Source organism: Pelophylax lessonae, assembly GCF_965119305.1.
Source record: "Pelophylax lessonae genome assembly, chromosome: 1".
Taxonomy (NCBI): Eukaryota; Metazoa; Chordata; class Amphibia; order Anura; family Ranidae; genus Pelophylax; species Pelophylax lessonae.
Window position 1 is genome coordinate 301,680,690 of NC_138768.1, and position 72,089 is coordinate 301,752,778.

Genomic DNA, 72,089 nt, shown 5'->3' on the forward strand with positions numbered 1-72,089 from the left:
ATACTTCATTTTTAGTATATTAGTTGAAGCAGAAAACAAGAAATAAATATTTATATTTTTAACACAGGCTTTTTCTAAAGCAGTGTGTTTATTTAGAGACAATAATTCAAATTTTACCCCAAAATGTGGGTACTTTCACTATATAAACATATATGCTGGGCCAGTGTTGGGGTCACGCAGTTAAGTGTACTTACTGTATGCAAGGTTTCAAACATACCTCTTTGGATACTCTTAAAATTGAATGATTACATGTTTTGTCTGTGATTCTAAGTGCTATATCCTGCTCAGGACCAACTGTAACTTTTCACATTGTGAATATTATTCCAAGGTTTTGGGCCAACTATGTAAAAAATAAAACATTTTAAACATAAAACATAAAAATTATTCTACCTTTAATAAAGCCATCATTTTTGGTGAACACTCAGTCACCGTTTTATTTAGGAATGTCCTTGATTGCTCAGCATTTCTGCTTGGTGTGTATGAGTGTGAGGTGGAATTATGAGTGGATTGGGATGACCAGATGTCCTATGAATACTTTAAACACCAAACCTTTAGATTTCAGGGCAATTTAAATAGTGATAAATATTGCACTTGCAGTTTTCCAATTCCTTAACTGGCTAAAGCAGATTGGAATCACTATCATGTGGCTTTAACCCTCAGTTCAATTCCTAAGCACTTTGGGCAACTAATTTATTAATTTACTGTATATGCAGCTTTTTATCTTTTAATCCTTGACTATGTTACAGTTTAAGCTGGTGCCAAGACTGCTGCCCTGTGTTTTCTGTTTTAGGGTGGCTCCTTTCTCTTGTAGCAAATTATTGAGCCACCCTTGCATGCAAGGGTTGTGTCTCCCTCCCTACACAGTGTGCATCAATAGAAACCAATAGCCTAGGATGGCAAGGCAATCCCCCTGCTCCTCATTGTCTACAGTTAACTCTTACCTGTGATGACCGAATGTTCAGGGAAGTAGCACTAAGACAGCGGAAGCTATCTCAGCAGCATTGGAAGTTGTAAACCTCAAGTGCTGGGGTAAGATTTTTAAGGTATAGTTTACTTTGGAATATTATTTTATTGTGCACAATGTGTTAAACTAAAAAACACTGAGGGTTTAATACTACTTTATGTAGAGTTTGACAATATGTCAGCAATTTAGAGTTTTTAGCATGGCTTCCAAAACTTGGTAAGTAACAATGTTATGCCATGGATGCACCAAAGTTATCTTTGAAGAGCTGTGTGCTAAGGCACCAGAAGACTTTGCAAACACAGAAGATGTTTGTACGTGGCAATTTACCTAATAAGCTGGACAAAACATATCGGCCTCAGGATCATACTGATGTTAGCACATGGCTCATCAAAGATAGCGTGTATTATCATGGTGCTGCCACATCATATATTTCCAAGGCCTTGTAGGCATAATACCATAAACATGTGTATACCATGATGGAATCTTTCCGTAGATATCTGAAATTTGTTATAATAACCAGTGTAAGCTGCACAACTGCCATATCCATATTGGACTAAATCCTGCCATGTTGTAATGGACTTTTATTAGCCAGGCTTGGCAATGGTTTCAGATGCTTAGCCTAAGACATTTGCTCTTTTCAAATTATTTTGCTTTAAAAGGAACCAGGCTTGTTTTTATAGGGGAATGCTCTGGGGCATGTCCTGACTGTACTTCTTGAATCATTGATTTGACATAATAATCACATGAGGATATACCTAGTATCAAGGATTATTATAGTTCCAAAGCTTGCACCTTCAAAGACAAGTTAGATATGGCAGCTTCCATGTTTGTGTTCTAATCATTCTCTTTAGGGTACCATGTTAGCAAATACCACTTAAAGGTTTTTTGGAGGGTGTGTGTGGCTCATAAAATAAATAATTTACAGATTTCAGTTATATAGGTGCTCAGTGATCACTGACTGTAGCATTGTATGAGCTGGGGATATATCTCTTGGCTGGACTCAAGGTTTTAAAGCACAAGATGATCAGTGGGCATTTGCAATCATGCAGTGATAAAAAAAAACAAAAAAATATTAGGAGTTTGTACATTGTGTATGCGTAGTGTACCACTATGTTCATTCCCCATAGAAAATAGGATATTACGTTGTAGATATACCCCGAGAGTCTATGTGTCCAGCAAAAGTAAAGGACGCTGCAGGATTGCAGCAATCATAAATACTTAATTTGGAATACAAAGATCACTATGTGTACTGTGTTTCTTCTGCTATTATGTTTTGAATAATTTTATACCATTTATTTCTAAAGAAATTGAACACATGAATGGAAACAAAGTAATTTTCTTTTTCTTTATCATTCATTGAGGGACACCGGAAATTTAACATATCTAATGCAGTCAGCTGCCTACAGGAGATTGGGACACTTGCAAACAAAGAAAAATGTAATTAAATTTGGGCCAGCCCCATAAAACTTCCAACTACTGTTGAGCCACCCAGTATAACTTCTCCTCTATGAGTGATGTTTGCGTTTTTTGTTAGTGTCCTGGGCGGGGGGGGGGGGGGGGGTTCCTTAGCTCAATTGACAGTCTAACTATATATATTATAGTTCTAACTATATAAATAAATATATATATATATATATATATATATATATATATATATATATATATATCATGCTAGCCCCTTTATTTTCAGGATTTTTATTTCTTTGATGACTTAACTTGAAGGCTGTACTCAGACGACGCTGGACTGGAGGATTGCTGAGTTAGAATGGAATGCAACCTTCAGGCTCTTGGCTCTGCTCTGCATTGGGGCTCTTTCCAGACCTTTTTCTATTGTGTTAGCCGCAAAAGGCTTTCTGCATGCAAAATCATGGCACAGCCTCTGGTTTGACCATGTGTCTGAAGATTCATGCAGACAGTAAGGCCTGTTGGGCTAAAGCGCTGGGGGCTACCTCGCAGTTGGTACTGTTTTCAATTCCCTGCAACTGCGGCCTCACATTAGTGAGAGACATAGTTCTTTTAGGCCAAGCTGGCCCAAACTATGTACAGTGTATCCAAAGATGGAGTTCAATGTTAAAGGGTAAATCTACTTTTGTGGGGGGGGGGAAAAAAAACGGTATTTTCGACTTACCGTAAAATCCTTTTCTCTGAAGTTCATTGACAGACGCAGCTCCATATTCTTCTTAACCATTGGGTTATGCTGCCTCCTACAGGAGTAGGACACTAGGCAGGAAAAAACGTAACCACGCCTATGGGGCAGTCCCTGCAGGCATACACCCACTCACTCTGCTATAGGATTCAGTTTTTTTGCAAGCAGTGTTAAAGGAAAAAACCCCAATCCACTCAGAAAAAGAGGGGCGGGTGCTGCGTCTGTCAATGAACTTCAGAGAAAAGGATTTTACGGTAAGTCAAAACTCCAGTTTTCTCTATCATTCATTGACAGACGCAGCTCCTTATTCTTGTTAACCATTGGGACGTCCAAAAGCAGTATTTGCATGAGGGGTGGGAAAACAAAGCAGAAAATAACGTAATTCCCAAAGGCTAAACTTAGCCAATCAGGTAACATGGAGCTCAACCAGGAACAACTGGAGCTCACCTAGAAACACATACACTCACAAAGAGAATATTTTCTCTTTTAAACAGCAGCCTGCAAAACCTTGCGGCCAAAAGAAGCATCCGAGGATGCCAACACATCTACTTTGTAGAATTTTGTGAACTTGTGCACAGATGACCAAGTTGCCGCCTTGCAAACTTGCATTACTGACGCCTGATGGCAAAAAGCCCAAGAAACACTCAGCGCCCTAGTAGAATGAGCCTTCACAGGGAAAGGTGGAACCTGACCCTTCATTGAATAAGCCTGTACCACTGTCTTCCTGATCCATCTGGATCTGGTCGCACCAGACGCAGCCAATCCCTTTCGAGGTCCTTCCGTGAGGACAAAAAAAGAGAGTCTGATTTCCTGAAAGATTCAGTAGCCTCCAGGTAAACCCTAATTGCCCAAACCACATCCAAAGAATGCAAGGCAAATTTCCTTGAGATGCCTGGGCTTAGGACAGAGTGAAGGCAGCACAATGTCTTCATTCAAATGGAAATCAGAAACCACCTTAGGAAGAAACGACTGATAAGGACAAAGTACTACTTTATCTCTGTGGACCACCAGATAAGTGCCGGCAATTCAGATACTCTGCAAGCAGAGGCAATAGCCACCAAAAAGGTTACCTTCTGTGACAGTGTAAGCAGAGGAATCTCCCTAATGTTCTCAAAGGGAGGTTTTTGAAGAACAGACAGTACCAGGTTAAGATCACACGGAGGTAACAGGGACCGCATCAGAGGAGCCATATGGCGAACCCCTTGAATAAAAGTGCAAATCAAAGCACGCATAGCTAAAGGGCATTGGAAAAACACAGCCAAAGCCGACACTTGGCCGTTCATGGTACACTAAGCCAACCACTGCTCAACCCCTCTTTTTGGAGAAAAGCCAAAATCCTAGCCACTAAAAAGGAGTGTGGATGCACCTTCAGCGATTCACACCATGAGATTTACGATTTCCACGTACAATGATAGATCTTCCTGGAGGTAGATTTTCTAGCCTTCAACAGTGTAGGAATCACCGAGTCAGAAAGACCCCTATCCTTCAATACCTGGCTTTCAACAGCCACGCTGTTAAAGCCAGCGACTGTAAAGCAGGATGAAAGATCTGCCCTTGAGACAGCAGATCTTCTGTGAGAGGAAGTCTCCAAGGAGCATCAGCGACCAACCTTACCAGATCTGCATACCAAGACTGGCGAGGCCAGTCTGAGGCCACCAGAATGACCAGAATCCCTTCCACCTCTATGCTTTGCAAAAGCCTCGGCAGGAGTTTCAGCGGAAGGAACGCATAGATCAGTCGATACTGACCTCAAGGAGCCACCAGTGTGTCTGTGGCTTCGGCCAGAGGGTCCCGAGACCTGGCTACAAACCTCTGTACCTTATTGTTGAGTCAAGAGGCTAACAGTTCGACGTCAGGTGTCCCCCACCGGACACACAGCAGGTGAAACACCTCCAGGTGTAGGGACCAGTCCCCATTATCCAACACCTGAGGACTCAGGTATTCCACCTTCTAGTTCTCCACTGCTGGGAAATGCAGGGCGGAGAGGGGTGGAACAAAATTTACTGCCCATTTCAGGATCTCCGCTACCTCCCGGGCCATAAAGACACTCTTGGTGCCCCCTTGATGATTGACGTAAGCCACAGCCGTGGCATTGTCCGATTGAATCCGAACTGGACAACCCTGCAGACGGTTTGTCCAGTGACTCAGGCAAAGCTTTATCGCTCTGAGTTCCAGAATATTGATCGGTAGTCTGGACTCTTCCAAAGTCCAGGTCCCCTGGACACACAGCTTCCCAAGCACTCCTCCGCAGCCGGACAGGCTGGCATCCGTGGTTACCAGGGTCCAATACAATGGAAAGAAGGACTTGCCCTGTGAAGCCACCACAGAAGAGCACTCCTTGTGCTGTGACTCAACCAAATGATATTGTCCAAGGATTTTGGATCTTTGTTCCACTTGACAAGAATTTCCCTTTGCAGAGGTCTCGTGTGGAACTGAGCAAACGGAACCACCTTGAAAATAGACACCATCAGACCTAGGGCTCGCATGCAAGTCCACAGAGAGGACAGGTTGCTGGATAACAGTAAACAAATCAGTCTCTGCAACTTTTGCAGCTTTTCCAGGGGAAGAAACTAGTGATAGACCGATATCGGTTTTTCGTTGCTGATACCGATACTTTGCTGATCGCATATCGGTATCAGACGATATTGGCCGATGTTTTCACACATGTAAAATTTTGCGAAAAATACTAAAATTTCGACACAAATCTCTTACTGAACATGTAAATCTTTTTTAATATTTTTAACATTAAGGGCTCGTTCTTCACACCTTAACTGCATAAAAACTGATAGGAAAACTTCAATTGCAGGGACATTTGCATTTCACATCATCTGATTGCGCATTAAGGCATAATAAAGTGCTGTAATAGTGGACTCACTCACTGCAATAATTTTAATTCACTACTGCAGTGCAAAACTGCTAGAAAAAAAGCTAGGGAACAGCTACACAGTGGATTGGATTGGAGTCGGTGGACTACCTCTGCAGTATGGCACTCACTGCAACTACAGCAGTCAGTGCAAAACTGCTAGAAAAAAAGCTAGGCAACACAACAGCTACACAGTGGATTGGCCTGGAGTCAGTGGACTACCTCTGCAGTCTGCAGTATGGCACTCACTGAAACTACAGCAGTCAGTGCAAAACTGCTAGAAAAAAAGCTAGGCAACACAACAGCTACACAGTGGATTAAACTGGTGCCAGTGGACTACCTCTGCAGTATGGCACTCACTGCAACTACTGCAGTCAGTGCAAAACTGCTAGAAAAAAAGCTAGGCAACAACAGCTATACATACACAGTGGATTGGACTGGAGTCAGTGGAGGACTACCTCTGCAGTATGGCACTCACTGCAACTACTGCAGTCAGTGCAAAACTACTAGAAAAAAGCAAGGTAACAGCTACACATGTGACAGTGGATTGAACTGGAGTCAGTGGAGGATTACCTTGGCAGTATGGCACTCACTGCAACTACTGCAGTCGGTGCAAAACTGCTAAAAAAAAAAAGCAAGGCAACAGCTACACATGTCACAGTGGATTGGACTGGAGTCAGTGGAGGACTACCTCTGCACAGTATGGCACTCACTGCAACTACTGCAGTCAGTGCAAAACTGCTAGAAACAAAGCAATGCAACAGCTACACAGTGGATTGGACTGTAGTCAGTGGACTACTGCAGTAGTGATTTAAATTTATTGCAGCAGTGAGTGGTGCTCTACTGCAGCAGTAGACCACTGGCACTGACTCCAATCCACTGTCTATTTTTTTTTCTAGCAGTTTTGCACTGACTGCAGCGCAGTACAGTCAGTACAAAACTGATAGAAAAAATAGATAGACACAAGCTAGACAGTGGATTGGACAGACTCGGTGGACTGGTGGACACACACTGCTACTACACTTTCAAATAAATACTCCCAGTTAAGTAGAACAATATTATAGTGCAGAAAGCATAACATTTCAGCATGTTCACCAGTTAAATGGCTTCTTTTCTTTTCATAAATTGCTGCCACTTCACTAAAACACGCTCACTTAGTACTGAGGAAGGAGGAACAGAAAGGTATCTTCTAGCATAAGAAGCAAGTCTTTTGTAGTACAAAACTGATAGAAAAAATAGATAGACACAAGCTAGACAGTGGATTGGACAGACTCGGTGGACTGGTGGACAGACACTACTACTACACTTTCAAATAAATACTCCCAGTTAAGTAGAACAATATTATAGTGCAGAAAGCATAACATTTCAGCATGTTCACCAGTTAAATGGCTTCTTTTCTTTTCATAAATTGCTGCCACTTCACTAAAAACATGCTCACTTAGTACTGAGGAAGGAGGAACAGAAAGGTATCTTCTAGCATAAGAAGCAAGTCTTTTGTAGCGTGCCTCATTTTCTTTCCACCACTGAAGAGGATCACTTCTTCTGTCAATTACTGGTTCCTTCAAATAGAGATGAAGTTCCTCATCCAGGCTCATTATTGCTGATTCTGATGAATCCTCCGCATGAAGCCCCAATAAAACGCTGAACATTGCATCTATTTGACCACGATTAATTTTGTCTTCTGTCCGTTGTCTTTTGGGACATTTTTCTCCTGCATCCTGCTCTTCCACATCAGAAACCTTCTCTTCTTAACTTTTCTTTTCATCAGGAACCTCCTGCACCTTCTGTTGAATATCTTCTGTCAGCCATTGTTTTGCCTTGGCCAATACATCATCAGAAGAGCAAGGATGGTTCTTGTATCAAAGGATCCAAAAGACATGCAAGCACAACAGTTTTATTCTCCTCATGCTTCTCAAACCTTTTGGTGAGGCTGTCCCTCATGGCCTGCCTACATGCTTTAATGCCACGTGTGTTGGGTCTTTCATTTTGTTGAAGAAGCATCTTCAGGACTCTCACACATGGGATCACAGAGGAAACAGATGAGTCGTAATTACTCACCTCCAGTGTCACTTCCTCAATGGGTACGAGCATTTCAATAATGTTGGCTACTATGTCCCACTGATCTGCAGTAGGAAAAGAATGTCCTCCAAGTCCATATTCACCAGACTATATAGTGAGAGCTCGCTTCTGCTCCAGCATCCTTTGTAACATGTGTAGCTTTGAGTTCCATCGTGTTGAAACAGCCTGTATCATGTTGTTTTTGGGTAGGCCAAGGTCTTACTGAATGCACCTCAGTCGCTGCTTGGCAAGAACAGAATGGTGGAAATGGCCTGCGCACTTCTTTAGCATGCTAATAATGTCCAACAAAGCTTTCTGGTTTGACAGGCCATCATTTACCACCAGTTGGAGGGTGTGTGCCATGCAACTGAGGTCTGACACTTCAGCAAGTCTCATACCTTTAACCATGTTCACTCCACTGTCTCGCAGCACAAGCATCACTTGGTCTTTGGTGATTCTCCATTCTTTTAGCATGCCTAGAAACATTTCTCTAATGTACTCCCCAGTGTGGGATCCTTGCATCACTTTTGTATTCAACACCAAATGCTTTCCTGTCCATCCACTGTCAATGAAGTGGCATGTAAGACTCATTAGTGATTCTGTTTGTCTGAACAGATGACTGTTTCAGTCGTGAATGAGAGTGAGTTGCCAGCATTCTCTGGTTGCAGCATAATTTTTACTTTGTCAACGACCTTTTGGTGAATCTTTTGCAGCATTTCAGTTTGATAAAATTTGTCACTCTTCAGTGTGTACCTTGGCTCAACTATGGACATCAACAGCTTAAATCCAGTGTCAGACACTATTGTAAATGGCTGGTTATCAGTGACCATCATCTCTGTGATTACTCTGTCCAGCAGTTGGGATCTTCAATCCAATTTTAGCCACCTGATTTTTTCTGAAACATATCTGTGATTGTTGCCTGGGAAAGTGATGTTTCACCTTGTGATTCATTTTGTTTTTTCTGTCCTGCATTATACAATTCAACATGATGAACTCTTAGATAGGCCCAAAGATGAGACATATTTTTGGTTTTTGTAGTTATTGATCCCATGCTTACATTGTTTTTGCAAGTGTTGCACAGTACTGCTCATTTTCCTGGAGATGGAGAAGAGAAATAGTCCCAGACCACACTTTTAATTTTTCTATCTCCATCCATCTCCATTGAAACAAGAAAGACACTAATATAGGCTTAAACAAAATGGCTGACTGGCACCCTGTAGTGGGTGGCTGTCTGGCTGGCTGGTACCCTGTGGTGGGCACTGGGTGGCTGGCTGGCACCCTGTGTTGGGTGGGTGGCTTGCTGGCTCCCTGTGGTGAGTGGCTGGCTGGCTGGCACCCTGGGGTGGGTGGCTGGCTGGCTGGCACCCTGTGGTGGGTGGGTGGCTGGCTGGCACCCTGTGGTGGGTGGGATGCTGGCTGGCACCCTGTAGTGAGTGGCTGGCTGGCACCCTGTGGTGGGTGGCAGGCTGGCACCCTGTGGTGGGTGACTGGCTGGCACCCTGTGGCGGCTGGCTGGCTTGCACCCTGTGGTGGGTTTCTGGCTGGCTGGCACCCTGTGGTCTGTAGCGTGGCTGGCACCCTGTGGTGGGTGTCTGGCTGGCATGCACCCTTCGAGGGCTATAGGCAAAAAGAAACAAAAAAAGGGCGCACCGACCTAGCGCATTATCCTCAATAAGGCTTTATTTGTACAACATATAAAAAATGGCTACTCACAAACAAAGGTAGAAAATAGTCATATCAAGCTCAGTCGCTCCAGTGTCAGGAGTAGTTCATGTGTTAGTCCATATTCCTGTTAAGATGACGGCTGACGCGTTTCGAGGCTCAGCCTCTTCCTCAAAACCACTGAGGTAAGAATCTGCAACAAAGTTTGTTAAAGTCCTTGAAATGTACATAGATCACAAAGGGTTTTTTCTCAACAAAAGTGGAGTTTCTCTTCAACAAATCATATATTCTGGGTATATATGTCATAGCCGTAGTTGTTTCAATACAAAATGTGTTGTCTGGCCTTTTAACTCCTTTAATTTTCATGGTTCCTCCTTTACATGAAGCTAAGGTTTCGGAATGCTGCAGTGACCGTCTGGACACTATTTTTGGATGCAATTGTCTTCCTAGTAACATTTTTTATGGCCGACATTTGTTGTTGGTTTATTTTATTTTTGAGCAGTGTGTTTTTTGCACCTGTTTTTTTATGTGGATATTCTGGATATTCCTCCAATCTTACTTGACGGGACCCATGGTTTCTTCAGGCACTAAATTTTCCCTTAATGGGGATTCTCTGGCCTAGTCCATATCAGGATGAGCATCAGTGCTCCCCCTTTGGTTGTGGCAGTTTCACCATTTTTACATGGCACTTTCTACACTATGCCTTGAATTGAACGTCGATTCCTTCAGTTATTCTATTGTGGATTCTGTCTATATCTATGAGACTCTCAGTGGCTTTTATCTACCCCTCAATTAGACTGCTTTTGGACATCCCAGCGATTTTATAAATACTAAATTCCGCATTCCCTTAGTGGACTATAAAGAAAATAATATTTTTGTACCTAATGTAAAATCTTTTTCCTTTGGTTTAAGAGACCCTGACCACCCAATAATATGAGCTCCATGTACTGCTTGTTCACAAATCAGAAGCATCATTGATAGAGGAGGAGTTATACAGGACTGGCTCAACTGTTATTTGCCATTTGCCCTAATTACAAAAACCTTATTTTAGTTTCTTTTAATATCATAGCCCCTTGGTTGCCTTCATACCAGCAGCAAAAGACAAATGATTTTTAAATGGATCTATCAGTGACAACTTGATCACCAGGATAAAACTGATAAAAAGAGTACAGCAGGGATCAGTTTACAGTATTTTTGTAGGACGTGAAAGGCTTAACCAATTCAGCCCGGGAAGAATATACTCCCTTAATGACCAGGGCATTTTTTGCCAAACGGCACTGTGGCGCTTTAACTGACAATTGCGCAGTCGTACGACGCTGTACCCAAAAAAAATTTACGTCCTTTTTTCCCCACAAATGGAGCTTTCTTTTGGTGGTATTTGATCACCTCTGCAGTTTTTAGTTTTTGCGCTTTAAACAAAAAAAGAGCGGCAATTTTGAAAAAAAAATATATATATTTTTTACTTTTTGCTATAAAACATTCCCAATAAAAAAAATTTAAAAATTCAATTTTTTTTATCAGTTGTGAGGGATTAGCTCGGTGGCGGGTGTGGATGACCCCTTGGGGGGTGTTTTTTCCCAGAGAGGTAGCCGACAAGTGCTTGCAAACAAACAGTGTGGTTTATTAAATGGTGTTTTCTTCACCAGGCTGTATGCAGCAAAACATCCAAAATAAAATAAAACAGAAAATAAATCCTTGCCTCTGTGGGCGGCTACCTTCTCACAACTGGAACCTGCCTAAGTGTCTGTCTCCAACCTACCGTCGGGCAGACTTCCTTGTCCTACAGTGGACACTCAATAGTCCTTTTATAATAGTTTCACAGGGCAACACAGTCCTTTTGTTTCTTTCACACAGAAACACTTCGTCTTCTCACCTTTGAGACGTTTTCACCCTTGGTTACCGTCCCGGGCACACATCACTCCGGGGGGTCTTCTCCCAGGCCCACACATCCTGTCGGGAGGCACACGCTGACTGTCCTCCTGCTCCCAGCCCACATGGCTTCAGGACACAGCTTCTGGAGGCAGCAAACAACAGGAATTTCTCTGAACAAATTATAGAGCCTTAACTCCCTCATTCTGAACAGGTGAAGGCCTTTCAACTTCCTGCTGGCTAGCTCTGTAGCCAACACCCTAAATTAATTAATGGACTTTCTAAATCAGGTAGAAATGTATCTCCTTCCTGTGACTACATTCCCAGATTTAGCTGACTTCCTGTTACATACCCCCCCCTCTTGTTTCAACCCTAGGGTTGGGACACAGATTTCCAGGCACGCATGTGTCAAGCACTGCTGACTCACTGATAAGCCTCCTATTATCCTCAAGCTTCCGGATGAAACTGTTTTGTCATCTTCATTGACGGATTTCTCATAAATGCCACACAGTTTGTCTCTCATCTCATATACACATTCTTCAACTGCATTTTTGGCATCATTTCGCTCCTTCTCGTTTCTGTCATCTTCATTGACAGCTTTCTCATAAATGTCAGACAGCTTGTCCCTCATAACCGTCTGTCCAATCCACCATGGAGGACCGTGATCCATAGGCAACTCAATTGGGCTAGTCTTAATGTCTTCAACATTCTTAAGACGCCTCTCTCTGCAATCCATAAATGTTTTCCACAAAACTTTGAGAACCTTTGCTTCACTAAGCTTTGTTCCAAGTAGGGACTCTTGACATCCCTCTGTGACTTGAGTTGCCTCTCCATACAGCTGTACACAATCATTGACTTTTTGTTGTAAAAGGGAATGATCTTCCTTCTTGAGCTTTGCTTGCTCTAAGATGCTGTGCAGAGGATTTTCCAATTGAGACAACAGGCTGTCACACATTTCTTCAAAGTGACCCCTGTTCCTTTTCCCAGAGATATCAATATCATTCAAACATTTCATATTCATAGGCAGATCTGAAGCATTTGCACTCATCAACTTCTTAAACTTTTCGCCCTCCTGAGCGAGTCGCAGTAAAGGCCTACTACTTAATTTGATATTCAGTTTATATTTCTTGCCAAACTCTTCACAGAAGTAGCCAACCAGAACATCATCAACTTTCCTTCCACCAACATAGGGGTCAAAGGCAACAACACAGTTGAACCCAGCGATCTGGGTGGTATCCATTATAGACCTCCTCTCTGCATCAGTGAAGAAGCATGGAACTGCAACACATTCTTTTACAGGTTTCTTCAATGCACTTTCTGCTGAACTATTTGACCGCTCAAGGTCACCTAGTTCTTTTTCTCTATCTGAATTCCACATGGAATGCATCTCAAGATCACGATCAAACTTCTGCCACCCGTCTTTCACCAGTTCCATTTTCGAAACACTCCCTGAAAGGCACTTATTCATTTGCTTCATGTTTTCACCAACAGCCTTAGTTTTCTCCACTAGGTGGCGTTTGCTTTTTTCTCCCAGATTTATATCACTTGCTTTAGTTTTCTCCGCTTTAGTTTTCTCCACTAGGTTTTCAGCCTGAACTGAGAAATCATCACATTTCTTACACAACTCTTTTGTTTGCTGAAGCTCTAATGATACATTTTCCAATGCTTGAAGTTTTTGAAGGAACGGTTTATTCCAAAGGGGTGATTCAAGCCACATGTCGTCACATTTCTGAGGCTCACTCAGGACAGACCCCAAAACACTGATCCTTTTAAAAACTGCATCAGGCACACTATCCCCTCTTTGGGACAGATCCTCTGTTGCCTGGAATTCCTCTTCCAGTTCCTGCAACGGAATCTTCATCTCTTCTACTTGCTGTTCTAAGGCTCGCTTAGACTTTTCTAGCTCCTGAACGCTTTTCACAACATCATCCTTGGAGCTGACCAATTCTTCCATTTCTGTACGCAGCTGTTTAACACTTTCTAGTTCAGCCTTACACTCTAGAGCTTCCTCCAAAGAGCGAGCCAAGAACAGGGCTTTGCTCTCGTTATCACGCACCTCCGTTTCTGCACGTGCGCGTTCTTCTGCATATTTTGCAGACACAGTCTTCTCTTCACCAAGCATCTGATCAAACTTCTTTTTCACATCTTCAACACACTGTAATGAACCAACGCTTTCTTCCATGCGTTTTTTCATATCCGCTATCTGAGCTTGCAATGTTGCGACTTGCTCTGATAGGTTTTTCTTTGCTTCCGCCTCCTCTTTTAATTGTTCCAGGAAGCCATTTTTCTCATCTTCCATTTGTTTGAGCTTTGTGCTAAAACTCAGCCTTTGACACCTCTCTTCCTGTAAGAGTTCCTGCGTGTCTTGCAGCTGCGATTCCAAGATAGAAAAATCTTCCGCAATTTCTCTAGATTTGCTGTCTGCTTGAGAAAGCTGATTTGTAACATTGTCCAACTCAACCTGCAGTCGGTTTGCCTTCTCTGACAGCTTAGCACACAATCGGTCACCTTCTGACACCTTGACTTGCGATTCCAGAAGCTGTGCCTCTACTTTTTCCCTCTTATGTTCACAATCTCCTTTTCCCTGCATAAGAGCCTTCACCTCATTGGCTAGTTTCTGGGAATGAGATTGTAATTCTGCCACACAGGCTTCTTTCTCCTTTAACTGCTGCTGGAAACGTTGGGCTTCACCTTTCCAACTTTCACAGTCTGCACGTAATTCATCTACCACATTGCTCAAAGTGGTGAGCTCATACACAGTACTCAGTAATTTAGCCTCTCTTTCACTTTTCTCGTTGTCGCTGAGAGACAATGTCGTTTTCAGAGCGACATTCTGTTCCTGCGACTCCTGCAGGTCTATTTTTGTAACTTCCAAACACTGAAGACTTTTTTCCAGCTGATTACGCAACTCCAACATATCAACCATACTTTGCTTCTGCAAAGTCTGAATTTCACTTTCCTTTTCCATGAGGATGGTATCTTTCTCCATTATAGTCTCTCTGCGTTTTTGCAACTCGACCAAAAGAAGAGCAGTGGATTCTTCCCACTGTGACACATGAGACTTGAGTAGTTCATTCGTTTCCTGCAAGTTTCTATGCTCCATTTTAAGCAATTCCAAGGCTTGTTCCTTTTCTTCCATTTTCCGTTGCAAGGCATCCAACTCAGCCCTGCACACATACTCGGTTTCCTCCAAACCGATGGCCTCCATTGGCTGCTGGCGTCTCTGTTTCCAGCCTGCCATGCTCTCTTGATGAGCCTTTTGTTGAGCTGCAAAGCTCTGCTGAAAATCCGCATTTGCCTGCTGTTGAGCTGCATTTGCTTGCTGTTGAGCTGCATTTGATATAATCAGATGTTTCAACATCTCCTCCATTTTGAGCTTACTTTTCATCTGAGCACACTGCGTCTCCATAGCAGTTTCATCAGTGTTGCTAGGGACAACAACCTTCCTCTTTAGTAGACTCTCTTTAGGCATGGATGGGGCTGGTTCAGACGGCAACATCCCCTCCATCCATAGAATCCGGTCTCTCATTTCATCTATCTTTGCATTTTTCAGGCGTTTGGACCGCCCCATCTTCAATAACTCCACAAACAAATTTTTCACAGTCCAGCAAACAATTTTCAGACCACTGTCTCTTCAACACATGTAGTTTTTCTCTCTCTTGCAGGATCTCTTTTCCTGCATACACAGTTTGTGCAGTCACTTGCACCAGACACAACAAAGTTCATCAAATAATTTTGAGACCGCTGTCTCTTTAAAACACTTTTTTTTTTTTTTCTGTCAGGATCTTCTCTCCTGCACACATAGATTGTGCAATCTCATGCACCAGACACAACAAAGTTCATCAAATAATTTTGAGACCGCTGTCTCTTTAAAACACTTTTTTTTTTTTCTGTCAGGATCTTCTCTCCTGCACACATAGATTGTGCAATCTCATGCACCAGATAAAGTTCATCAAACATTTGCACTCCATTGCAGGGATCTCTGCTTATGCCCACTGCATACCTCCACCATATGTGAGGGATTAGCTCGGTGGCGGGTGTGGATGACCCCTTGGGGGGTGTTTTTTCCCAGAGAGGTAGCCGACAAGTGCTTGCAAACAAACAGTGTGGTTTATTAAATGGTGTTTTCTTCACCAGGCTGTATGCAGCAAAACATCCAAAATAAAATAAAACAGAAAATAAATCCTTGCCTCTGTGGGCGGCTACCTTCTCACAACTGGAACCTGCCTAAGTGTCTGTCTCCAACCTACCGTCGGGCAGACTTCCTTGTCCTACAGTGGACACTCAATAGTCCTTTTATAATAGTTTCACAGGGCAACACAGTCCTTTTGTTTCTTTCACACAGAAACACTTCGTCTTCTCACCTTTGAGACGTTTTCACCCTTGGTTACCGTCCCGGGCACACATCACTCCGGGGGGTCTTCTCCCAGGCCCACACATCCTGTCGGGAGGCACACGCTGACTGTCCTCCTGCTCCCAGCCCACATGGCTTCAGGACACAGCTTCTGGAGGCAGCAAACAACAGGAATTTCTCTGAACAAATTATAGAGCCTTAACTCCCTCATTCTGAACAGGTGAAGGCCTTTCAACTTCCTGCTGGCTAGCTCTGTAGCCAACACCCTAAATTAATTAATGGACTTTCTAAATCAGGTAGAAATGTATCTCCTTCCTGTGACTACATTCCCAGATTTAGCTGACTTCCTGTTACACAGTTTAGACCAATTTTGTATTCTGCTACATATTTGTTGTAAAAAAAAAAACAAACAAAAAGCGTATAATTGATTTGCACAAAGGTTTTAGCGTTTACAAACTATGGGATAGATTTTTTGACGATCAGCGATTTTTATCAGGACTGCGTCATTGCGGCGGACAAATCTGACACTAAGTAACACTTTTTGGGGACCAGTGACATTAATACAGTGATCAGTGCTAAATAATTTGCACTGTTCCTTGATAAATCACACTGGCAGGGAGGGGGTTAACACTAGGGGTTAAATGTTTTCCCTATATGTGCTTTCTAACTGTGTGGGGGATTGATTGAACTTAGCTGAATCACATGATCTTTCCCTGCCTCTCTGACAGGAGAGCCATCTTGCATTGTTTACATTCCAGACTGATCTCCTGTCAGTCTAGCCGAAGATCACAAGAGGCTGGCGGCGATCACGATCCCGTGGTTTGCCTCCCGCTGTGTGTAATCAGTGCCACTGAGACCACATGCACACAATCATGTAGATCTACGTGATTATGTGCAGCCGAGCCGACCTGCTGCAGTAAATCTGCGTTAGGCGGTCAGAAAATTGTTAAAGTGGACGAAATCCTTCACATATTACCCAGTGAAGTGAACAGCCTCAGATGATACACAGAGATGAGACAAATCTCCCTACATAAGTTTTACATGTTTATCTGCTATCATCAGCTTTCTATATTCTTTAGAAAGTGAACATTGTGTTAGAAATTTGACTTCCTCTTTCATCAGTGGGAGGGAAGTCTTGGCATACACTGTGTGACAGCTGATAGGAGGAAAGGCACCCCCCCCCCCCACATGGGCAGAGGAAAAAAAACTTGCAGAGTTGTGCTGTGAATAGATCAGCTCTATGCTAATCTATTTATAGCAACCTCCCTGACCTAAATTTGCAGCTGCTTTGATCTCCAGGGTCGGAGAACTTGTTAGAAGTTATCATGCTGATAACAGAGGAACGAAGCAGCAGAAAGACACAGGACTTAGGGCTTTGGAGAGAGAGATAAGTAAACACTACAGATATGTGCCCAGGTCAAATTTCATGAATTGGGTTTACATCCACTTTAAAGGAAACCTCCAGTTACAGGTGCCAGCATGAAGATTCAGCTTTCCTCAAGAGCACTCAAAGAGCTCAAAGGCCTAATGGTCTCAGATATGAAAATACTATCTTGCACTTAGAGGGTCTAAACTATGTTTAAATTTCCTTTAGCAACTAATCAGTGAAGCCATCCATCAAACTTAGTAACTAATAGTAAGGTGTGGGTGGGAGCTGGCCAGAGCTTGACCTTGGAGCCTTAATCAGTATTTACATAAGTAAGCTTTTTGGCTTTTGGGTTTTCAGGCTGCACTTATTAAAACACCCATACTTCATGTGGGTACCTTGTAGGTGCGCTGCTGTTGTACCAAGGTGGCAGTTTACAAACCTTAGTGCAACCAGAGGTACACTTTAATTACTACCATAAAAGCCTGTTTAATTTGACATTTGTTTGCTTCAAAGTAGATCAAGTGCAGGTTAAATGCTTTTGTCAATGCATTAGACCTGATCTCAGAAGTGTCCGAAATGGATGCCAAGCTGATGTCATAAACACAGGGCCTAACCCTGCTCACTCCTAGTTTCAAAATATTTTGCAAATATCATGCATGATTAATCTGGGCCAGGGAGGCTTGGTTCACACTGCCACAACTTGGGATCCGACTTGTAAAATCCCATGTTAGTCAATCTGAGCTGTCTTAATTAGCACCTGTACTACGTCAAAGGCAACTTCTATCCGAATTGTGCCCATAGACTTTAATGGACGTTGCCGCCAAGTGGGATCCTCATCTTTATTGATGTTATTTGGATCTGACATTACAGGAAGATTACCCAGGGATTCCCTGAAAGTCGCATGAAGTCACGTCAAAGTAGTACTCATGTTGCCAGGAAGCTGGACCAAAAACTGAGCCTTAAAGTGGTTGTAAAGTCACTGAGGACATCTACTGGTATCATCTATGTTAAAGCAAGCTATACAGTGCATTTGTATTATTAAAATTATGACGCTAAATACCTTATGTCACACAGTGCCGTTGTGCAGTTATGTGACCTCCTGCTACTCTCCTTTCCCAATCTAGGAAAGTGAGGGGCTGAGATTCATCTCTGCCGTCAGGTCACATGACTGCACAGTGGCACTATAAGAAGGTATTTAAGTTCATAATAATAATAAAAAACCCACACACTGTACTGTATAGCTTGTTATAACCTAGGGGATATCAGTAATTGTGCTCAGTGACTTTACAGCCGCATGGACTAGTGGCAGAAGGGGATTGGCACACGCACACACGGAACTGAGAGGCAGGAGGGAGAGACTCTGAACACAGAGGGATGATGGAGGCATGTAAACTTATAATGGTATCATAGATCAGCAGCCATGATTGCTGTGGTCAGCAAACCTAGAGGGACACCGGAACAGGCAGAATCACCAGGTATTTTACAGCATGGAATGGGACAAATTACACAGCAGAAGCACTATGTGAATTAATGTGCTTTAATGGAACATGATCATTTTTTTGGGGGTGGGGGGGGGGGGTTACGACCACTTTAGGTGCACCTTTTCTCTGAAAAGTTTTTTTTTATTTGTTGCTCAGGCATCTTTGCATCCTATTAAATCAAAGACTATTCGTACTCTGAAAATCTAATGAGCAGTTTTCAATCAAGTATCCAACACTGTGACAAATCTTTTTTCAAACTGCTGTTCAAGTTAATGTTTGGTATCAAAATACTATGCTGTTTGTCTGATGCATCATCAGCAAAGGCCAAGTTATTGGTAAAAAACCATGTGAAATCCCCATCAGCCACTTTCACTCAGTTTACAAGCTTTCATAGTTGCTGAGGGCAAGCCAAAATAAACAGCTGGCTGAGCCAAGGTGCTTTAGTGGTGACGAGATCCTTTAAAAATCTCTGCTTTAGTTTGTCTGGGAAGTAATAAAGCTAGTCTAAAAGGAATCATGGCATTTGTGCACAACTGTTTTTTCATAAAATACAGTATGTTTAACTCATTACAAGTAGAAATTCTCTGCAGCAGACCAATCTCTCCACACACATTTAATTGGGAAAAAAATAAATTTGGCTTTTAGAAGAGTCGACAAAAAAAAAATATCAGTAACTATATAAAATGTTACATATTAAGACCCAGTTCATACTGGGGCGACTGGTCACGGTGGGTTGCCTGCCATAGATTAGCACAGGACCCGTTCTAATAGGAGCGACACAAGTCATTCCGACTTAGAAAAAGGGTCCTGTACTACTTTGGGGCGACCTGGAGCGACCTGCATTGACTTCACTGATATGAAGTCCGTGCATGTCGCTCCGAGGTCGCGCTGCGCGCTGTGCACCGCGACTTCACAGGTCGCCCCGGCAAGTCGGGTCACCCCTATGTGAACCGGCTCGGTCTACATTTTTGTTTTTATTTGCCAAATTATGCATTAAACAAGTGTGGTTTCTCAAAAAAAAAAAAAATAAATCCTGCACCTAGCTCCTGGGGTAGGATAGAAGAAGCATGTTAGGGTTGCCATAAACTGAAAAAAAAAAAAAATACTCCAAACTTAGGCCTACAAGAATTTTTGAAAAAAAAAACATCTCTGTCAGCAGTCATGTCCATAAATCTTCTAAATGGAAAAGAGAGGGGGCAAAGTATTAACGGTATACATTGTTGCCAACAACAAATATGAAGGGTCCCTGGCACTCACATGGTTTATTTGAGGAAGGGCAGATATTTCTTAACCTAAAAAAAAGTCTGAAACAATCTTTAACAGGTTTAAATTCAGCAAGTAAGACCAGTCATAATAACCTCAAAGTATGAAAGTGAAACGTTTGCAATCGGACCATCACTACGTCAGGCTGTTGGAGACATCAAAGAAAAAAACTTTGTCAGCAATACTCTGAAGCACAAATTAAAACTCAAGGGACTTTATAAAATACTGGAATTCTGGGCATGATAAACCCTGCCCCATTTTCCCTTGCAGTATTGCAGCTGGAACAGACTGATGTGCCTGCCCAGAAGAGGTAGAACTGATTATTCATACACGAGTCAAATTGGGATCCAGTGCAATGCATAAACATGCTACCAAATCTGGAAAGATAGAAGCATCAGAGGAAGGTTTCTCCTAACAGTAGGATGCATCCCTTGTGTTCATGCCTCTGCTGACTGCAAGTTATTGTCCTTTGCACAGATTTTTGTGCTTTTAATTTTGGCTACATTTAGACTTTGCCTTTTTATTCATCAATAGTTGTATCTTTAAATGCTGTAAATGTTAATATCTGAATTTTCCTTGATATCCGTCTCATGTACAATAGAACCAAGCCTGGTAAGGAAAGACTACTCCAGTGTGCTTCTACTTCTATACTTTTCAATCTGCAAGGTTGTGAGTGTGCAAAATGGGGCTTCTGCAGAAGTTGAGGACCTGGCTGTTCTGCCTGGCATGGGGATAGACCTGGATAATTAGATTGGCTGAACATAATTATAAATCCTTCCAAATTTCAAGTTTCCAGATATATTTTTCTTTCCTAGAGTTCAGGTCCAGGACTTCTGCTGCTGAGTTTATGCAGAATACAAGCCCTTTTAAAAATTCTACCTTTCTTTTTAAGTGAGAGGTCCCTACTCACACCCCATCAAAACAGGAAGAAAATGACTGGGCTGCACTGCACCTTGACTACTGGCCAACTGCATACAAATGAAGAGTTGGAAAATGCAGGGTAACTCCTGCCAGCCTGCAGCTTTAAAAGTGGGAGTAAACTCCCTTGGCTGATTTTTACCTATAGATAAGCCTGTAATAAGGCTTACCTATAGGTACAGTAAATATCTCCTAACCTTGCACTGTTTGGGGAAAAATATATATATTTTTTAACTCGTTTTATTGAAGGAGCAACATAGTAGTCACGTACAACATTATGCTCAACGTGAGCGCAAAAAGGCACAATACATGTAAAATTGTCTTGAGATACAGTAAAAAAAAAAAAAAAAAAAAAAAAAAGACATATATAGTTTGTCTTACCAATCATTCTACTGGATGCAATTTCTGCTAGTCATTTTGGGTACTTGCGAGAAAACAAAATAACCGAGAGATTTCTCTAAATATAAACCAGTAGACTTCCAAGCTCCTTTTAATAACAGTTGATGGTAAGTGGAGAGGCACACCATTTATCCCAGATTTTATTATTATATTTCCCGGAGCAACCCCTATGTTCGTATACAATTTTTTCCATACGGTAGGATATTATTATCTATCTGTAACCAGGTTGCAACGAAGGGTGGAGCCGGCTGAATCCATTTGATTGCTATAGCTTTCCGTGCCAAGAATAAAGTCTCCCTCAACATGGTTCTATCATATCTCTGCCACTGTTCCTCATCTAGAATCCTAAGAAGGCATACACATGGAGTCTTTGGTATCGGCATCGAGAGAACAGTGGAGAGCAAGTTAATTACCCTATCCCAATATCTAGCAATCACAGGGCACAGCCATATAACATGTGTGAAGTCGGCTCGTGCACAATCACATCTAGTGCAGCTGGGGGTAGCTATACGATTCATAGCATGTAGCCTAGTCAGAGCCAAATATGTCTGATGTAGCATGTATAGTTGTACCAATTTATTATTAACAGCCGGGGAGACCTGTAGGTGTGAGGAGCATGCCGCTTCCCACTCCTCCTCAGACAGATCCGAGATGAGTTGCCTCCATCTAGAGAAAACTAGCAATGAATTGGGTTTGGTTGATGGTGGGTGCCAGTAAGTGCGAGTATATTTTGACTATAAGACCCTTGGACCTCAATATTCCTATTAGTGGATAGTTGGAGTAAGTAACATTGCTTACTCTGAACTGTGCCTGTAGAGCATGTCTAAATTGGATATACTTGTACAGTGTACTAGCAGGGAGATTTTATTTCCTTTGCAATTCAGTCTAAGGTAGTATAGTGTTATTACAATATATTTCTCTAATATATACAATATTCTTTGCTGCCAGAAGGCACTATTAGGACTGGCATGTGCAAAGTTATATAGAGGCATTTAGGTAGGAGAATCATTTGAATTAAATTTATTCTACCTACTACCAACAGTTTAGCCCATACTTGCAGTTTGGTCTTACTAGTGTTCAGTAGAGGTTCTAAATTCAGCTTTATGGCGTCAGAGGCTTAAAGTGTCATGAATATCTCCAAGTATTTGAATGACATCACCATTTTAGAAGGTACAGCCGTTCCATCCCAGGAGAAGTCCTGGGGATGTAAGGGTATTAAGGCAAATTTCTGCCAGTTAATTTTAAGACCAGAGTCAGTGCCATATTGTTCTATGATTTGCATAGCGGCCTCTAGGGAATTTGGGGCATCCTGCAGGTGAAGGATAAGATCATCAGCATAGAGACCTATGGTGTCTGATCTATCCCCAATGATATGCCTGTGAGAAGAGAGGACTGCCGATGTCCAATGTCTCTATTGCCACCGCAAACAAAAGCATGGAGAGTGGGCAGCCCTGACGAGTTCCTCTATGAAGTGGAAGAGATGTGGATAGCAACCCATTGATTAAAAGTTGGGAGGTGGGGTTTTTGTATAATATGGAAATCCATTTCTGAAACTTTTCTCTGAACCCAAAATGAACGAAGCGCCACTAAACAAAAAAAAAAAAAAAAAGTCGATCTAAGGAAGCCAATACACTCGACTTTGGGAAGAATTTCTGTAGCTGAATGATCAATTGTGCTCTTTCTGAATTTTTATAGATGTGAACTTCCTGGGCATAAATCCTGTCTAATCCAGATGAATACTATACTCTGAGTCCGCCGACAGTCGCCGCCCACTCATACAATCTTCACCAATGGGTATTGACCTCTTATCCATAGGAGCAAGCTAGGCATAAGACTTGTTAAAAACAAAGCATTTACATAGACCCCCCTGCAATCAGCCATCCCAACTCAGTTTGGTAGCAAGCAGTTAGAGTCCAAGAACCCCAAAAAGAGGGGCGGGGCGGCGACTGTCGGAGGACTCAGAGAAAGGAATTTTACGGTAAGATTTTACAAAAATTCAGTTTTCTCTTACGTCCTCCAACAGTCGCAGCCCACTCATACAGTCTTCACCAATGGGATGTCCCAAAGCAGTGTAGACATGAGGGGTGGGAAACGCAACCGTCAGAAAGGCAACGCAGTACCCACAACAGAGAAAGGAACCTTACATGAAAAGAAAGGTGACCCTCTGGGTAACAAAAAGCTCAAAAGGAGCAAACAACCCAGGAAAGCAAATAACCAAGGGGATAAACAACCCCAACAGCCAGGGACCCGCAATAAAACCAGGGTCCCCTTACGGTACTGCCACACAGAGAACCTTGTGGCCAAAGGAGGCATCAGCTGATGCCAGAACATCAATTTTGTAGAATTTAGAAAAAGTGTGCACTGACGACCAAGTCGCAGCCTTACACACCTGGGCCACCAACGCCTGATGCCGGAAGGCCCAGGACGCACTCACCGCTCTGGTAGAGTGCGCCTTGACAGGGAGACAGGGAAGGGTGGTACCCGTTCCTTCAACAAATAAGCCTGTACAATTGTCTGTCTGATCCATTTTGAAATGGTCGCCGCAGACGCAGCCATACCCTTCCGAGGTCCCTCAGGAAGGACAAAGAGAGAATCCGATTTCCGAAAGGATTCAGTCGAAGACAGGTAAACCCTGATCGCCCTGACAACATCCAAGGAATGCAAAGCAACCTCCTTAGGATGCTTCGGATTTGCAGAGCGAAGGCAAAACAATGTCCTCACTAAGGTGAAACCACCTTTGGAAGAAAGGACGGATTAGGTCGCAAGACCACCTTATCCCTATGAACCACCAGGTAAGGGGAGCGGCAAGACAAGGCCGCTAACTCCGACACTCTGCGAGCAGAAGTGATCGCCACAAGAAAGGCAACCTTTTTAGACAGCAGGGTTAACGAGATTTCCCTGATGTTTTCAAACGGGGAACGTTGTAACACGGACAGAACCAAGTTCAAGTCCCATGAAGGTAAGGGCTCCCTTCGAGGAGGGGCCAAGTGACGCACACCTTGAATGAAGGTGCGAATCAAAGAATAGACACCACGGGGCGCTGGAAAAGGACAGCCAGTGCAGATACCTGGCCCTTAATCGTGGCCAAAGCCAACACTCTCGCCACCGAGTATGAACGAGGAGAGAAGCCCCTGGACTCACACCAGGCAAAATAAGCTTTCCATGTATGGTAATAAATCTTACCAGACGAGGCTTTCCTAGCCTTGATTAAGGTAGGAATGACCTCTGAGGAGAGACCCCTGTCTCTCAGGACCTGGCTTTCAACAGCCATGCCGTTAAAGCCAGCGACTGTAAAGCAGGATGGAAGATCGGTCCCTGAGACCGTAGACATTCTCGCATTGGTAGCCGCAATGTTGGCTCGACGGCCAGGTGAACGATGTCCGCGTAGCAGGATCGGCGTGGCCAGTCCGGCGCCACCAGAATCACTAATGTTGGTTCCGAGGCCAACCTGCAAAGGAACCTGGAGAACAACTGAATCGGAGGAAAGGCATATCAGATGATACTGATGCCAAGGCACCACCAGCGCATCCGAGACGTCTGCCAGAGGATTGCGCGTTCTTGCCACGAACCTTTCCACCTTGTGGTTTAGACGAGACGCCAACAGATCCACATCCGGGGATCCCCATTTCGCACACAGCATTTGAAATGCCTCCGGGTGCAGGGACCATTCCCCCTGGTCCAGGGTCTGGCCGCTCAGATAATCGGCCTGCCAATTCTCTACACCCGGAATGTGAACTGCCGATATTGCCGGGACATGAGTCTCAGCCCAAGACAGAATACTGGTCACTTCCTGGGCCGCCCGGCACTCCTGGTGCCCCCTTGGTGATTGATGTAAGCCACCGCAGTGGCATTGTCCGTCTGCACCCGTACAGGGTGGCCCTGAAGACGATCCGACCAATGGAGCAGGCACAGCCTGATCGCTCTCAATTCCAATATGTTTATGGGGAGTGAGGATTCCTTCACCGACCAAGTGCCCTGGGCAGACAGGTTGCCCAGGACTCCACCCCAGCCCGACAGGCTGGCATCCGTGGTAAGTACTGTCCACAGTAACGGCCGGAAGGATTTTCCGTCCGCCACAGCCGGGGACTGAAGCCACCACAGAAGATCCATTCTGGTTTGGTGACTCAGAGACACTCTCAGGTCCAAGGACTGAGGGAGCTTGTCCCATCTGGCCAGGATCTCCGCTTGGAGAGACCTCGTGTAAAACTGTGTAAACGGTATCGCCTCGAAGGCTGACACCATCAACCCCAGGGATTGCATATAGGTCCTGAGTGACTATGATTTGTTTTCCCTGAGGGCCTGACCTCGTTCTGTAGGGTCCGGAGCTTGTCCTCCGGCAGGAACACCTTCGCTTGAGCAGAGTCCAGAACCATTTCCAAATATGGGAGACGAACCGAAGGAGACAAGGTCGACTTCTGCACCTTGATGGTCCATCCGAACTCCTGAAGCGTCTGAACTGTAGTGGACAGATCGCGCAGCAGGCTCTGGCTGGCACTCGATCTTAACAAGAGATCGTCCAGATATCCCAAGATCGTGATGCCCTGTGCCCGTAACAGGCCCAGAACGGGAGCCAGCACTTTGGTAAACACCCTTGGAGCCGAAGCGAGACCGAAAGGTAACGCCACAAACTGATAATGTTCCTCCGCGATAGCGAATCGGAGGTACCTCTGATGCCCCTCGAAAATGGGGATGTGTAGATACGCATCCTTCAGGTCGATAGAGGCCAGGAATTCGCCAGGACTCAGGGAGGCTACCACCGAGCGAAGCGATTCCATGCGGAACTTCCGAACGCGTACAAAGCAGTTCAGAGCTTTTAAGTCCAGAATAGGATGCATCTTGCCCTCCTTTCTGGGCACAGTGAACAGATTTAAGTAAAACCCCCGAAACCTGTCCCGATGAGGCACCGGGACGATCACCCCCTGGACGAAGAGATCTTGCACCGCCTGATGCAGGTCCTGTAACCACCCTGGGGTCAAATGAAGATTTGAGGGAAAGAATCTGTCCGCCGGCCGCGAAAGGAATTCGATCTTGTAACCCGATCTAATGATTTCCTGAACGCACCTGTCCGGAATTCGGAGCAGCCAAGGTTGGAGGAAACCGCACCAACGATTGAGGGCGCCCCATCAGGCAGAGGCGGACTGGGCCGCCGCACCAGTTTGGCTGGATTTAGGTTTTCCCGCCCAGGGCTTTCTCTGGCCACCCTGGCCGTTGAAGGGTTTCCCCTTGTTTTGTGCCTTGAAGGCATGAAAGGACCCCTGATTTGGTTTAAAGGAGGGGCCCCGCTTACCACGGAAAAACTTGCCCTTAGGATTCTGGGGCAGCAGAGTGCTCTTGCCCTCAGTGACCCCTTTTACCAATTCATCCAGGGATTCCCCAAACAGGCGAGACCCCGCATAGGGGATGTCAGCCACCATTTTCCTTGAAGTCTGGTCAGCCGACCAGCTTTTCAACCATATCAGGCGACGGTTAATCACCGCGACACTGGACAGGCGCGCAGCTAATGGGGCCTCATTGAAGGCCGCATCGCACAAATACATGACTCCTTGATAGATCTGGTCCACCATCGCCACAGTAGTAGGGGGGAGCAGAATCAGCCACGAGGGTGCGTCTTAGCACCTTGGTCCAATCCGCCACAGCCTGAGCCGCCATGACAGAAGTGAAAATAGGCTTTAGCAGGGAACCCGCCACCAGGTAGGCATGGCGGGCAAGGGATTCCATCCTCCTATCCGTAGGATCCCTAAACAACAGAGAATCTTCGGTGGGTACCAGAGTGGCCTTGTTTAATCTGGCCACAGTGTGTTCCACCTGAGGGGGCCACACACCAGCGCGAATCCGTAGGAGACGCAAAGGGATAAAGGAGTTGAAACCTCTTAGGCACCACAAAGGTGCGTTTTAAATGACGCCATTGATCATTCACAGTAGCGAAACTCAGTGGGGCAAGGGAACACCTGCGCCACCTTGCGGGTCCTGTGTGTACCAAAAGAGGACACAATGCCCGGAGGATTGGGCTCATCCTCTAAATATAGTGTTTCCTTCATGGCAAGAATTAGCGCATCCATAGCTGCGCGGTCCTCGGCCATCCAAGGGGGGGAATCATCCACCCCTGCAACCTCCCCCTCCGACAGAGAAGAGCGAGACCCTTCAAGGGGCACGCCACCTACGGCAACCATATCAGATTCAGAATCAGAAGACAAGGAAAAACTAGGCCTTTTTCTGTCAGCACGTTCAGTCATCAGAATATCCACTTTTGACACCAAAGTCGCCACTGCAGCAGACAAAGTAGACAGAGCAGAAGATTCAGAGGTACCCGAAGGCTGTGGGAAATTTGCTGTCCTGAGATTCCATAGCAAAAAAGTTTTTTTTTTTTTAAAGGTACTGGCCCTTTAAACGCGCCGCAGACCCCCGCAGCACACCGCTACAAGACTGTGACAAATAGACCCCTGAGCAGGATAAACTGATAGCCAGAAGTATTTGCACACAAAAAAAGGACAGCAGACAGACCCCCCACAAGTGTTACCACCGCAGTCGATCTCTTCTGAGCCGAAGGAGGAAGTGATGTCACCGCAAGAGACTGAACTGAGACTGCAGGCCAAGGAAAAATGGTTGCCTATAGAAAGTAATGGAAGGCTTCGGGAAAATGGTCGCCGACATGTGCTCGGAACGAACGTTTTGCCACACACAAGATGGCGCCAAAACACACCACATACAATGCTGTATAAGCGCCCACAGTGAAGCCAGACATGCTGCCCACACCTAAAATGGTGGACCGGCGGTATTTAACCCCGCAGCGCTCGCCACACGTGTCTGTACCTCCAAAAATCACCCTAAAGTGACACAGGAGAGGGACCCCCACAAACCCACACAGCGCACAGGCTGTGAGAAAACCCCCCCCCCCCCGTAGGGACCAGAATCAGGGAGCCCAAAAACGCACAGGGGATAACACAGACACACAGGACTGCCAGCCCCAGACAGAGGCCCCACACAGAATGTACTTGCCTGTACCCGATGGCGTGGGGTGCCTCTCATCGACGGGAAACCGCCCACCCTCCGTTGGCAGGGGTGCCGTCAGCCAAAAACGCAGGACGCTAACAGTGCACGGAGAACCATGGGGAGACATCCAGGTGAGGTAGCCACCTTGCAGGCTTGCATCCCTGAGGACAAGGATGGGTCGTTAGCGAGGCCAGGGCGAACACATAGCCTGCTAAATGCTCGATGGCGGGCTGGGATTCCATCAGGCCCTCTGTCCTGGAAACCCAGGACAACCAGTCCAACAACCAGTCCGACTCCCAGCTCCGCAACGCCGTCATCATCTTGAAGAAGCGACTAACTAAAAAGCTGAGAAATAAACAGCTAGTAAACGAAGAAAAAAACACATTCCCTGAAATAAAATCATAAAGAAAAAAGAAGAAGGCTGAGACTAGCCCCAGCACAGGGAGAGCCTCACTCCTAACTAGGCAGAAGACAAACTGAGTTGGGATGGCTGATTGCAGGGGGGTATTGGACCAGTGGGACAGCCCCCATAGGTGTGTCTACGTAAATGCTTTGTTTTTAACAAGTCTTATGCCTAGCTTGCTCCTATGGATAAGAGGTCAATACCCATTGGTGAAGACTGTATGAGTGGGCGGTGACTGTCAGAGGACGTAAGAGGGAAAAAAGCATTTAATCTTTCGGACAGAATTTTAATGAGTATTTTATAGTCTATATTGAGTAAAAAAAGGGCCTGTAGGAGGCACGATCTAATGGGTCTTTATCAGGTTTTTGGATCAATACCACTGTGGCCGCATACATAGACGGTGGCAGCTCCCCCTCTCAAAAGGCTCTAGCATATATCCTTGTCAAAATAGGTGCAATTATATCCAAGTATCTGCAGTAAACCTCCAATGGCAGGCCACCCGACCCAGAAACCTTCCCCGCCGCCATGAAGCGACTGCTTCTCTGACCTCGTCTTCAGTAATGTCTTTGTCTAGCATTGACACCTGATCAGAAAATTGGGGGAAGTGAACTTCAGAAAGATACATGGCTATCTCATCCTCACTGTACGTCAGGGTGGTGTGTGTTTGTGTTTGTGTATATATATATATATATATATATATATATATATATAAATATATAAAAAGGCATGAAAACGCCTCAAAATGTCTTCAGACGTTTGTGCAATATACCCGTACGAACTCAAAATTTTAGTGATCACAGAACTGTTAGCTTTCTGTTTGGCCATATGTGCCAACAGCTGGCTATATTGGTTGCCATATTCAAAGTATTTTTGTTGGGCACAAAAGGCTTTACGTTTGGCCTGCAATGACATACAAGATGAGTATTTAAGTGAGAGTTGTTCAGTGTACCCGGTTAGCAACTAAGGGTGATCTCAGGAAAGTTTCTTCTGCCTCTTGATATCTTTTAAGTAGTTCCTCTTCCTCTTGCCGGGAGGATATCTTGATGTAGGAAATTGGAGGTTGACCTAAGGGCTGGGTGTCCCAGAAGATCAAGTCCCTGCTAGTACCATGTGCATCCAGGAAGACCCCCCCCCCCCCCCCCCAATTGATCTGGAATCCTATCATTGAGCCCTATTAAGGACAACCAAAAGGGCTCCATCCTTCACCCAACCCAGTGGATCCCATACTTATGGTGACCAGTAGTGGCGAGTGATCCGAAACTTCTCTAGGGAGGTATCAAATATCATCCAGCTTAGTTAAGATTTTGTCATTCTCCAGAGCCAAATCTATACGAGATAAGGTCCCTCTGCTAGAGATGGACCATGAGAAAGCCCTGGTGTCAGGATTAGTGTTCCTCCAGAGATCCCTTCAGCCAAATTCTGCGATAAGCAACTAGAATGCTGTAGGGGTCTGCGGGCGGGACATCAATGGATCACCCTGTCGATCCAAAACTGGATCAAAAAGAAGATGCGACGTCTCCAAGACATAACACATATGCTTCTGGATATAATGCAGCAAATACCATGGCCTCTTTAATCACTTGTAGATTACCTGGGGGGAAATTATATATACACCAAAATGGCAAAAGGGCAGGGCATGGAATTGAGCTCTAATAAACATCTCCCCTGAGTATCAGTTTTAACCTGAATGCATTTCCATTGCACCACTGTGACCCCTCTAGAATATCTAGAAGATCATTGTATCCATGGCTTATTGATGTATTCTAGGTTTTCGGGCATTAAATGTGTCTCCTGCAAGCACATAAGGTGAGCATTGGTTCGTAATATGCTAGTGAATACCTGGGATCTCTTGTGAGGCATACCCAGACCCCGCACATACCATTAAATTATTTTACTAACCGCACACATTCTAGTTTCTCTAGATAATGGCTATTGGCTCCAAGGAGCCCCTCTTTGGGCGCAAGCACCCATGTGATTTAGGAAATATTTACTTGTGAAGCGCTGGTACATTACCAGTGCATGCACTCTGAAGGAACAGCATACTGTCCCATTCCTTCAGAGCCCTGTGCTGTGAACAGTGACTCCTACATCCAAAGGAACAGAGCCTGTGAACCCGGAAGGAAGACTTGATGAAGATGGAAGCCCTGTCTGCGGTGGCTTCCATTTAAGGTACATTTTACATAATGTGCTAGTATGCAATGCATACTAGCACATACCTTTTTTCTCTTTAAAGAGTTTACTGCCGCTTTAAAAAAAAGGGAAGGCAACAGGCCCATAAGTTGGAGAGTTCTAGTTAGATGTAAAAAACTAAAAAGTAATTACTACTGTTTAATAGGAAAGTGTTGCTCATGGTCTTGTGTAAAAAGGCCACTAATAAGGAAAAAAAAATAAAGTTGATTGTCTTAGCATCTGCTAGCATTACTTAATGACATCTTGTAATAAAATTCTGAAGTTACAATTTATTTAAAAAAAAGGGTGCGTATAAGAGCCTCAGCCCACATAAACACTAGCAGCGCTAAAGACAGCCTCTGACGAGGTTAAGGGTATATGGCAAAATAAAATCAGCCTATCAGAACAGTGAGTTGTTATAAAGCCATAAAGTTCATATGTCCATAATAATCTCAGGGTGAAGTCACACGAAAGATTGGGTGCATAGAAAAATCGTTGTGTAGTGAAAACACAAGACTTCTTTGCTGATCACTCTGCTACCACCATATCCTTCACCTCACCGCTGTGCTCCCCCCCTGAGAGTGAACACGTACCCTTAACGCTAGGGTGTAGCGCTTTATTCAACAGATAATCCTCCACTTCCGGATGGCGATCCCCTCAGGGTTCCACTCCAACTAGTAGGGATATGGACAGCACCTCCTCCTCTCCTCTCACATAAAGGGGGAACAATAAGGACCCATAGCGTAATATGTACGAACAAGGCTTTATTGAAAAGTTAAAATCACACTCACATGGAATCGGATGTAGTTAGGCACAACAACATATCCAAGGCACAGAACCCGGTCCTCCCGCTGCTAACGTTGTCCCCACTGAGCCGCACGGTACGGGTGATCCAGCCACCCGATCGCGATGTTGCCCGGACTCAATTGGCGTTATGGCTGGGGATCCTCTGGGATGTCCTTGGTGTAAACAGAATGGCCACGTGCTCACGCCCTGACGCGTTTCGTCGGCACTGGACTTCTACTGAGGGCGTGAGCACGCGGCCTCATCACCTCATCTTTATACCCTTATGGGGGGGGGGGGTGTGGTCCTCTACACAGGGCGGGGTCCTCCCCCACGTGGGCAGCCGGAAGTAAGTCCGCCGCCAATAAACACACCATCATCTGCGTTGGCGGCCGGAAGCTACTCCGCCGCTGATCTCCAGGTCCGTTTATCCGGACACTGGAGACACCGGATGTGATGTTTACGAGCTCCGCCCCTTCATATGTCCGCCTATCCGGACATCCGAGGGACCGGAAATGACGTCGCGCATCCCGCCCTGCCCTCGAGGCAGGAAACAGGAAGTGGAGCCAAAGGTCGTCATGTTATTGAGGCCGGAAGCCGGAAGTGGAGCTCGCAGCCACCACGTCCGACCTCTCTCATACACCGGAACAACGTCACCCCCCGCATGCATACGATGCGAACACCAAATGCATTAAGCCGCATCTAGGTCCCACCTCCGCCGCAACCACAGTACTCACTAAGGCTGGCTTCATGACCGTCCCTGCGGCCAGTGGGAACATCGCCAGTATACATACATTTCCTCATACAATCCCCAACGTTAGTTGTAATTGACACATGCTTATATGCATACATCTGATATATCATGACAGATACAAAACTAAACGGATATGGGTATAATAGACACATGCTTAAATTATACAGATCAGATATCCAAAAACAGATACGAAACTAGAAGAATAGTTATGTTCACTGATTCCCACTAAAAGCCTGCTATTGCCCAACAGGCTTTACCACTTGGGTGTTATGTATAAATCAGTGTAGAGACAGTATAAAAAACTAGTCCTAAAATTCCCTTAATTCATTGACACACCCCCCCCCCCCCCATAAGGGTATAAAGATGAGGTGATGAGGCCGCGTGCTCACGCCCTCAGTAGAAGTCCAGTGCCGACGAAACGCGTCAGGGCGTGAGCACGTGGCCATTCTGTTTACACCAAGGACATCCCAGAGGATCCCCAGCCATAACGCCAATTGAGTCCGGGCAACATCGCGATCGGGTGGCTGGATCACCCGTACCGTGCGGCTCAGTGGGGACAACGTTAGCAGCGGGAGGACCGGGTTCTGTGCCTTGGATATGTTGTTGTGCCTAACTACATCCGATTCCATGTGAGTGTGATTTTAACTTTTCAATAAAGCCTTGTTCGTACATATTACGCTATGGGTCCTTATTGTTCCCCCTTTATGTGAGAGGAGAGGAGGAGGTGCTGTCCATATCCCTACTAGTTGGAGTGGAACCCTGAGGGGATCGCCATCCGGAAGTGGAGGATTATCTGTTGAATAAAGCGCTACACCCTAGCGTTAAGGGTACGTGTTCACTCTCAGGGGGGGAGCACAGCGGTGAGGTGAAGGATATGGTGGTAGCAGAGTGATCAGCAAAGAAGTCTTGTGTTTTCACTACACAACGATTTTTCTATGCACCCAATCTTTCGTGTGACTTCACCCTGAGATTATTATGGACATATGAACTTTATGGCTTTATAACAACTCACTGTTCTGATAGGCTGATTTTATTTTGCCATATACCCTTAACCTCGTCAGAGGCTGTCTTTAGCGCTGCTAGTGTTTATGTGGGCTGAGGCTCTTATACGCACCCTTTTTTTTGTTATGATCTGAGTATAGCGGCTGCTTTATTGGTAATACAGGCAGATGAGAACATACATCTTGCGGAATTGCTAGATATATCCTGGGAGTATTGCATACACATAAGCGCTGAGTGGGTGGGATAAGGAATAATTATCATTTTTTCTTTCTTGCTCCTTTTGTGTACAATTTATTTAAACTAACCAACAGAAAGTAAGGCACACTGTAAGCAGATCACTAAATCCTAGTTCTCTCACATTTAGTATACATGGTAAACAAATCATACAAATGCCAAGAAAATTACGTTTATAATTTTATTTTTTTTTACGTTAACATATGAAATATGTACAAAAAAGGAAAAGCAGGTGATCAATTGTCCTTTTTTATTTAAACTATACACTACATATAAAACTATGAAGCTTTAAAGAAGCCCCCTTTTGCTTTGCAAAAAAAAAAAAAAGAATCAGTCTTTATTCTAGAACTGATTTCTCAGCATTCCTCCTGGGTTTAAAAAAGTATATAATACAGGGATAGAGCTGTTTACAACACATGAACCCACTTTTTAATCTTAGGTAGCCTTAGGAATCCTTTCTAAAATGAGACCAGTTCATCTCCAGCCATTGGTGCAATAATAAAAAAAAGTGAATGATAAACACAAAACTTTGTTTCTTTGCCATTTCTAACATATTTCCTAAAGTAGGCAGGGCAAAGCAATAGTCTGAAAGCTGATAGATAATTTCCCTGTATCAATCTCCTGAATGTGGACAGATGCGCATGCCCACTTTAAAAGAACCAGTTATGACTGGACTAAGCAGGAATCTGACTATAAAGTCTTCAATGAGTTTAAACTGAAAACTCGCTTACAAAAGGTTTATTACACCTTTAAGGATTGTATTTGCCCCCGTCTGATGCTTTAGCTGGAGTGATCAAACAAGACATGTTTTAATAAGTTCCACAAATCTTTTACAGATGTAGGAATTAAAAAAAAAAAAAAAAAAAAACCAAACAAACACATCCTGCATATGTAGCCATGGGCAAAAAGTGATATATATCTGTGAGGGCATAAATAGGTGCTATCACTTTTAGTGCAGGTTCACATTTCTGCGATGCGGGAACGCTGCGAATATGCAGCATGATCCCGCATCGCATCCGCACCTCTGGCAGTTCACACTGCCATATGCGATACGCAGGGGGTGTCAATTAAGCGTTAACAACCCCAGTTGCGATCGCATATCGCAGTGCGATCTGCAAGTTCGCATAGCATCGGATCGCACTATTGTGAACCACTATGCGATCCGATTCTGCTGCGGATAAAAAAAAAAAGCATCCTGTGCGAGTTTCGTGCGGATGCGGTGAAAATTCAGCCATACAAAGCGTATGGCTGAAATTCGCACTGCGCATGAGATTGCATGTAATTTAGGAGCAGTGCGCTCCGAATTACATGCGATCTCCGCGATCACAATAATGTGAACCGGGGCTTAAACTGTACAGGTTTGCTCAAAATGTCAGGAAGAATGCCATTATTGTCAATACTTTTATTTCCTGTTCAATGGCACAGCTTGAAAACTGAAAGAATTCATACAGTTACAACAAAAACATTCACACAGTGGGACAAGCTTCTATATTATTGTGCGTTTCATTAATCTGCTGTTCTAATGGTAAAGGCAAGCCCCATTTCCTAAGAGAACGGCATATCAAGGTGACAAGGCGCTCTGCTGAAGAGGTGAGGTGCTAGCCGCTCGCTACTGACTGCTCCTTGTCCTGCTTCAATCTGTAGTCTGCCAAGGCAGCTCTGATCGCATCTTCTGCCAGCACTATAAAATGAAAAGAAAAGATAAACAGTAAGAAAAAAATTGTGAAAAAATAAACCTACATCCCCATGCAACCTTTCCTGCTTTACAATTTCCCAATCTGTGTACCCAGGTAGCCATTGCAATACTGCTCCTATAAAGCTGACCAGTGAAAGTATACAGCAAAAACTACAGCTGAAAAACTTTGTTCTAGGACCACCTACCACTTAAGTACATTTAAGCCAGGTTTTGGAGAGATCATTAAAACTGGTCTTTTTCTCGTCTGACATTTGCATCCCAATGAAAGACCATGGGAAGTGGTGTGAAATACTATCAGTTGTCACGAGAACAGGTATTCCCATTATGCCCTCTTTCTTCTATTCTAATTGCAACTATAATTTTGCATTTCACATAACTTCCTGTCCAATAAGAATGGCAGATCACACAGCTTTCAAATGCATTCACTTGGCAAAGACCATACTACCACCTACCGGTTGTTAGCAAGTATTACATCCTTCTAAAGTTTGACTTGCAAAATCACAAAGCATTAACTGGGGTTGATTTACTAAACTGGAGAGTGCAAAATCTGTTGCAGCTCTGCATAGAAGCCAATCAGCTTTCAAGTTATTTTTCAAAGCTTAAAGCGGAGTTCCGGCCTCAAAAAAAAAAAAAAAAAAAAAAAAAAAAAAACTTTTCCAAGGCCGGAACTCTGCTTTAATTGATCAAGCTGTGGTTAATAGCTGATAGGCTATCATGCACAGCTGCACCAGATTTTGCACTCTTCCAATTTTAGTTTAAGGATTTAAGTGACTTTGAACTTGGCATGGTTGTGCCAGATGGGCTGGTCCGCGGATTTCAAAAACTGCTGATCTACTGAGATTTCCACACACAACCATCTCTAGGGTTTACAGAGAACAGTCTGAAAAAGAGAAACTATCCAGTGAGTGGCATTTGTGTGGACGAAAATGCCTTGTTGATGTCAGAGGAGGAGAATGGGCAGAAAGGTTTGAGATAATAGAAAGGCAACAGTAACTCAAATAACCTCTCATTACAACCAAGGTATGCAGAATATAATCTCTGAATGCACAATACATTGAACCTTGAAAACAGATGGGCTACAGCAGCAGAAGACCACACCAGCCACTTCTGTCAGCTAAAAACAGGAAACCGACTACAATTTGCACAGGCTTACCATAATTGGATAATAGAAAACTGGGAAAAAAATTGCCTGGTCTGAGGAGTCTTCATTTCAGTTGCAACATTTAAAAAAAAAAAATAAGGTCAGAATTTAGCATAATCATGAAAGTATGGATCCATCCTGCCTTGTATGAACAGTTCAGGCTAGTGTTGGTGTAATGATGTGGTGGATATTTTCTTGGCAAACTTTGGGTCCCTTAGTACCAATTGAGCATCGTTTAAATGCCATGGCCTACCTGAGTATTGTTGCTGACCATGTCCATCCCTTTATGACTACAGTGTACCCATCTTCTGATGGCTTCTTCCAGCAGGATAATGCACCATGTCACAAAGCTGAAATCATCTCACCACTGGTTTCCTGAACATGACAATGAGGTCACTGTACTCCAATGGCCTCCGCAGTCACCGGATCTCATACAATAGAGCACCTTTGGGATGTGGTGGAACAGGAGATTCGCATCATGGATGTGCAGCCAACAAATCTGCAGCAACTGCGTGATGTTAAGTCAGTATGGACCAAAATCTCTGAGGAATGTTTCCAACACCTTGTTATATCTATGCCACAAAGAATTAAGGCAGTTCTCCGCAACCCCCTATATCCCTTTCTAATGTTAGCCTGGCTATTGTCCAATTTTGGTGAGCCTGTGTGAATTGTAGCCTCAGTTTCCTTTTCTTAGCTGACAGGAGTGGTACCCAGTGTAGTCTTCTGATGCTGTAGTCAATCTGCTTCAAGGTTCGATGTGTTGTAAGTTTACAGATGGTATTCTGCATAACTTGGTTGTAACAAGTAGTTTCTTGAGTTACTGTTGCCTATCATATCAAACCATCTGACATCAAGAAGGCATTTTCGCCCACACAACTGGCGCTCACTGGATATTTTCTCTTTTTCGGAACATTCTCTGTAAACCCTTGAGATGGTTGTGCGAGAAAATCCCAGTAGATCAGCAGTTTTTGAAATACTCAGACCAGCCTGTCTGGCACCAACCATACTATGTTCAAAGTCACTTAAATCCCCTTTCTTATGCTCAGCTTGAACTTCAGCAACTCGTCTTTACCACGTCTAGATGCCTAAATGCATAGAGTTGCTGCCACGCGATTGGCTAATTAGCAATTTGGGCTACCAAGCATTTGAACAGGTGTACCTAATAAAGTGACCAGTCATTTACAAGATGAAGCTAGAAGCTGATTGGCTACCATGCACAGCTGCACCAGATTTTGAACTATCCAGTTTTATGGTAAAAAGGTACATTTTATGGATTGCTTTGTCACATTAAACTGTGACAACAAACCCATTAAGCAACCAAACACAAAATGTTAAAGCAGAGTTCAAGTCCCCCATAATCTTTTTTTTTTTTAATGCTCCGCTGGGATCGGTAGAGCTTCTACTTTACGATTTTAAAAAGGTTATTAATTTGTTGTTTCTTTCTTTTAAATCAAAATCTTACCTGATCTCGGAAGCAGGTAGGGGCCTTTGAGGTTATGGGCATCTGAAGCACGCTTGTATTTCAGGGATTCGGTGCAGCTGACTACCCAGCATGCACCTCCTGCTCACTTGCAGTAATGACACTGCGCAGCACAATTTCTTCATTAGGCGATTCCCATGGACTCCTGGGATAGATGACGCCAATATTCCAGGAGCCCATGGGAATCGTGTTATGACGACATTGCCTTGGTGGCCGGTACCGGAAGTGCCACGTACACAGATCAAAATAAGATATTATATATATATATAAAAATGCACTCTGGATGTCCATTTGGATAAAAGTAAATTTAAAAACAAAATGGGTGGAACTCTGCTTTAGGTATAGGTTCCACTTTAAATGGTTGTATCCCAGAGATGGAAAAAAAAAAAAAATGCAAGCATAAAAGACAAAACACTTACTGGAACAGTGAAGTTTTACTGGTGGAAGGCAAAGCTCTTTAGCAATATCTGTGTTCTTGATGGTCATGGCCTCATCAACCTTCACAACAAAACAAAAGTGATTGTTACTACAGTTATTCAGAATTTTTTATTCAATGTACCAAAAAGAGTGGTTAGCGTTTTTTTTTTTTTCTGCAATTCAGTTGTAACACTAAAGGATGCTTTTAAAGTTGTGTTCCTTCAAAAAAGGACTTAAATAACAGCACATACGAAAAAAAAGCCATGCTTCTATGGGTAAATATATAGTTTGCCTAAACTTTTATGTTTTAATAAAAGTCAAAGGAACAAAAAGTTGCAAAATACACAACTGTAATGGTATAGACATGATCATAAACCTCAGAAGAATTTAAAGAAAGACTACACCAGCCACCACTGCGAACCCCTTTTACTATAAATGCTAGTTGTCCTTTGACATTTTGAATGAGATAAAGACACTAAACAAATATATGCTGCAGCCTTGTTCAAAAAGATTCAAAATGATGGTCTGAAATAGTCAGGCAAATGCATATTCCGGAATGACAACAGCAGTGGCACCCTTCATATTTTTCTCAAATTTAAAAAGCAAAAATGCAGATGCATAAAAAATACCACTTTTCTTCCCTGTGATATCATTTGCCTGTCAGTAGTCTAGCTGCACAATGCTGGGGAAGCATCAAAGTGTGTTAATTCCTATGAGTGCTCAGAATTGTCTAGAGTAGACAACCAGTTCTAGGGAGTTTCAAATGCAGCATGTCTCTTAAGGGTCACACAATTATTCCTACTTTTTGATCAATATTAGAGACTAGAGCTGCACGAGAAGAAAAAAATTAGAAAAGGAAAAGAAAAAGTGGGAGAAAAATAATAAAGGGTGTGTGAGGTAACCAAAGATCTAAAACCCCAAGCAATAAGGAAACCTCATGTAGCAGGACGAGCCTCCTCTTCCTGTGGGGTCGTGTCGTGCTTCCTTCGTGCGAGGAACCCAATTGGCCCGGTTATGCGCCGCGGTCTGTGACCTACTGTGCATGCACCGGTGTCCTAGAGATGCTTTATCTTCCGGCAATCCTCTGCATTAGTTGCAGAGGATGCCGACATGACCGTATACCCATCTACTTGCGCGAGTCATATTTCAGCGGTACATACCTAGTACCATTACTTCCTCTTCATTTGCATTATGATATACCCATTATATGGCCCTTCCTTATTGCCACTACATGAGGTTTCCTTATTTCTTGGGGTTTTAGATCTTTGGTTACCCCTTTATTTTTCTCCCCCCTTCTTATTCAATCACTATTTTACATACTATTCAAGCTCATATGCTTCATATGTTCCTACCATGGTACCCACAATATATCCTTTCTATCTTAGTGCCTCTACTAGATGTTTTTTCATCTGTTTGGGGGTACACACACTTTGTCTCTTGGCACACCTTTTGGTGTTATGTCCTTATCCATGCACTCTGCCTCTGGCCTTTTACTACGGCATAAACAAACCTTTTCTCTTCCTTTCCCCTTTCTCACCTTGGGGCACTCCACTGGCGTTATCGCCTTAGGGTGTTCCCTATATATATTTTATTGCGACATAATGGGTCTATGGACTCTAAATGATCACTCCTGACCTTGAACTCATAGACCACTTTTTTGTGCATCATAAACATTTTTTACATATTTGTGTGTTCAGTGTGATATATACACTATCATATACCCTTTTCCTATAACAATGTACCTTCCCCCTTTCCATCTTCTTTTCAAAAACCTTTCACTATATATTTTTTGGTTGATATCTAATTGACTAATTATATATTGTAGTGATATCTAGTGATACAATTATTCCATTTATTCATTTTCATTATACCAGATCGATTTGTCGTAACACATATAAACATTGGCAGCACTGGACCTGTGCTTACTTCATAATTTCATGACCTTTGTGACCTTTCGCTGCTTGAGTAGCTTCATACCACAGGTAACGATACCCATAATTCATAATACTTTTTTGGTTCTTTTTTTCCCCTCCAATTACATTCTTCATATACCTCAGGATTTGGTTGCAAAAACCTTTGGGCCTACTCGGATACTTGTGGGACCTGCTGTTTAGCGGCACTTTCTCTCTATGTTTCTATCGTACTCCAGCTCATAATACGTGGAAACTAATGGACGATGCATCCTCTTACGCCTATTCTCTGGTAATTCTTATTGGATTTTAATTTTCATGGTTTCTTGGTTCATTCGAATACCTAAAGTGGTACGTATGGATTACCTATATGTCCCAATATAAAATTACCTTCAAATGTACAATTTACACAACTGACTTATTTATATAGGTGAATTCATATGGTCGAGTCCTTTGACCCCTGAAGAAGGGTTTTTACCAGAAACACTTGCCATATGCACCCTTTTCCTTCCAATCCTGTATGAGCCGTATTTGCATGCAATTTTTTTTTTTTTGGGTCTGCATCTTTACCAATTTTTTAATGTGAAACTAATAAAGTCATTTTTAGGTTTTGAAAAACACTTTTTCCTTTGGGTGTCCAGTCGCTTACACAGTCCCACCACCATTGGGGGTTCCGCTCTTTTCCAGTACAAGACAAACCTATCAAACTAAAAAAGGCATAGGAATTAAAACATGATTTACCGTTTTTCCCTTCACCCATTCAGTAGCCAAAGAGCTTGAGGCAATTGCTGAACCACACCCAAATGTTTTGAACCTTGCTTCAGTAATTTTCCCATTTTCATCAACTTCAATCTGAAACACAAAAGTAGCAATAATGTGCTTGGCAGTGGAATGTGCTAAACAAATAGAAAAGCTTTTTTTTTTTTTGTTTAAATGTCCTTGGAAAAAAACAAATAAATTACAATAAAAAGAGGGAGCCTAATATCTATACAAATATACCTACATTATCATCAACTATCAATCACAGGACATTATATCTTTAGCCAATATTTTGGAAAAAAAAAAAAACCACCACATTAATATCAATTATCTAGGCTCCATCTCCCTAACTACTCATTAGGCAAAAGTGACTATACACTACATTCACTGATAATTTAATCTCACCAGCAGAACTCTCCTAATATAACTGGATTTTTTGTCTTACCTAAAATTCTTTTCTCTTGAGATCCACTAACGGACACAGCTTCATGTCTTCTAGACCAGTGGCCCTCAACTCCGGTCCTAGGGAACCACTAACAGGCCAGGTTTGCAAGGTAACTAAATTACATCACAGGTGATCTCATTTGCTGCTCAGCGATTGCAGTATTCTAGTCTGCATCTCATCAAGGCAATACTTAAAATCTGGCCCGTTAGTGGCCCCCCCGAGGACCGGAGTTGAGGACCACTGTTCTAGACCATTGCTTATGCTGCCCTCTTCAGGATTAGGACTAGGTGGAAACAATTTTGGGTACACCCCTGAGGGAGTCCCAGAGGGTATACCTTTACTTCCTGCTATAGGACTTCAGTGTGCAACAAGCAGTGTCAGAAGAACACAACTGTGCCGTGTTGTGTCCGTCAGTGAAACAAAAATCCAGTTCTCTTTCGTTTACCGACGGACACAGCTCCATATCTTCTAGAGTGCAGACCATTGGGATGTCCCAAAGCAGTGTCAATACGAGGGGTGGGAAAAAACACAGCAAGAGATAATTCCCAACAAGGCTAAACAAAGCCAACCAGGTACAACAGGAGCTCAACCAGGAACAACTAAAGCTCACCACCAGGAAACAATTACATCCTCAAGAGGTGGGAGCCTCTGCAACTGCAGACTGCAAGTACATCCACCTTATAAAAACATTGACAGACGACCACGCACACTTGAACCACTGACTCCTGATGACGGAAGGTCCAGGAGGCACTAAGCTCCCTTGTAGAATGTGCCTTGACAGGGAAAGGAGGAACCTGCACCACCTGGAAATGGTCGCAGCAGATGCGGCCTGCCTCTTGCGAGGTCCATCCGTAAGAACAAAAAGTACCGGATTTCGGAATTGCCCTGACCACATCCAAGGAATTTAAAGCCATTTCTTTAGGATGTTTTGGCTTGGGACATAAGGACGGTAACAATATCTTCATTCAAATGAAACCCTGAGACAACCTTAGGAAGTAATGCCTGAAAGGATTGCAACACCACTTTGTCCCTATGAATCACCAGGCAAGGTGACCAACAGGACAACGCAGCCAACTTAGACACCCTATGTGCAGAAGTAATAGCGACTAAAGGCCACCTTCTGCGACAGTGAGCAGAGGAAGTTCATGAATGTTTTCAAAAGGAGACTTTTAAAGCACTGTCAGTATCAAATTGAGATCCCACAGGTGTACCAGCATCGCAACGGAGGAACTAGATGGAGAACTCCTTGCACAAAAAAAAAGTGTGAACCAAGGACTTGGAAGCCAACGGCCTTTGGAAAAATTTGGCCAAGGCGGAGATCTGGCCCTTGATGGTGCCCAGAGCCAAACCTTGATCTAAACCGAATTGTAGAAACTCCAACAGGCGAGACACAGAAAAGGAACAGGAAGAGCCCCCCCAGGACTCACACCAAGTAATGTATGCCTTCCAAACTCGAAGAACTTTCCGGGAAGTGGATTTCCTAGCTTTTAAACAAAGTAGGAATCACCTACTCAGACAGGTCTCTGTCCTTCAGCACCTAGCTTTCAATAGCCAGGCAGTTAAAGCCACCGACTGTAAAGCAGGGTGGAAGATGGTCCCTGAGACAAAAGATCTTCCCTGAGAGGAAGTCTCCATGGGACGTTTGCTACTAGCCTTACCAGGCCTGCGTACCATTATCGGCGAGGCCAATCTGGTGCCACCAGAATGACTGAAATCCCTTCTACCTCGAGTCTACGTAGCAGTCTCGACAGAAGTTGTATTGGAGGAAAGGCATAAATCAGACGATACTGACCCCAAGGGGCCACCAGTGCGTCTGCGGCATCGGCCAGAGGATCCCGAGACCTTGACACGAACCTCTGCACCTTCCTGTTGAGACGGGAGGCCAACAGGTCTGCATCAGGAATCCCCCACCGTAGGCACAGCTGATGAAACCCCACCGGGTGAAGAGACCATCCTCCCAGATCCAACGTTTGCCGACTGAGATAGTCCACTTGCCAATTCTCTACCCCTGGAATGTACACAGAAGAGCGGGTCAGAACATATAGTTCTACCCACCTCAAGATACCGGCTACTTTCCAGGCCGCTAGGGCACTCCTTGTGCCCCCTTGATGATTGACATATGCCACAGCCGTGGTATTGACTGAATATATCCTCAAAGGGCATTCCTGCAGACGATCCATCCATTGAGACAGACAAAGTGATCTCCAGGATGTTGATCGGCAGACTGGACTTCGAGTCCAAACGCCTTGGGCCGCGCACACACCCAAGACACCTCCCCACCCGGACAGACTGGCATCTGTGGTGACCAAAGTCCAATACAGGAGAAGAAAGGATTTTCCCCAGGCGAAGCACCAGGGAGCGAAACTACCATAGTAGAGACCCCCCCCCCCTAGTACCCCGACTCAACAGGATCAGATCGTCCAATGACAGCAGATCCTTGTTCCATTTGGCCAGAATCTTTTTGCAGAGGTCTGTTATGAAACTAAGCAAACGAACCACCTCGAAGGTAAAAACCATCAGACCCAGCACTTGCATGCAGGTCCTGAGCAACGACCGACGGTTGGACAACAGGAGCCGAATCGCACCCTGTAGCTTCAGAAGTTTTGTCTGTGGAAGAAACACCAGGGCCGTTGCTGAGTCCACCATCAGACCCCAGTAATCCAGCTTGGTGGATGGAGTCAGAGCCGATATCTCAAAATTCATTGTCCATCTGAACTCCTGAAGAGTTTGCACAGTGATGTCCAAGTCGGCTTCTAGAGCCGAAAAAGCAGATCGTCCAGGTAACCCAGTACCACGATCCCCTCCTGCCATAGCAAGGCCTGCACTGGGGACAAAACCTTTGTGAACACATGAGGAGCTGAGGCGAGACCAAAGGGTAAGGCCACAAATTGATAGTGCTCCTCACCCATGGCAAAAGGAAGAAAACGCTGATGCCTGACATATGTTGGAATATGAAGGCAAGCGTCCTTGTAATCAATAGAAGCCAGAAGATCTCCTTGATGGAAAGAGCTACTACCGTGCGAATGGACTCCATCTGAAATTTCTGAACGCACACAAAGCGCTTCAAAGCCGCAAGGTCCAAGATCGGACCTTTCTTCCTGGGAACTGTAGACAGATTTAAAAAAAAAAAAAAACACCTTGAAACCGGTCGAACTCTGGAACCGGCACAACTACTCCTTGTGCCAACAGGTCCTGAAGCCAATCGTGAGACAGGCGCAAGTTGGAAGAAAAGAACCTTGCCGGAGGCAATGACTGAAGCTTGATCTTGTAACCGAACCAACTGGTGGACCCAATTGTCCTCAATGAGCAAGGTCCACGGTTCAGGAAAAAGCAAAGACGTCCCCCCCACCCCAGATGCGAGTGAGGGCGCCTCTTCAAGCTGGGGAAGGCTCGTCTGCGGAACCAATGGTGCCTGCCTTGGACTTACCATGCCAGGGTTTCTTGGAGCCTCCTGCAAATTTATGGATGGATCTCAAACCCTTTTCCTGCGATCCAGACGGACGAAAGGGCCGCTTGCGAGCCGATAAAAAAGGACCACGTTTACGACGAGGTTCCCAACCCCTAGCAACCTGCGGAAGTAATGTACTTGAGTCTTACCTCCGGTAAAGCCCTTGATGATCTCTTCCATAGACGCAAACAAACAAACTCATCTACAAAAGGTAGATCAGTCAGTAACTTTTTCAGAAGCCTGGTCAGCCGACCAGTACTTCAATCAAACCAAGTGGCGAAGAATTCCTGCCATTAACAATACCCTACCAGCCAAGGGGGCCACATCCAAAAATGCATCATATATATATACTGTAACCCTTGGATCAACTGATTCGCCAGCTCCGGAGGGTGTTGACTGCCTTCCAGATCCTGGCGTAAAATTTTTGCACATTCCGTTAAAGCCTGGGATACCAAGATGATGGAAAACACTGGTTGCAACATTGAACCTGCGAAGTGAAAAAGGTACCGGACCAGAGCCTCAGCTTTCTTGTCCACGGGGTCCCTAAAGGATAGAGAATCTGCCACCGGCAAGAGTGTGGCCTTATTTAACCTGGAAACCGGGGAGTCCCGATAGTGGAACCGTAAGTTTTTTCAGGAGAGACTCCTCAGAAGGATATCTCCTAGATAAACACTTAGGTTTTCCAACCATGCATTTCAGGGAACCCCCCTGACTTGTGACAATCTTATCAAAATAGGCAGGAAAGGGAAACACCCGTCAAAGATTTGAGGGTGCCAAACTGCACCGGTGTCGTCGACGCAGCATTAGCGGAGTCCTCCAACTTTAAGGTTTCCTGCACTGACACAATTAGGGCCTCTACCAGCACCTTTTCATGCGTGGCTGCGAAGAAGAAGGATGCGTCCTTATCATTAGAGCACTCAGCGTGTGTGGACGCAGACCCAGTGGGCTGACTCTCACCTGCAGCAGTCAAATCCACCTCAGACTCTGAGGAGAGCGAGGATAGCGCTTCTTGCTAGGCCTCCTTTGAAGGGCCATTATCTACCTTGAACGCAAGTGATTGCAGGGCTGCAGTCATGGCCGCCAGGGCAGACAGACCTAGAGGGTCACGCAACTTCCAGGAGTGTGTCAGGTGTTGATACATGCTCCAAAGGCTCCATGGTTAATCGGAGCTACGCACAAAGTTTTTTTTTTTTGAAAAGCACCCCCCACCCCCTGCACCGCTGGAGCACAACAAGAATCAGTGCACCCGCTGAGTGTATAGCAGAGGAAGAATCGTGTACCCACAGAGACTCACCATCCCAGATCTGGTGAGCGCCAAACAGCCTGCCACACTGCGATGGAAGAGGAAGCACCAACACCGACTCTAGAGGCCCCCGCAGCACATCACTGCACTCTGACAACAAAAATGGCCACCACTAGTCTCAATGGGAAACCAAAACATGGCCACTGGACTACACAAACATGGCTGCCGAAGCTGGGAAAACAGCCTCCACGGCAAAATGGCGGCACCACGCGGCGCTGCACGGGGACCCGGGAATCCCAGGGAAGAAGGCATCCACCAGTAGGAGATCCCCAGGGACCCCCCAGCGGCTCCAAGGTACAGGCACCCCTAAAAGGGGGGGGCGACTGACACCCACCCACCGCTCTTCAGCCCTAACACCAGAGAAGCCCCCCACCCAAAAATACACCCGTGACCCCCAAAAGGGGGCTACGGGGGGGGGGGTGGGGGGGGACGACACAGGGCAGGTGAGGTTGACCGATGCAGTGGAACCCCGCTGGGAAGAGGGGGAAAAACATGAGGGGGGGGGGATAGGAGTGGGCCTACCATCCCCAGGGAGGGTGCGCGACCACCCCAGCAATTCCAAAAGAAAGGAGGGTGGAACACTACTCACTACACTATCAGGCGGGCACTAGTCCCAGCAGTCCAACGCACCATCTTGGAATGGGCTGCTGCGGCCCGAGGTACGCTGCGACTGATCGTGACTGCTATCGTGACCAGGGCTATGCGACCTCCTGAGGTGTTTCACTCGCCGGCTATGTTACGGCCAAACTAGTGCAGATCTAATAGTTGGGTCGCGCTCACAGGCCAGACTGGTAAGACCAAAGGGATCTAGGATATCCAGTGCATTGCCCAGTCCAGCCGTTTATTGTAGTTCACACAGGAACAAAAATAATAAAGAAAAAAGTAAAAAATTCCATTAAAAAAAAAAAAAAAAAAAAGGAAAGAAAGCCAGGACTGCAGATCCCAACAGAGAGCCAAATTATATATATATATACATATACACACACACACACAATATATATATATATATATATATATATATATATATATATATATATATATATATATATATACATACACATATACATTCCTGTGCTGTTAAGAGGTCTCCAAATATAGAGCCCATTGTCAATTTCGCTCCCCCCCCAAATTGATAGATTTTCTAAATAGAGCAAGTTCTTTATATCTCTCGCTCTACCATTTTCAAAGTTGGAGGTAATGGATTAAGCCATTCTCTATGTTTGCACCTTCTTGCTGTTTTTAAACAATGTGGGCCCATTCTGTGTTACATTTTTCTGACTGTCCCATTTTCTATTACACTTGATGTAAGATTTACCAAATACGCAAAAAAAAAATATGGGGCAAATACAAATTAATGCAAGAGGTTATGAGCACTCGCTTCCCTGCGCTGCGAGGACCAACATCTTTCTTCTTAGCCAATGTCAATCCTCCTAAGGGGCAGAGGCCCCAGAGGTTTGCTGTGTCCCTCAATGAGCTTTCAAGAAAACAGAATTTTATGCTAAATAAATTTAATTTTAGGAATCGTATTCACCCAGTGGCAAGTCTTTAGGAAACAGCCAAGCTATACTAACCTGCAATTTCATAACATCGCCACATGCTGGTGCGCCCACCAGACCAGTTCCAACATTCTTGGCGTTCTTGTCAAGGGATCCAACGTTCCTCGGATTCTCATAGTGATCAACAACCTTAATATACATAAAAGAAAAGAAGGGTTACTCAATCAGGGTTAGAACTGCTCTTCAGTTGCCCTTGACAAGCAGTGGCTCTGCCAGCTTGTTACATAATGCAATTCTCAAAATAGCAACATGGATGGATCCTTCCGTACTATTATTCAGCATTTTCCTTCCCAAAACATACTGTAGTACATTGCGTATAAATGTCCTTATTTTTGCTTCTCTAATTACTTGTGTTATGCAAGAAGACAGCCGGTACAAATTAATAAAATGGCATTGTTTACACTAATACAAACAAGAGCGTATGGCCAGTGCTTCTCTTTTGAGCAAACCAGAAATGTCTGTTTATCAACTATTATTATTAGGGAGAGGTTTTATGCCTGTATCTTTGCTTCACTAATCACTGGCGTTACACAAGACGACGCGCCAGATAGAAATCACATGGTGCGGTTTACACCAATATAAACTAGAGCTGAATGATCACGACTGCTGATAAGTAGACATGGGCCAAACAACCCCCTTTTTAGTTTGCAGCAAAACTCCTGAACAGGGAAATGTTCTAATTCAAACGGCGAACCTCATTGAAGCATATGGGGAAAAAAAGTGCCCATTTTGAAGGCTATGCAAGTAATTGGCCATAAAAGGGGTACGGGGGTCTGGGTACTGCCCTGAGGGACATGTACCAATGCAAAAAATGTTAAAAAAATTAAAACATGACAAGTTTGACAAATCCTTTAATTAAAAAAACAAAATACAATACAATAGTGTCCTTCGATGTAAATCCATCAATCCCCCCCCCCCCCTGCTGAATGCCTCCTCTGCGCTTTGACTTTTCTTATGTAGGTAAGGGGTTGGGCCATCTGGTTATGTCACCTAGCTGCACTGCCCCTTCTGACATCACCGACTAGTGCATGCTGGGTCTGTGACGTGATACGGGGTAGGGGCCACCACAAGATGTTGGCAGGTGGCCCTGCCCCTTACCTATATAGGAACTGTCAAAGCACAGAGGAGGCATTCAGTGGGAAGCCATCCCAGAAGACAGAGCGTTTATTTTTTTTCTTTTTAGGGTGGCGTGATTGATGATGGATTTACAATGATGGACACAATTTTCTTTTTTTTAATAGAAGGATTTGTCAAAACCTTGTCTCTGTTTTTTTTTTTACATTTTGTATACTTTTTGTAGGGATACCTGTGCAAATGCTCAGTATCAGTGCAACCCTACTGTATAGATGCAGCCTAACTGCTTTAAGCAATAAATGTGAATTGTTCATAACTGGGCTTTAAAGTGTAGGTCAAGCCAATACCCTTTATTCTAGTGTTAGATAGAAAGGAGAAGAAGAAGATTTAGAGCTCCGATTGGTTTGCACATCTACCCGGGGCTCCGTTTACCCTCACTTCCTTTCCTGCTGACAATGATTCCACCAGCCAGCAAGTGAGGGGAAATCTACAATAGGGACACAGACAGAAATAAAAAAAATTGACAGGGGGTTCTAGCTTACCCCTGTTCTACTAAAGAGTAGAAATATTTATCTCTCTACTGCATAATTCTCATCACTTCCCATCTAGTAAGATCAGCTGATCAGAAAAGGATACATTGCCCTGGATAGCAAAAAAAAAAAAAAAAACACAACAGAGGTTCTAACGCTTCCTAGCTATCCAAAACGAAGGAAAAGAAAAATTGCCTGGCCATGCACTTTACCTCATATGGCTGATTGAAGAAACTCTTCAGAAAGAGCAGAATAAAGAAAGACAGTATCCAAGACCAGGCAATCATGCAAGCAACTTTAAGAAAAGTAGAACTAAACTTCTGCTACAGAGACAAATATGTGAGAGGAGGGGGTTTGTGTTCTAGGTTAGATAAGCTAAAGGGGCTAGGGAAGGGGAGAAGGGAGCTGTGGTACCAAAAGCATTGCTGTATGTTAACATACAACTAAAGGAAAAATCATTTTAACTACAACCCCTTAGGACGTACCTATACGTTCTCAGGTTGAAGTGGCTGTACCAGGATCGTAGCTGCATCCACATTTTCAAGTGGTGATGGGCTTCCTTGTAGAAGTGTCCTGAGCGGCTCTACAGCCGCCCCACCACTTCTACAAGCACAAAAAGGCCTGAAGAATAAATAAATATTGCAGCCCCCACATCCAATTATTGGCAAGCTACAATATATAAAAATGTATGTTTTGGGTTTATCTAGGTTTAAAGAGGAAGTAAACCCTCCTCTGACACTTTTACCTATAGGTAAGCCTTAGGTACTGTAAATATCTCCTAAACATGTACCGTTTAGGAGATATTTACCTTACATGCAGCCAGTGACGTCACTGGCGCATGCGCTCTGAAGGAACGGCCGCTCGTGCCGTTCCTTCAAAGCCCTGTGCCATTACCGTCGGCTCTTGCGCGCGGGAGTGACGTCACCGCGGCTCCGGCCAATCAGATGGCCGGATGCCGCGATCCCGGAAGACGGGCGACTGGACATGTCGCCCGTCATAGAGGTGAGTGAGCGGCACGGCGGGGGCTCGTTCTAAGGCAAGTATTGCATAATGAGCTAGTATGCGATGCATACTAGCTCATTATGTCTTTCTCTTGCAGGGTGGGGAAAAAAAAACGAGTTTACAACCTCTTTAATATTAACGGTTTTAGTCAACCTACGATTAAAATGAATGTGTTTTGTTTAACTCTAAACAAAGATAAGCATAACATGGCAGCTTCCATGCCTATAGAGAGGATAGGAGTATTTTGTTTCGCTATAGCTGAAGACAGATAGTGGATTGGTTTCCATGCACAGCTGCTCCAGTATCGATTATCCAAACCCTAGGTTTCTTCTGTAATAGAAGCTGCTTTCCTTCCTTCTTGCAATCTTCTTTGCAGTGTACATACACAGACTTATTGTACAATTCTGGCATGAACAAACTGCCATGCACAGGTGCAGAAAGTAAAGTCACCCGATGCCAGCCAATCCAGGTGGCTGAAGGTCCTGCACCCAGGTAAACAATGTCAGTGTCAGCCTCACAGGTGTCACACGACTGGAGCAGAGGCAAGTATTTGCTGACTTTAGAAGTAGTTTAAATGCCAATTATGTAATCTTGTAACCTGTCAGGAGCTTTATAAAGCTCATTTTCATCCTTTCGCTAAAAGCATTTGTATTTCTTTTTTAAGAAAAAAAAAAACACATGATATACTTACCTGCTCTGTGCAATGTAACTGCACAAAGCAGCCCTAAACCGCTTTTTCTGGGGCCCCCCCAATAGTGCTCCAGGCTTCTCTTAATGCACCATCATAGGAAACCACTTCCTATAGTGGCAAACCTGTGGGCTCGTGCCTGGCCCTGTCCCCAACTCACAGGATTTGATTGACAGCAGCAGGAGCCAATGGCTCTTGCTGTAGCCTCTTTGTCCTGTGAAGAGAGAGAAAGAGAGGCAAGAGCAGAACTTGACCAAGATAGGACTCCGGTATGTATAACGGGGGTAAGGGGGCAAAGCTTCCACAGGAATATACTTTACTGGAATGCATTAAATGTCCTGCCTTTAGAAGCACTTAAAGTGGAAAGTTAGTCAGAAAATTAAGTCCTGCTAGATGACTTCAGGCTGGCCCCTTTTGTAGGTCTAGCTACATAACACAATAAAAATAAGTGCCAATACGGTTTTAAATCCAGTAGTACATTGTCTCACTCTGCACATGCTCAGTCACTTTCTATTTTTAAGTACTGACAAATTTGTAGAGGCTGGTCTGCTGACAGCCTTAAAGCGGAACTTTACCCATAAAGACTTTATAAAATAATGTTCTTTAGCAAGGAACACCCATTTCACAATAATTATTCTGCCAAAATTAGTGTGCGCTGTAAAGTGCCTCCAGCATTTGCTCCAGTTTCTTCCTGCTGGAGGTTGTCATTTTGCCAAAGCCCAGAGCCCCTGAACAGCAGTAAATCAAAGCGTAACTAGACCCATCGATTTAACAGTTTCAAAAACGTTACATTCCTGTAATAATGGGATTGTTGACATATTTGCTTGTGTCCTAACTGTCAAACCATCAAATGGCTGGTGTCCTAACTAATCACATGGGGAGCACCATGGCAGTTGCAGATTAAACATAAGCAGCTTCCTTGGCTGTAAAGGATAGGAGGGTTTCATTCCATTTTAAAGAGTAGCTCCAGGTTCCCCCAAAAAAATAAAATAAATGTAAAAGTCAGCAGCTACTAATACTGTAGGGGGATGGGGGAGGAGGCAGACAAGTGGAGCTTCCCCTTTTGGGTGGAGCTCCGCATTTTGGCGGTCAGCAGATCGGCCTCTAAAAAAGAACTTTCCTGTTTTTTTTTTTAAATTCATTAAAGTGTATTTTTCCCCAAACAACTGCGTTAAGACCACTGCGCAAATACCATGCAACATAAAATATTGCCAATTCTCTAGGGTCTCTGCTTAAAAAGAAAAAAATTACGTGGGGGGGGGGGGGGTCTAAAAAAATTTCTAGAACAAAGTAGATTTTTACATGTATATGAGAAGCATCAAGATTTGGTCCAGTATTGACGTAAAGAGGAATTAAACCATCCTAGCCTTTACAGCCAAGGAAGCTGCTTATGTTTGATCTGTAACTGCCATGGTGCTACACATGTGATCAGTTGACACCGGACATTTGTGCATGAAGACAGAGGAGAAATGCTGGATGCAATTTACAGCACAACACTAATTTTGGTAGCAGAATTAATAATGTGGAATGTATGTTCCCTGCTAAAGAACATTATTTTTCATCAGGTTGTTATGGGTAAGGTTCTGCTTTAAGCAGCTTAATGGGGTGAATCCGCATTTAGGGCAGAGCAGTAGAAGCAATGGGGACAGCATGGCAGAGGGCTGAGAAGAGCCCAGCACTGCCTGGTTCTGTATTCTGGAGGGGGATCTGGGAGTACCAGACTGGGTGACAACAAAAACTTTTGTTTATTTCCTTTGCAGATCTTAGGCTCACCATACACAAAACCATCTTACCATGCAATGTATGTACAATCAACTTCACATATAAGCAGTGGAGGCTGGTGCTCCATGGGCCAGGGGGGCAGCAGACGGACCACACCATACCCCCCCAGACAACAACAGCTCGCACACCACCCCCCTATCGCTGGCTCACTTACATCAAAGCGCTAAAGATGCCCTGGAACACTCCTGCCTGGCCCCATTAGAAGCCTCCCATCCGCTTCCTCTCCGGCGGCGGCTTCACCTAGCAGCAACAGCATGGCTGCCCTGGCGTCTCCTCCCTCCTCATTGGCCAATAGCATGGCCTCTCCTTTTGACCCATCGGGAAACGGGTCTCATGACCCGCTTCCTGATTGGCCAGGAGGATCCGAGTGACAATAGCGAAGTTTCATTCGCTATTGTCACACAACTGTGTGGGCTCAGGGCGCAGAGAGCCCACCCTTTTTTTAGCCTGTCTGAGCCTCTGGCTCTAATCACATGGTTAAAGAGGTTGTACACCGAGAATTTTTTTTTTCTCTTCTTTAAATCCTGAAAGAGAAACCCATAATGAGCTAGTATGCATCGCATACTAGCTCATTATGAAATACTTACCTTATAACGAGCCCCCGCCGTGCCGTCCGCTTACCTGTATGACGGGCGACATGTATAGTCGCCCGTCTTCCGGGATCGCGGCATCCGGCCATCTGATTGGCCGGAGCCGCGGTGACGTCACTCCCGCGCACGCGCGCGGGAGCCGACGGTCACGGCACGGGGCTCTGAAGGAACGGCACGATCTGCCGTTCCTTCAGAGCGCATGCGCCAGTGACGTCACTGGCTGCATTAAAGGTAAATATCTCCTAAACGGTACATGTTTAGGAGATATTTACAGTACCTATAGGTAAGCCTTAATATAGGCTTACCTATAGGTACAACTTCCTGAGGAGGGTTTACTTCCTCTTTAAAGAAAAAAAAAAAAAAAAAAGAAAAATCCCCATTGAACTCCATGCGCCCAGCACCCCACATGTAGATTAGGGGACCGGACGCATGGATAGGGGGGGTGGCGCCCCATATACACCAGCCACCACTGCATATAAGGACCTACCTAAACTATCCAATCAGGAAGGCCCTAGATTGTGGTTGATAATTCTAAAGAAAATTGCACAATCAGATTATATAGTGTGCGTGTGGTTTTTTTTTTTTTTTTTTTTTTTTTTAGGGGGGGGGTTGTTGTGAGCCTTAGAGGTGACCACTCTACTTTTCCTATGCAGCCACCACCAGCAGATATACTGGATTATATGGGCAGCTGTGAAAGTTGTGGAGTCTATGGTTACAATGTGCTAAATAGTCACAAATCAACTTCTTCTGGAAAAAGAGAAAAGCGAGGAGGAGAACAACCTCTGCGTCAGTAACACAGGACTGCCTGTCCTAGCACACCCCCTTAGGATATCCCTGAGGCCTCCTCTACCTCCACACATGAGACCCCCTCCAGCCTGAAATAATAGACACTCCAGCATGAAATAATAGACACTCCGTACCTTCTTGTGATAAGCGGCACAAGGAACCCGCAGCTCAGGCACCGGGCAACGACTCCACACCGAGCAAAACAATCGTCCAACTCCAGCCATCGAATCCAAGACTGCACTGACAGGAACAGACACACGGCGTAAGTGCGTAACACTGCTATACGAAGGACATGTGACCCTCCAGAGCAGAGAGCGCAGGCGCGGCGGCTGGTGACTGTGGTCATGTGATCAGTGTCAGGGTTATGTAAGTGGGAGGGGGCCAGGAGGAGGATATGATCATGCGTAGCTTATACAGTAAACACTGCAGGATGATTCAGGGGATTTTATAAAATAAATAAATCACAACTGACTACGCATTCTGTGTATTGGTATTGGGGGTTTTAACTGCACATAGACTACAATATACAAGATCCCGTGCAGCTAAAGATGGAGGGGGGAACCACCAGTCGTCCTGTTGGGGGATCGGGCACACATGGGGGTGCCCCAACAAGACAGGGAATCAGTGCGGTCGCGTGGAGGGGCAATTACAGAAGGAAGACCTGTGCGGCTCTCTGCAGCAGCTGAAAACCAGTTTCTCCCCCTCCTGCCAGCTTTCAGCTGCTGCAGGGAGAGACACAGACACGGAATCATTCCTATAATTGCTTCTCCAATACTGATCCCCATCCCTGTTCTGCCTGCTCCTGATTTCCCCCTTTCACTGTGCCGTTCCCCTCCCTCCCGCAGCGCTGAAGGCTTCCCTGTCCTGTAAAAAAATAACAAATTGTGAAAAAAAAAAAAATAACAAACATTGTAATAAAAAAATTGTAAAATAAAATAATTGTAAACATTTTTAAACATGTAAAAAAAACAATTAAAAAGGGCTAATTCACAAAGGTTCTCTGTTATGTTTGTGTCCATTAATAATGATTTTAGTGTATTTTTTTCTTTTCAATGATTTTTATTGAACATTTTTGTAAAAGAACATAAAAGGTATAAAATACAACAAACAGTGGTACATCAGTCCCAATTGTCATCCAGTATGCAAAAAAAAAAAAAAAAATATATATATATATATATATATATATATATCGCAAAAGACAATCATGGTTCACAATAATCCGATTTACATGGTACATGTGCCCTGAGATATCGAAAAGGCAGGTAACCATATGACAATGATCAAGAGCAAGTAACAATTAAAACGTGCAACAGGCTACAATGATCACTAAGAAGAAGAAAGATAGGGCTGAACAAGGCACTGCGGCATTTTCTAAGTGAATCGTTAGATAACAAACTGTACAGCCTCTCGCTGGATCCCAGCACCAGGATAGATAAAGCTCGCACACAGAAAGGCAACAATCAGGAGTACCTTATGCAGGTAACTACTATGAGAGTGGATAGACAAGAGAGATAGAAGGAAAGGAGAGTGGTAGAAGAGAGGAGATAGAAGGAAAGAGGAAGAAGTGGACCCAACCCAATGGTGTATTTTGGTTTTGTGCTGCCCTAGGCTAGACTAAAATTGGGCGCCCCCCCCCCCCCTTCCGACTCCTATGTAAATTTGCCCGACTCCTTCCTTTTTAAGGGATGTGACTCCGTCCAAAATTGAAGGACTCCAAGTCCCAGCATGAACCCCTGAGATCTCACGAGAGGGGGGTGGGGGGTAAGAGAGGGTGGGAGAGAGAGGGGGATAGGTGAAGGATGGAAAGAGAGGGGGGGATGAGAGAGAGAGAGGGGGTGGGTGAGGAAGGGAGTGAGAGAGAAGGGGGAGAGAGAAAGAGAGGGGGGTAAGAGAGGAGGTGTTGAGAGGGGGGGGGTGTGAGAGAGAGAGGGGGTGTGAGAGAGGTGAGAGAAAGGAGGTGGGAGAGGCGGCTCTAGCAACCAGTGGCCAAAAGAGTCTCAGGTGGAGGGAGGCGGCTTTTTTGCTGCCCCCCCTACAAAGTGCCGCCCTAGGCCTGAGCCTTGTTGGCCTAGGCCAAAATACAGCACTGACCCAACCCCACGCCCCGCCCCACGTTCCCAGGACCCAGGCGGCCAGAGACCTCATTGTAATCACAGGTCATCCGTCACTTGTTAAACAAGGGCACCATTCACAGAATGCCTTACATTCTTCTCAATGAATGCAAAGTATTCTCTGATTGGATAAGGTGGAGAGGTGGGGCAGTGATGTCATGATCTCCATCTTGCCAAATCAGAGATTGCTTTGCATTCACTGAAAAAAAAAATAAATACAAGGCGTTCTCTGAATGACATCTATACCAAGTGAACAACCCCCCTTTGTAAGCAAGCCCTTTAAGTAAGCTCCAGTGGGCAGAGTGAAACGTGTTGGGGGTGTGGCCTGGAAGGGGTCCAGGCTGAGCCATTTACTATCATATAGCAGGTCTTGATCTGATGTGCCGCTACGGGGACACTTATGCCTCGTTTCCACTGAGCGGCATGATTCGGGTCGGTACAGTTTGGAAGGGTTAGAATGGTCCGGCCTATTCAGGTGAGCGTTTCCACTACAAGTCGGACCACCAGGGGCCATGCAGGGTTTACACCAAACGTGGTGTTTGTTTTGTGCTTTTGTTTGACGTGAACATTGACGTTTTCCTGTCCACCAATCAGTGGAATGTATCGTGTGACGACAGTAGGTACACCCTAAGCATACCGTACCATTTCCTATGGCCCTACATCTGAAGGAGGACCAGGAATAGTAAGGTTTGGTTCGGTTGTATGGGCCACTTTCAAAATGGAAACACTCAAAATAGCGTACCGTACCGAACTGACCCGAACCGATCTGCTCAGTGGAAACAAGGCATTAGTCACTCTCTGCCAACCCCCCTTTAGATACTATACAGCAGGACAGCTGCTCAGCACAGGATCCAAAAGACAGTGAGGATCAGTGTAGTGGCAGCAACAGTGATTTTCCACAGGGATCCCACAGGTATGGAATATGTATACACAATCAATAGAATTATGCAGGAAAAAACAAACAAACCTGGAACTCACCTTTAGGCCATATTCACACCAGAACACGGTGCAGGAAACCTGCGTTGCATGCGCGTTTCCTAGACCACGTTCAAAGTTGTGATCTGTAACTGCAGGGCGTTTGCCTGGACTGAAAGTACCATAGCCACAGAAGTACCATGTGATCTGGGTGCACTGAGTTTCCGAAAGTAGTACATGCACTTCTTTTGGTTCAGTACAGTGCAATTTGAGTGCATTCAAAGTGAATGGGGTCAAAACAGATTGCACTAAACTGCATGTGAATCACAGAGGAACATAATGTGTATTCATGTGTGATTCATAGTGTGAACCAGACCTTAAAGCAAAGTTCCACCCAAACATAGAAGCTCTGCTTATCTGCTTCCTCCCTCTCTCTGGTGCCACATTTGGCACCTTTTGGGGGGGGGGGGGGGTGGAGCGGATACCTGTCAAAAACAGGTAACTGCTCCCATTTCTGTGAAAGGGCATTGCGGCGACCTACATCATTTGCGGCTCCTCCTTCTTCTCCCACTGCCTTCTGGGAGACACACACAGGTCCCACAAGACAGCGGGACCATTCAGAAAGTACAGTGCAACTTGCGCATGCGCAGTAGGAAACAGGCTGTGAACCCACAAGGCTTCCTGGTTCCCTTAGTAAGGATGCCGGAGCCTGCACCTGGAGCCAAGAGATGGGTCAGCTTCGGGTGCTGACATCGCAGGCTCCCTGGCCAGATAAGTGTCCTTATATTAATAGTCAGCAGCTACAGTATTTGTAGCTGCTGACTTTTATTTTTTTAATACAGGCTGGAACTCCGCTTTAAAGTGGTTCCAAAGCCTGGGCATTTTGTACCCTAATGCATTCCCTGCATTAAAGCGGAGTTCCGGGCACAAAAACGATAGTTTTTTTTTGTGCCCCTCCGCTAGGTAGACCTGACCTGAAAAGGAATTGGATAGTTATTTTTTTTTTTTTTGTTTACTCACCTTTTAATTGAAGATCGTAAATACTCACCTCAGAGTACTTCCTCCCTCGGAGCCGCGGCTCACCCCGTCACTTCCTGTCTCGCTATGATTCCTGGGAGCTGAACGTCATAGCTCCCAGGAATCAATGCGACGGCACCGGCCCCGCTCGTCATTTACGGGCGACGCCGCATTCCCCTGCTAAACAGCTTCTGGGCATGCCCAGAAGCTGTGGAGGAATGCGGCGCCGCACCGGAAGTGACGAGAGGGGCCGGTGCAGGTGCATTCTGGGACAAGAAGACGCGGAAGAAGACACAGAAGAGGACCGCGCCGGCTTCAGCTGCCCAAAACCGAGATGGAAACGCTGTGGAAGAAATTTTATAAGTAAGTATTTCTTCTAAAAGGTAAGTGCGAACCGGGACAGATCAGAGGCTAGCCATTGTGGAATGTGCTAGCCTTGACTGTCCCGGGGGTATGCTTATTGAAAATTTACTTCTGTGCCTGGAACTCTGCTTTAAGGTAAAAAAAATATCCCAGTGTTTGTATGGTCCCCTCACTTCCCTGTATACTTACCTGAGTCCGATCACGATCCAGCACTGTGCCTTTCTGCAGAAGCTCTCTCCTATTTCTCTGTTAACAGAGGCAGCAGCAGGAGCCATTGGCTCCTTCTTCTGTCAATCAAATGCAGGGAGCAGAGAGCAGGGTTAAGCAGCACTGTGTATGTCTATAGATGCACGCAGGCTCAGAAGCGAGCCCGCAGGTGTGCCACAATAGGAAGCAGCTTTCTATGGTAGCACACTGACAAGAGGAGAAACCAGGAGTGAAAGGGGGGCTCCCCAGAAGAGGAGGATTGGGGTTGCTGTGTGTATAACTATTTCAAAGAGCAGGTAAGTATAGCATGTTTGTTATTTTCAATAATGGAGTAGTTGCAAATGAATTGATATTAATTAATTGCCACAGCCCTAGCGGTGCTACAGTCTTTGCAAGCAGTCCACCACATGATCTATAATAATGGCGGGATGATGACACCGCTATGTTGTCTTGGAGTGATCAGGCTATTCCAAATTAGTGACACTTTCACCACACCACGTGAGATCCTCTCCCTTTCAGAAAACAGACTCACCATCTTGCAATGAATATAAGCCTTGCATAATAGCATATGATGATTCAATGTCTCACACCTCCAACACTGGTTCAGTGCTCATGTAAAAATAAATGAGGCACATAGCGTAATCCTATTTTGATATTTATTACCAAAATCCCCCGCAATGTTATTATCAGTCTTTCAACTGACGAAACACTTATTCGACACTCATGGTACGAAATTCACTAAGAATAACCAATCACAACCTTCAGAATTTCAAGTAGCAAGTGTTTGTTCCTCTCCAATCTCTCCTCTCTCTGCATGACTCGCTAGGAATTGATGAAGCAGACAACTCAGCCTCCCGGCAGATTGGCACACTGGTACACACTGTGACTTGCAGACATGGGTACACATAAGGAGCGGCTTAAAGCAGTTCTTCACTCTGTTTGAAAACAAATTAAAAGTCAGCAGCTACAAATGCTGTATACCGTGCAAATACTGTAGCTGCTGACTTTTAATAAAAGGACACTCACCTGTCCAGGGATCCAGCGCCATCCTGACCCTGACCCATTCTTCATGGGTTTTTGGGTCTCAGGCGCCGGCATGTTTAGTGTGGGAAGCCGGCTGTGACTCCTTGCGGTTTCACAGCCAGCTTCCCACTGCGCATGCAAAAACCAGACTGTGCACTGTCAATGGTCCCGCAGCCTTCTGGGACCTGTGGCATGTCCCAGAAGGTTGAGGGCAGGGAGGGCGTGAGAACTTCTGGTGGGATTGTCTAGATGATCTGACCAGAAGTGGGAGCGGGTGCCTAACAAAACATGGTACCTGCCCCCCCCCCCCCCAATAAAAAGTTACCTGACTAGGTAATGATCAGGCGCTGACTTTGTCCCTCACTGTGCTTGTTTTATTTGTCATTTGGTTTTTAATGTTTATACTGAATAAAGTGGATTGTTTGAGTGCAGCCGTCCAGATCTTCCTTGTCTTCCAAAAGAAGAAAAGGAGAGGGGAGGGTAGGACATAAAGCAAGACTTCCCACTTCCCGTTTAGGATAAAGTTCCGCTTTAAAATGAAACTAAAATTAACCACTTGACCTCAGGAAGATTTACCCCCTTCATGAACAAGCCATTTTTTGTGATACGGCACTGCGTTACTTTAACTAACAATTGCGCAGTCATGCAATGCTGTACCCAAATAAAATAAAATGTATGTAATTTTTTCCCACAAATAGAGCTTTCTTTTGGAGGTATTTGATCACCACTGTGTTTTTTTTTTTTTTTTTGCACTATAAACAAAAAAGACCAACAATTTTGAAAAAAAAAAAAACAATATTTTTTACTTTCTGCTATAAAACACATCCAATAAAAAATGAATTTCTTCAGAAATTTAGGCCACTATGTATTCTGCTACATGTTTTTGGTTAAAAAAAAATCCCAATAAGCGTATATTGATTGGTTTATGCAAATGTTATAGCGTCTACAAACAATGTTATATATTTATGGATTTTCTTTTTTACACTAGTAATGGCAGCTATCAGTGACTTATAGCGGGACTGCGATATTGTGGCAGACAATCGGACTCTAACTGACACTTTTGACACTTTGTGGGAACCAGTGACACTACTACAGTGATCAGTGCTAAAAAATATGCACTATCACTGCATTAATGACAGTGGCTGGGAAAAGGTTAAACATCTAGAGCAAATAACAAAAAATAAAAGTAACAAAATGCCTATACTTACATGCTCTGTGCAATGGTTTTGCACCGAGCAGCCACAATTCTCTTCTCCTTTGGACCCGTGTCACTGGATTTGATTGACAGCAGCGGGAGCCAATCGCTCCCGCTTCTGTCAATCTGTCCAATAAGGAGAGAGACAGCAGCAGGAGCCGCTGCACTCATGCACATCGTTAGATAAGGTGGGCTCAGGTACGGAAAAGGGGGGGTCTAGGGGGCAGCTGCAGCACAGAAGGCTTTAGAACCACTTTACCTGTGTGCCTAGCTAGTGTTTTTGTGTGCTGTATGTGCTGCTTTTACTAGGGAAAGAGATGGATTCCCCCCCCCCCCCCCCATCATGTCAAAACAGAGATCTGCCTTGTTTAGAAAGGCAGATCTCCATTCTGTGTGTTTTACCAACGAACGCCAGGTGTCGGCGGACATCCAGTGCCTGACACAAGCAGATTAGCATCTGCTGTGAGTAATCACAGCAGAAGCGGCGCACATGCTAACTAGGTGTAAATTTGCTGTCCCCTAAAAATAACTCAACACACAGCCATTAATCACTTGCCGACCGGCGACCGGGCCATACTCGAATGACAGCTACAGAGCGGTTGGCTTATTCTGGGAGGGCATACAATGACGTCCTCCCAGAATCGCGCTTCCCGCGCGCCCCCTGGGGTGCGCACACGGGAGTGTCCGTGCTCGCCGGGTCCCAGGGACCTGGCACATCACGGATCATTGTAAAGGGCCAATGACAGCGGCCCTTTACCACATGATCACTCCGTCCAATGACTCATCCTGTGCCCACGCATGCTACCTCAGTGCTCATCCATGCCACATTCGTGCTCATTCATGCCACATCAGTGCTCATCCATGCCACATCCATGCCACGTCAGTGCTCATCCATGCCAGGTCAGTGCTCATCCGTGCCACATCCATGCCACGTCAGTGCTCATCTGTACCACATGCACGTCAGTGGTCATCCGTGCCTCATCCATGCCACGTCAGTACTCATCCGTGCCTCATCCATGCCATGTCAGTGCTTATCCATGCCACATCCATGTCATGTCAGTGCTCATCCATGCCACATCAGTGCTCATCCGTGCCACATCCATGCCACATCATTGCTCATCTGTGCCACATCATTGCTCATCCGTGCCATATCCATGCCACATCAGTGCACATCCATGCCACATCCATGCCACATCAGTGCCACTACAGTGCTTATCAGTGCCCTACAGTGCCTCACAAAATTGTAATGGGAAGTCAGGAAATTACAGTGCTCCCTGCATGTTGGGGCTCTGTATGTGGCCAGGCTGTGTAAAAGTCTCACACATGTGGTATGGCCATACTCAGGAGGAGTAGCAGAATGTATTTTGGGGTGTTATTTTTGCTATGTACATGCTATGTGTTAGAAATATTGCATAAATGGACAACTTTGTGTAAAAAAAAAGTGCGTTTTCATTTTCTTTCCACATTTTTCAAAAACTTGTTGAAAAAAATTACATGTTCAAAAGACGCATTATGCCTTCTAGATTATGTGTTTTGGGGTGTTTGCTTCCCAAAATGGGGTTATTTTGTGGGCGTTTCCATTGTCTTGGTGCTCCAGGGCCTTCAAAAGTGTGATAGGTTGTCAGGAAATTATATGTGTAATTTTTGCTCCTAGAATGCCTGACAGTGCTACTTGGATGTTGGGTCTCCGTATGTGGTCAGGCTGCGGAAAAGTCCCACACATGTGGTATTGCCATACTCAGGAGAAGTAGCAGAATGTATTACTAAATACCTTGGAATGTCTGCTTTCCAAAAAGGGGTAATTTGGGGGGTATTTGTACTTTACTGGCTTGTTAGGGTCTCAAGAAATGAGATAGGCCGTCAGTACATCGGGTGTGATCAATTTTCAATGATTGGCACCATAGCTTGTAGACTCTATAACCTTCACAAAAACCAAATAATATATAATTATTTGGGTTATTTTTACCAAAGATATGTAGCAGTATATATTTTGGCCAAAATTTATGAATAAAAATTACTAAATTTGCTAAATTTTAAAACAAAACAAAGAAAAAGTATTACTGGAACCATGTCCTGTGGTCTGATGAGACCAAGATAAACTTATTTGGTTCAGATGGTTCAAGCGTGTGTGGGGGCAACCAGGTGAGGAGTACAAAGACAAATGTGTCTTGCCTACAAACAAACATGGTGGTCGGAGTGTCAAGGTCTGGGGCTGCATGAATGCTGCCGGCACTGGGGAGCTACAGTTCATTGAGGGAACCATGAATGCCAACATGAACTGTGACATACTGAAGCAGAGCATGATCCTCTCCCTTCGGAGACTGGGCCACAGGGCAGTATTCCAACAGGATAACGACCCCAAAAACACCTCCAAGACGACCACTGCCTTGCTAAAGAAGCTGAGGGTAAAGGTGATGGACTTAATAAGCATGTCTCCAGACCTAAACCCTATTGAGCATCAGTGGGGCATCCTCAAACGGAAGGTGGAGGAGTGCATGGTCTCTAACATCCCCTAGAGGAGGAGTAGAAGAGGACTCCAGTGGCAACTTGTGAAGCTCTGGTGAACTCCATGCCCATGAGGGTTAAGGCAGTGCTGGAAAATAATGCTGGCTACACAAAATATTGACACTTTGGGCCCAATTGGGAAACTTTTCACTTAGGAGTGTACTCACTTTTGTTGCCAGCGGTTTAGAAAATAATGGCTGTGTGTTGAGTTATTTTGAGGGGACAGCAAATTTGCACTATTATACAAGCTGTACACTCACTACTTTACATTGTAGCAAAGTGTCATTTCTTCAGCGTTGACACATGAAAAGATATAATAAAATACTAATGGGCCATACACACTATAAGATTTTCTGAAGACTTTTTCCTTTAGATTTACCAAAACCATATAATATGAGGTCAAACCTAAACACTTTCAATTTGTATGCAATCTGACAGGCCCTTGCACTACATAGAAAAGGAAAATCTGAAGGAAAAAGTCTTCAGAAAATCTTATAGTGTGTATGGCCCTTTACAAAAATGTGAGGGGTTTACTTTTGTGAGACATTCTTTATATATATATATATATATATATATATATATATATACACACACACACACACACACATCTATAAACTTTTAGGCAGGTGTGTAAAAATGCTATAAATTAAGAATGCTTTCAGAAATAGAAGTGATAACAGTTTTCTTTTAATCAATTAACAAAATAAATGATCAGAAGAGAAATTCTAATCAAATCAATATTTGGTGTGACCACCCTTTGCCTTCAAAACAACCTCAATTCTTCTAGACACACACACACACACACAGTTTTTGAAAGAACTCAGCAGGTAGATTGTTCCAAACATCTTGGAGAACTAACCACAGATCTTCTGTAGATGTAGGCTGCCTCAAATATTTCTGTCCTCTCATGTATTCCTAGAAAAACTCAATGTTGTTGAGATCAGGGCTCTGTGGGGACCAAACCCTCACTTCCAGGACTCCTTCTTCTTCTTTACACTGAAGCTAGGTCTTATAGTAGAACTATAGGCAAACTTTTTTTTTTTTTTTTTTCATTTTGGATAGAGCAAGAGAGCTATAACATGTCAATATAATTTGTTTTATGTAAATTTAATTTTTTTAGCATCTGTCTCCCATTGCAGAGATTTCCCTTTTCTTCCTTTCCCATAGCAAAACAGGAAGTGAGAGGAAATCACTGCAAATTAAGGAAATTCCTTGGGGTCACCAGAACTAGTATCCATATTGAAAAATGTCCTCTGTATTACTTTTCTGGGGACAACCAACAAAATTTTCTTTTACTTTCACTTTCAATGGTAATGGTAAACAGGACAAATAGAGAGGGTGAATCTACTTAACGGGGGCACAGAAACCAATAAAAACTGACAGAGGTTCTAATCCTTTATCCTCTATCCAAAACTTTAAAAAAAAAATGTTGCCTTTAGTTATATATATTTTTTTATGGCATTGGCTGAATATTTGGGATCATTGTCCTGCTGCAGAATAAACAGAGTCTCCAATTTTCTTCCAAATGCCTCCATTGTCTTCTCTTCCTCACCAGGAACAAAATGATAACTGCATCAATCAGGTTCTATATAAATAAAAAAACTTTAAAAAAAAGCACTAGAAACAGCAGCAGATAGTTAAACACACCACTCTCAAGAGTGGGGAGAAGTAAAAGACAAAGAAAAGGCGCCAAAATGCTAAATTGAATAGTTTAGACAACAGCATTCTGGGAGCTATAATGTGTTGCATGTGCGAATGCGCATATGCGCAAATACACACAAAAACGCCCAACATAAACACCTGAAATCCCGCCCAGAAATGCTGATGTTCAAACACTAGTATAGTGTGCAAGTACTCTTATAGCATTTTGGGCAGTAGTAAAATACCGCATTACGGCCACTAGATGGAGCTAAGGAGCGTAGAAAAGACAAACGTCTTTGTAACAAGAGATGCAATGGGCTTAATTCACTAAAGCAGGGCTTCCCAAACTTTTTTGGGCCGAGACCCACTTACGAATACAGATTTTTTCGGGACCCACTTGCTTGTAATTGAATATTGTAAAGCGCTACAGAATTAAGGTATAGCGTGCCCCCTTTCAAAGCAGAGAGACCAGCGTGCCCCCTCTCAATGCAGAGAGACCAACGTGCCCCCTTTCAATGCAGAGATGCCAGCATGCCCCCTTTCAATGCAGAGATGCAGCATGCCCCCTTTCAATGCAGAGATACCAGCGTGCCCCCTTTCAATGCAGAGATACCAGCGTGCCCCCTTTCAATGCAGAGATGCCAGCATGCCCCCTTTCAATGCAGAGATGCCAGCATGCCCCCTTTCAATGCAGAGATGCCAGCATGCCCCCTTTCAATGCAGAGATGCCAGCATGCCCCCCTTCAATGCAGAGATGCCAGCATGCCCCCTTTCAATGCAGAGATGCCAGCATGCCCCCTTTCTATGCCGAGATGCCAGCATGCCCCCTTTCAATGCCGAGATGCCAGCATGCCCCCTTTCAATGCCGAGATGCCAGCATCACCATCCTCAAAACCAACTCCAAAGACCATCAGCTCATCTTGTATACTCTTCACAGACACAGGCATGATGCCACACTACTGACCTAGGTGGGATGTTAGTTCTTGTGTCCACAACAAAGCCTCTGGATAAGGCCGCTTGCTGACCTAAGAAGTCCTCCAACCCCAGGCCGATACAGAGCAGGCGATATCCTGCACTCAGGGAGTGAAACTTTCCGCGCTCTATGGGATGTCGCTCTAGGCACCTGTGTCTTGACAGTCAGACAAGTACACAGTGCCAGCAAGGCCACAGGGAGGGGCGTCGCCACCACCAATCGTATCTATGCACGGACAGTGCTGCCCAGACAAACCGTGAGGCCTGCACAGCAGCGATGCAAACAAACTGTCTCAGGGTCAGCACAGCACAGACAGGGAAGACACAGCACTATCACAGCACTATTCCAGCGGAGCCGCGCCAGCCACGGCTTCCGCCGGGCCCGGCAAGATGACATCTATGCACCCTCCTGGCTAGGTGACTGCCGGCGACCCATTTAGATGCGGCTCGCGACCCACCAGTGGGTCGCGACCCACAGTTTAGGAAGTCCTGCACTAAAGGATATCTATCGCATGCGATATTTGGATCATGTAACTCATTTCATCCAAATATCACATGCGATACTGACAAAGTGAATTTACTATCAGTTTATGCAATATTTACTGCCAAAAATAACAAACGCATGGTAAATACCGCTTGATTTGACATTACAGTAATTTCACAAAAGTAAATAAATAAATTTGCTAAAGTAGAACAATACTCACCTTGGCTCCAGCAATGCGGCATCCCTGAGCTCCCTGCCCACTGACATCCTCGGGCGGCTGGCTCAGGAACTCAGCAGCTCCCTTTCTCTGGGTGCATCCTGACTGTAAAGTTGGGATCTTTCCCAAGCCTGGACCAGCTCTGCGATGTCTAAATCCCGCTATCGACTGAAAACAGGTCAATGGAGTGCAGAACATAAAAAATCTATGTTTATGCTAATGCATTTAATAATGTTCAGGGACACTGTAGCTGGTGTGGCAGTGATTAGGGAGAATATGACTGGTGTGGTGGTGATCAGTGACACTGTAACTGATGTGGCGGTGATCTGAGATGCTAACTTGTGTGGCGGTGATTAGGGACAATGGGCTCCATTTACAAAAGCAGATTTCATGCGGTATTTAGGTGTTTTCCACTATTGCTTTATTTATTGCATAAAGCAAAAACGCTTGGTAAATACCGCAAAAAAACAAGTGTTAAAGTCAATTCACAAAAGGAAAAAAATAAATAAATGCATGCAGCAAATAAGTAGTGGTCCAGGCATTGCGATATTTAGGGAGCCAGCAGCCGACGGCATCCTTAACAACCCGTTCCCCACTGAAAATGAATGCAAAGAAAAGAATTGCCGGCAATGAAAAATTAAGAAAAAAAAACAGCGTTGTGCCAACCCCCCCCCCCCCCCAATCCATACCAGGCCCTTCGGGTCCGGTATAGATTTTGGGGGGAACCCCCACGCCACAGTTGAAGAAAATATGTTTACACTGACAGCTGAATGTAAAAAGAATTGCTGGAAATTAAAAATTAAGAACCCCCCCCCCAAAAAAAGAAACAATGGCGTAGAGTTCCCTCCCCCCCCCCCCCCTAATCCATACCAGGCCCTTATCTGAGCATACAGCCTGGCAGGTCAGGAAAGGAGAGGGACAAGCGAGCAACCCCCCCCCCCCCTTAAACCATTCCAGGCCACATGCCCTCATACCCCTACTCATTCACCAAAAAAAAAAAAAAAAGAGTGTCGTGTAAAAACACACAGGAGGCAGTTTTTGACAACAGCTTTATTAAAATGCAAACAAAAAAAAATGTCCCCCAGTGTAGATCTATTTTCAATTAAGATGCCCGCTGCCACCGCCGACCCAAAAAAAAAAAAGCTGGGGGCATGCTGGGTCAATGATGTCACAAGGAGGTGGGGCCACCCAGTGACGTCACTGGGTGGCACCATCGCTTTGTTTATTTAGCGGCAGAGCTGTCAGGAGCCTTTGTTGGTGGCGGGCATCGTGATTGATGATGGATCCACACCAGGGCACTTTTATTTATTTTTCTATTTTAATAAAGGACTTGTCAAAAACGCCTCCTGTGTTTTTTACAATATACTTTTTTAAGTGAATGATTAGGGGTACTATGTGTGTATGTACACCATTCACATAGGGGGAGCCAGGATCTGGGAGGGCCAGAATCTGACCAGAGTTGTGGGGGCTGTGGAGAAGAGGAAGAGGCCATCAACATGGGGACAAGGTGATTTGGGGCCCCTGCCCCAAAGCACCCCCCATGTTGAGGGCATGTGGCCTGCCTGGCATTGTTCGGGGGGGGGGGGTGCTCGTTCATTTCCCCCCTTTTTCTGACCTGCCAGACTGCATGCTCAGATAATGGTCTGCTTTGAATTTTGGGAGGGATCCCACGCCATATTTTTTTTACATTTGGGGTGGGTTAAGTTTTTGATTTCCAGCAACTCTTTTTACATTCATCTGTCAGTGGTGACTCATTGGTTGTTAAGGATGGGACAGCCACCCGCTCCTTAACAACCATGTTGTTTACTGGCTGTTAAGGATGCCGGCGGCCACCTGCTTCTTAACAACCAGCTTAGTCTTGGTTAGGGACACCAGCTACCGGCAGTGGTAGATTACTGCAGGCTTTCACTACCAAAATACTGCATGACTTCATAAAATAGTGCATGTGGTATTTTAGGAGTATTTTTACGGTGAATGACAAAAAGTTTTTTGAAAAACGCTGTGCGGTATCTTACCACATACAGGCATACCTCACTTTTAAGTACACAATGGGACCAGAGCATGTATGTAAAACCAAAATGTACTTAAAGTGAAGAAATACCTTTTTCTTCACTTCTCAATGCATGTAAATACACTAGCTCTATAGGAAATCTTGGTCAGCTTGACATGGCACTGCTCCCAAACCATAAGTGACAGGGACACTAAACTTGGGGGGCACGTTAAGGGGACCCAGGACTATGACATGGTAGATTACCTAGGCAAGCTGGCTGGCCACAAAATAGGATATGTTGTAGTCCTGGGTCCACTCTCGATGCTCCCTAAGTTTGGTGTCCCTGTCACTCATGGTTCGGCAGCAGTGCCATGTCAAGCTGACCAAGATTCCCCATAGATGCCGATGTTAGACATGGAGCAGTGCCTTACCAAGCTGACCAAGATTTTCCATAGACACCAATGTTACAAATCGACAGCAGTGACATGTCAAGCTGAAAAAGATTTCCTATAGACACCAATGTTAAAAACCAGGAGTAGTGACATGCCAAGCTGTGTCCGTACTTGTGAGTGTACGTAAAGTGAGTGTACGTAAAACGGGGTATGCCTGTACTTGGATGCGGTAAAATACTGATTTGTGAATGGAGTCCAATATGACTGGTATGGCGATGATCAGGGACACTGTAACTGGTGTGGTGGTGATCAAGGACAATGTAACTGATGTGGTGGTGATTAGGGGGAATATGCCGGGTGTGGCGGTTACCAGGGATGCTGTAACTGGTGTGGCGGTGATCAGGGACACTGTAACTGGGGTGGTGGTGATTACTGACAATCTGACTGGTGTGACGCTGATCAGGGTCACTGCAACTAGTGTTGCAGTGATCAAGGACACTGTAACTGGTGTTGCAGTGATTACAGACAATATGACTGGTGTGGTGGTGATTAGGGACACTGTAACGGTTGTGTCAGTGATCAAGGACACTGTAACTGGTGTGGCAGTGAATAGGAAGAATATGGACTGGTGTGGTGGTGATCAGGGACACTGTTACAGGTGATTGACTGGTGTGGCGATGATCAGGGACACTGTAACTGGTGTGGTGGTGATCAGGTACAATGTAACTGGTGTGGCGGTGATTAGGGGGAATATGGCTGGTGTGGTGGTGATCAGAGATGCTGTAACTGGTGTGGCGGTGATAAGGGACACTGGTGTGGTGGTAAATACTGACAATTTGACTGGTATGGCAGTGATCAGGGGCACTGCAACTAGTGTTGCAGTGATTACGGACAATATGACTGGTGTGGCGGTGATTAAGAACACTGTAACTGTTGTGGCAGAGATCAAGGACACTGTAACTAGTGTGGCAGTGAATAGGAAGAATATGGACTGGTGTGGTGGTGATCAGGTACAATGTAACTGGTGTGGCGGTGATTAGGGGGAATATGGCTGGTGTGGTGGTGATCAGACACGCTGTAACTGGTGTGGCGGTGATAAGGGACACTGTAACTGGTGTGGTGGTAAATACTGACAATTTGACTGGTATGGCAGTGATCAGGGGCACTGCAACTAGTGTTGCAGTGATTACGGACAATATGACTGGTGTGGCGGTGATTAAGAACACTGTAACTGTTGTGGCAGAGATCAAGGACACTGTAACTAGTGTGGCAGTGAATAGGAAGAATATGGACTGGTGTGGTGGTGATCAGGTACAATGTAACTGGTGTGGCGGTGATTAGGGGGAATATGGCTGGTGTGGTGGTGATCAGACACGCTGTAACTGGTGTGGCGGTGATAAGGGACACTGTAACTGGTGTGGTGGTAAATACTGACAATTTGACTGGTATGGCAGTGATCAGGGGCACTGCAACTAGTGTTGCAGTGATTACGGACAATATGACTGGTGTGGCGGTGATTAAGAACACTGTAACTGTTGTGGCAGAGATCAAGGACACTGTAACTAGTGTGGCAGTGAATAGGAAGAATATGGACTGGTGTGGTGGTGATCAGGTACAATGTAACTGGTGTGGCGGTGATTAGGGGGAATATGGCTGGTGTGGTGGTGATCAGAGACGCTGTAACTGGTGTGGCGGTGATCAGGGACACTGACAGGTGATTGACTGGTGACAGTATGTAAAAATAAATAAAATTTACAATTACATTTTAAATGTTTAATATATATTTTTTACATACTGTCACTAGAGTAGTGCAGTGTTACCATAGAGACATTGTAGTGCTCTGGGTAGGTGATCAGGATTTTTTTTTTTACAGTGATTGTTTTTTACAGTGATGATCATGAAACCTTATTAACTACTGTGATGCTGTGATTGGTTACAGCTATCACATGGTACCGGGCCACTAGGATTGGCCCTGGTACCCTTTAAAGTAAAGTAAAGTAAACTCCCTTGTATGATTTTTTTCCAAAAGTAAGCGTATAGTAAAGCTTACCTATAGGAATAGTAAATATCTCCTAAACATGCACTGTTTAGGAGATATTTATTTAGATGCAGCCGGTGACATCACCAGGGCATGTGCCCGCACCGTTCCTTTAGAGCTGTGCCATAAACAGTGACTCCCACGCGCATGCACAGGAGTACAGTCATCGCAGGCTCAGCCTCGGTTCACATTTATGCGATGCGGGAAGGCTGCGAATCCGCAGCCTGTTCCCGCATCGCACACGCACCCCCGGCAGTTCACACTGCAATATGCGATACGCTGGGGGTGTCAATGTAATGTTAACGACACCCCCAGTTTGATCGCATATCGCAGTGCGATCGTGCAGTTCGCACAGGATCGGATCGCACAAGTGTGAACCGCTGTGCGATCCGATCCTGATGCGGCTGCCAAAAAGGGTCCCTGTGCGTGTTTGCTGCGGCTGCGGTGCGAATTTAGCCATACAAACTGTATGGCTAAACTCGCACCGAAACAGCCGATCGTATTTAATGTCGGAGCAGTGCGCTCCGACATTACATGCGAACCCCGCACACGCACAAGTGTGAACCGGGGCTCAACCATTCATATCTCCAAAGCTCGCAAACCCGGAAGGAAGACCGCATGAAGATGGAAGCACCTTCACCGGTGACAGCATGGCACTGGAGGGCTTGGTTTTCAGGTAAGTCTGTCATAATGTGTCACCCCATGTCGGATTTGTCCACCACAATGCCGCA

At 44.7% G+C, this 72,089-nt stretch overlaps 1 protein-coding gene across 1 annotated transcript; it reads right to left on the minus strand.

Moving 5' to 3' along the window:
• Window positions 1-35,032: 35,032 nt before the first annotated feature.
• Window positions 35,033-54,597, minus strand: ISCU (iron-sulfur cluster assembly enzyme). Its single transcript, XM_082243095.1, has 5 exons — window positions 54,423-54,597; window positions 47,852-47,965; window positions 41,067-41,177; window positions 38,418-38,496; window positions 35,033-35,362 (listed from the first exon to the last, which is right to left on the minus strand). The coding sequence occupies exons 1-5, from the start codon at window positions 54,510-54,512 to the stop codon at window positions 35,280-35,282; spliced, it is 477 nt and encodes a 158-aa protein (XP_082099221.1). The 5' UTR covers window positions 54,513-54,597; the 3' UTR covers window positions 35,033-35,279.
• Between the last annotated feature and the right edge of the window lie 17,492 nt (window positions 54,598-72,089).

Bases quoted from the DNA above. Each gene is read 5' to 3' on its own strand.
- ISCU (XM_082243095.1), bottom strand. From the start codon at position 54,512: ATGGCTGGAGTTGGACGATTGTTTTGCTCGGTGTGGAGTCGTTGCCCG. The intron at 38,497-41,066 runs GTAAATCATGTT...TTTGTTGTGAAG, and splicing joins AATGGGTGAAGGGAAAAACG to GTTGATGAGGCCATGACCAT. The intron at 35,363-38,417 runs GTAAGTGTTTTG...TTCATTTTATAG, and splicing joins AGTAAAACTTCACTGTTCCA to TGCTGGCAGAAGATGCGATC.